General features: G+C 36.3%; 2 protein-coding genes across 3 annotated transcripts in view; one reads left to right on the top strand and one right to left on the bottom strand.

Moving 5' to 3' along the window:
* The window catches only part of LOC120775207 (cystathionine gamma-lyase), a 27,924-nt gene extending 23,516 nt beyond the window's left edge, over nt 1-4,408 (top strand). Inside the window, exons 4-6 of the mRNA XM_040105271.1 lie at nt 3,303-3,567; nt 3,627-3,954; nt 4,202-4,408. Coding sequence (XP_039961205.1) covers nt 3,303-3,567; nt 3,627-3,954; nt 4,202-4,352 — 744 coding nt within the window. The 3' untranslated portion in view covers nt 4,353-4,408. The remainder of the gene's footprint in view (nt 1-3,302; nt 3,568-3,626; nt 3,955-4,201) is intronic.
* A 9,311-nt stretch (nt 4,409-13,719) lies between these two features.
* On the bottom strand, nt 13,720-38,924 carry LOC120773631 (paraplegin). 2 transcript variants are annotated; one of them, XM_040102638.1, is made up of 9 exons: nt 38,708-38,924; nt 38,323-38,646; nt 17,902-18,136; nt 17,223-17,356; nt 16,633-17,169; nt 16,302-16,572; nt 14,270-14,592; nt 13,989-14,180; nt 13,720-13,934 (listed from the first exon to the last, which is right to left on the bottom strand). In XM_040102638.1, exons 1-9 carry the CDS (start codon nt 38,849-38,851, stop codon nt 13,785-13,787), a joined length of 2,310 nt encoding a protein of 769 aa, XP_039958572.1. In that variant the 5' UTR covers nt 38,852-38,924; the 3' UTR covers nt 13,720-13,784. The 2 variants fall into 2 exon arrangements, with proteins under 2 accessions (XP_039958572.1, XP_039958573.1); XM_040102639.1 differs by lacking the exon at nt 38,708-38,924 and having other exon boundaries at nt 38,490-38,612.
* Nucleotides 38,925-72,089: the final 33,165 nt, after the last annotated feature.

The following is a 72,089-nucleotide window of genomic DNA, read 5'->3' as shown; positions in this document are numbered from 1 at the left end:
AAATTCAGACACCGCGGCATAGAAGCAGTTCCTTTTCGTGCTGTCGAAAGCAGCTTTGATATCGACGAAGAGATGGTGTGTATCGATCCTCCTTTCACGGGTCGTTTCCAAAATTTGGCACATGGTGAATATCTGGTCGGTTGTTGATTTTCCAGGTCTAAAGCCACACTGATAAAGTCCAATCAGTTTGTGGTGGGCTTTAATGTTTCACACAATACGCTCGATAAAACCATATATGCGATGTTTAGACGACTTATCCCACGGTAATTTGCCCGCCGCTGCGACACGGCACTCCTCATCGTACCAACTGTTTTTTTGCATTTTCCGAAAACCAATGGCTTTAGTTGCAGCTGTACGGTTGCAGTTGCCTTATACCGAATTGTTGGCGAGTGCTCTCAGAGAGCAGTAGTACAAGTTGCGTAGAAAATCGTTGTGCTATCTGTTCTGATTGCAGCTTCTCGAAGCCGAACCTTCCTTGTATTTGTTGACGTGCGTTTTTTGCTGCACAGAGACGGGTGCGTATCTTGGCTGCAGCAATACATATATCGGTCCGAGTCGATGCACCTCGGAGCGTTCGCACGCCTAAAACACTGAAAACGTGTCTTCCGTCTATCACAACATGATCGATTGGGTTGGTGACTTTTCAATCCGGAGACTGCCAGCTTGGTGAATTTTTCTATGCTGGAATCCAGTGGTCCATTTCGGACCCCGGCGAAGTCGATCAGCCTCAACCTATTTAAGGATGTTTCCTCGTGGAGGCTGAATTTACCGACTGTTGTGCTAAATATACCTTTCTTGCCCACCCTGGCGTTAAAGTCGTGTAGCACTATTTTGACATCGTTTAGGGGTCAGCATTTATAGGTGCGCTCCAAACGCTCATAGAAGAGCACAAATCAGCGATATGTTGAATAACCTCGATTTGATGCGGATTGTGGCTAGACGTTCATCTAACGGGGTGAATGACAGTACTCGGTGACGGAGTCTCCCTCCCACCACGAATACCACACCGAATTTGCGCTGCTTTATATGGCCACTGTAATAAATGCTACAAGAACCTACTCGCCTCAGTCCTTGTCCAGTCCATCGCATTTCTATCCTATCCGGATGTCCATCATCCGAAGTAGACGTCTTATATCAGTTAAATATGCTAAAAAAATTATTTAGTTATGGCCCAAACATGATTCCCTCATGCTTCCTTAAAAATTGTGCCAAATATATATATGCCAACCCATAAAAAACTATTTAATGCATCTCTTAAAAATGGCTTATTTTCACCAATATGGAAAAAGTCATTTATGATTCCTTTACATAAGAGTGGATTTAGGTAATCCATTGAAAACTATAGGGTATTAGCAAAGTTGTCAGCAATACTTTTTGAAGTAAATTACTTTCTCCTTTAATTTCTTGTTCTCAGCACGATTTTCGTAAAGAGAAATACATAGTAACTAATTAACTAGAATTTGTTACACATGTATCAACGGGCTTTAGGGAGAATAACCATACTGATGTTATATCCACAGATTTTAGTAAAGCTTTTGATAAATTAAACGACTCAATTCTTTTGAATAAACTGGATATTCTTATTTTTCAACCGATATTTTTAAAATGGGTTACTTCTTATCTTAGTAATAGAACTCAAACAGTTTAAATTTAATTTGATTCTTTTTCTGATTTAATTAATGTCCCTTTCTCAAGGTAGCCATCTTTGTCCAATTGTATTCTTGTTATTTATTAAATATATATCATCTGTATTCAAGAGTTTTATTTTATGCCGACGATGCAAAACTTTTTAAATCATATACTTTAAATAGTGAAAGATGTCAGTTGCAAACAGATTTACAGGGTCCGGCACTCGAAGACTTCACCGTTCGCGCAGCTGTCGCACTGGAATCAGCTATTTTAAAATTTGCTGAATGACATCTCGGAGTATTGTTCACAAGTGTACAAAAGCGTTTTGCCAAAAGTGAACGCAAAAAAAAGTGATCAGCGATGGAATTCAAACGTAATCGTGTGATTGCTTTATATTTAGCTTGAAAATCACAGCCAGGAAAACAGCATCGGAAAACGCCATGGAACTGGTCATCAAAAGCCGGCAACGTCACGTGAGATGGTTCGGAAAGTGAAGAAGCGACTTGGGTGAAATCCACGACGAAGTCCCATTCAAATGACTAAAGAAATGAAAATATCCGACCGCAGCATCCGACGCACATTGAAAAATGAGCTCAAGGTCAAGCCTTACAAGTTCCAAAAGGCCCATGATCTCACACCGAAGCAGCAACAAGTAAGACTTGAGAAAGCGAAGCAGTTGCTTCGCTTGGCCGAAAGCGGTCAAATTCCGACCGTTGTGGCCCACAAAGCGGGAGTGAACCAATAATGACTGAAAAACAACGTTCCGAACTTCATTACGACCACACAATGGCTCTCGAATTCACCAGATGCGAATCCAATGGATTATTCTCTGGGCCATTTGGGAGAGCAAGGTCCGAAGTAAAAAATACACTAGTCTCGAGATGCTGAAGAAAGCCATTGTCCGTAAGTGGGCCAAAATACCGGCAAGTCACATTCGGGCAGCTTGCGTTTCGGTTTTTGACCGTCTCAAGGCCAAAGGCAAAAGGTGGTATATCGAGCAAAACTGAATTGGTCCTGAATTTATGATTATTTTCACACACATTTTAAAATAAATAAAAATAATTTTCCAAACCGAATTTATGGCTTTTTCAATTGGTTACACTTCAAACAACTTAGTTTCATGACATGCCATTGAACCTTAACAAATGTGCCACGATGAGACCGTTCATACGTAATACAAAACTTTACCTTGAAGTAAGTATGGAGTTTTGTTTATCTAGGAGTAACTATGGATTCCAAACTCAATTTTAATCTTCAGCACATTTTATCTACTCTTACTTTATCCTAATTCCTAATTTTGGCTGATAAAACTTTTGTTTCTGTAGCCATTGTTAAAAGTTTTAAAACGGCAACGCAATAGGGCCGGATATTTTTCAATAACCCTATTCGCATGCAAACAAAATGAATAAAATCTATGTATGTATTTGTTGTGGACGGTTAAAAACATTAGGGTAAATCCTTTTGTTAGATATCATTAAAGTTCAGATCAAAGCCGATAACTAATAATAAATAAACTAATACTGATAATGTAATATCTATTAAAAGTTATGTAAAATATCCTGCGTACCGCGTCCTTTAAATAGTTTTATAATTTTACAAATATAATTTGAATTGTTATGAATGTAAAAAATTGTTATAATATTGGCATACTTATTTATCATTTATTATTTCAGCTTGTGTGGATAGAAACACCTACGAATCCACTGATCAAAGTTGCTGATATAGACGCTATTAGCAAATTTTGTCAAAATAAGAATGTTATATTTGCAGTTGACAATACATTTTTGACATCATATTTCCAAAGGCCATTGGAATTGGGTGCTGATTTAGTATGTTATTCTTTAACTAAATATATGAACGGTCATTCTGATGTCGTTATGGGTTGCATAACTACTAATTCGGAAGATTTATACCAAAAATTGAAATTCCTACAAAATGGTAAAGTTAATTTTGACTAAAGGTTACGCTGAGTACAATTATTTGTTTTTATTCTGTAGCAACGGGAATTGTACCCTCTCCGTTTGATTGTTACCAAGTCAACCGTGGTTTGAAAACTCTTCCCCTTCGCATGGAACAGCATCAAAAGAGTTCAATCGCTGTTGCAAAATTCTTGGAAGAACATCCTTTTGTTCAAAAAGTTTTACATCCAGCGTTACCCTCCCATCCACAGCACCAGCTCTCTCTAAAGCAAACATATGGATATAGTGGAGTGTTTTCATTTTTCCTTAAAGGCGACTTAAAACATTCGAGAGCTTTTCTTCAGAATTTAAAATTGTTTGCGTTGGCGGAAAGCTTAGGTGGATATGAAAGTTTGGCAGAACTTCCGTAAGTAAACTCTATTAAATATAAAATGAACTAAAACTGAGAATTCGATTTAATCGTTAAAATTAAAACATGAAATTGTGATCAATCTCAACTAACGGATCAGAAGTTGTTACAATAGAGAGATTGTATAGAGAGAGAGATTGTAACAACTTCTAATTAAAAATTAATAATATGATTTTACATTTAACTATTTTTCTTTTTATGGTAGCAACTTTCATACAAATAATTTTACATTATTTATTTTTAGGTCAATTATGACTCACGCTTCAGTACCAGCAGAAGAACGAAAGAAGCTGGGTATAAGCGATTCCCTCATACGCCTTTCTATTGGACTTGAAGAAACAGAAGATTTGATTGGAGATTTAGAGAATGCTTTAAAAATATCTATGGCTTTGTAGAATTATAATAACTTGTATGAGTCAAATATATGATATTGAGTTGGTATATTATGTTATGTATATACTTTTGTGTGTGTAAGCGAATGTATCCCAGCAGATTTTAGGATGATCGTTTGAGACCTCCTGGATTAAGCCTTTAGGAGATATCCTATACTCCCTATTACTCCTAATACTCGTGTGTAAATACACGTAAAATTATATACTCGTTTTTAACATTGCATGTCATTAGAACGCGAATACTCCTTTTAACCTCCTAATGGAGATCTCTATGATTACTGCTATAGGAGATCTCTATGATTACTCCTAAAGGAGATCTCTATGATTACTGTTATAGGAGATCTCTAGGATAAATCCTATATTATTTTCAACCTGCAATTATTTTAACAAAAACAAATTTTTATAATTTTATTTTTTATTAAAGTTTTTTAATTAAATGAATGTACATGAAATCTATTATTTTTTTATATTATAAATGTTCCTGTAAAACTGAGCCTTACATTTGAGAAACGCCTTTTTGATCTTTGCCTCAAAATCAGGGTATGAGTAATCATCTTTTACGGCCTCTAAAAATTAAACTTGTTAAAAAAATATAAAATAAATTGAATAAATTATTTAATTTTTTATTCACTAGGCGTTTTAAATGCCTTTTAGAGTACATTTAATTATCAATTTAAAATATTTAATACTTAGATATAAAACACTTACGTCTGCACGCTTTAAAAAACACAGTTAAAATGAACAATTGCTTGAAGACAAAAATTAACAGTTATTATTTCCCGTTAAATTATAATTTTTGAATCAAAAGTACGATTTTTAAGCTACGAAAAATTAAAAAATCTCCTTTATTGCTCCTAAAGGAGGACAAAAGGAGAACAATACTAAAATGAAGTAAAAAAAAATCACAATAGAAGTATAAAATCTCCTTTTTTGCTCTTTAAAGATGACAAAAAGAGGTCAACACTAAAATAAAATATAAAAAAAAACACAATATAACAACAAAATTAAAAAATCTCCCTTCTTCTTCTTCTTCTTCTTAATTGGCGTAGACACCGCTTACGCGATTATAGCCGAGTTAACAACAGCGCGCCAGTCGTTTCTCCTTTTCGCTACGTGGCGCCAATTGGATATTCCAAGCGTAGCCAGGTCCTTCTCCACTTGGTCCTTCCAACGGAGTGGAGGTCTTCCTCTTCTATACTTTCAGAGCTGGAGTGTAGCCAGTGTAGCCGCTGTCTTTTAATTCGCTGAACTATGTCAATGTCGTCGTATATCTCGTACAGCTCATCGTTCCATCGAATGCGATATTCGCCGTGGCCAACGCGCAAAGGACCATAAACCTTTCGCAGAACTTTTCTCTCGAAAACTCGCAACGTCGACTCATCAGTTGTTGACATCGTCCAAGCCTCTGCACCATATAGCACTCATATATTATAGAGTTTGGCTTTTGTTCGTCGAGAGAGGACTTTACTTTTCAATTGCCTACTCAGTCCGAAGTAGCACCTGTTGGCAAGAGCAATCCTGCGTTGGATTTCCAGGCTGACATTGTTGGTGGTGTTAACACTGGTTCCTAAATAGACGAAATTATCTACAACTTCAAAGTTATGACTGTCAACAGTGACGTGAGTGCCAAGTCGCGAGTGCGACGACTGTTTGTTTGATGACAGGAGATATTTCGTCTTGCCCAAGTTCACTGCCAGACCCATTTGTTTTGCTTCCTTGTCTAGTCTGGAGAAAGCAGAACTAACGGCGCGGGTGTTAAGGCCGATGATATCAATATCATCAGCATACGCCAGTAGCTGTACACTCTTATAAAAGATGGTACCTTCTCTACTAAGTTCTGCCGCTCGAACAATTTTCTCCAGAAGTAGGTTGAAAAAGTCACACGATAGGGAATCGCCTTGTCTGAAACCTCGTTTGGTATCGAACGGCTCGGAGAGGTCCTTCCCGATTCTGACGGAGCTCTTCGTGTTGCTCAACGTCAGTTTACACAGCCGTATTAGTTTTGCGGGGATACCAAATTCAGACATCGCGGCATAGAAGCAGTTCCTTTTCGTGCTGTCGAAAGCAGCTTTGAAATCGACGAAGAGGTGGTGTGTGTCGATTCTCCGCTTTCACGGGTCTTTTCCAAGATTTGGCGCATGGTGAATATCTGGTCGGTTGTTGATTTTCCAGGTCTGAAGCCACACTGATAAGGTCCAATCAGTTTGTTGACGGTGGGCTTTAATCTTTCACACATCACGCTCGATAGAACCTTATATGCGATGTTGAGAGAGACTCAATCCCACGGTAGTTGGCGCAGATTGTGGGGTCTCCTTTTTTATGGATTGGGCATAGCACACTTAAATTCCAATCCTTGGGCATGCTTTCGTCCGACCATATTTTACAAAGAAGCTGATGCATGCTCCTTATCAGTTCTTCGCCGCCGTGTTTGAATAGCTCGGCCGGCAATCCGTCGGCCCCTGACGCTTTGTTGTTCTTCAGGCGGGTAATTGCTATTCGAACTTCTTCATGGTCGGCCAATGGAACGTCTGCTCCATCGTCATCGATTGGGGAATCGGGTTCTCCTTCTCCTGGTGTTGTGCGTTCACTGCCATTCAGCAGGCTGGAGAAGTGTTCCCTCCATAATTTAACTATGCTCTGGGCATCAGTGACTAGATCACCTTTGGGGGTTCTACAAAAGTATGCTCCGGTCTTGAAACCTTCTGTAAGCCGCCGCATTTTTTCGTAGAATGAATAAAGGGGTTTCTCATCCGAGGCTGTTTGTCATTTTTCATTGGGGTAGGCTTTTTACGTGGCGGGTCCCAAACCCAGCGCACAACCCTATGCATGGGATGTTTCGCCTTCTCACTTTAGCTCACCTTCGAACGGATGTTCTTAGGCTACCCAGAGGATACTTGGTCAAAGACCGGAAGTCGTGAGCTGCTTGAGTCATATGTAAAAGAATCGTTTCTGGCCACTCCCAAGTGAATGGCGATCAGAGAACTTTCCTCACTTGCGTGAACTTCTACACATGACCCCATCCTCCCTTACTGCTCCTAAAAGAGGTCAATAGGAGGACTCCTTCATTCCTCCTTTCAGGAAATCTCGCTTTTAAAGCTGCTGGATAGCTATATAGGATACAATCTACCAAATCATGGAATCCAGTAAAAATTTAGAATACTCGTATAAGTAACTGTTAGCACTTTTGGACTCATACTACTGTGAGCAAAAATTCATACGATTTTTTAAATTAAATTTCGCGCGAAACCCCGTCGTTTGATTCGTTGAAATATTTGCCAAATGTCACATCAAAATAAACGTGTTTAGTATGCACTTGTCTTTCTGACGTTTATAAAGCGATTTTCGGCGATTTTTACGATGAGTGAAATTATTCAACAAAGAAGTCTCATTAAACTTTGTGTACGGAATCAAAAGGCCTGCGGTGATAATTGATTGTCGCGCGCAAGTGGTTCTTTTTGGTACAAATTATTCAAAGAAGGTAGAAAACGTGTTAACGACGAGCCTAGTCTAAGACAGCCATAAAAATGATGATCATCAACACGTCAATAAAATAAAGGAATAAGTGTTTGAGATATGACGATTAACAGTCGTCATTTCTGATTTATTGGCACAGATATCACTGACGATAGTCGTACCAACCTAAATAAAAAATTCGAAATGAGTTTTCATGCGAAATGTAAATTAAAAAGTCTTACTATTTTTTGCTCATAGTAGTACTTAAAAACACTTACAGATTAATAAAAACGCGGAAACTACAATTGTATAATAGTTAAATGGGAAGTTTTATGCCCTGAAACCATTCTCAAGTGGGTATTATAGTCTGGAATTTTGAAAAAAGTTCCAAAAAAATTGTTTAAATATTCACAAAAATCTCCCTAAAATATTTTTTTAATTCAAATTATTTTGAATGTTATTGCCATTTTAGTGGGGTGGCAGCTGAACCGGTTTGAGCTGTGGACCAAAGGAGGCATAACTCATTGATTTTTTTTTATTAATTTTTTGTACTCTTAAAATATGAACAAATGATAGTAAAAATATTAAATGTTTTTATCAGTTGCCAATAAACGCTCTAAATTCGAGCCTCTAGACTAGAATACTCATTTAAATAAGCGTAGTAAACGTCGAACAAGTAGTTCACCATGCACATTCACCTTTCGTCATAGGGCAATTATAAGTAGGGTCTCAAAAGAACAATAACCTTTGCTTTACCCGAAAATTTTCTACACGAAAAATCTTAATTACAATATTTATAATATGACAAAAGAAAAAACGTTAACTTCGGGCTGCACCCAAGCTAATATACCCTTCACAGGTGCATTTCTTTTAGTAACTATGTGTTCAGTTTGTATGGAAGCTATATGCCGTAGTAATCCGATCTGAACAATTTTTTCGGAGATTATGTTATTACCTTAAGCAGTAATCCACGTGAAATTTCGTGAAGATATCACGTCAAAGCGAAAGTTTTCCATACAAGCGCTTGATTCCGATCGTTCGGTTTGTATGGCAGCTATATGCTATAGTGATCCGATCTGAATAATTTGTTCCGATATTACATTATTTCTATCAACAATAACTCATACCAAATTTCGTGAAGATATATCGTCAAATGAGTAAGTTTCCCATGCAAGCATTTGATTCCGATCATTCAGTTTGTATGGCAGCCATATGCCATAGTTAGCCGATCTGAACAATTTCTTCGGAGATTACATTGTTGCCTTAGAAAATTATCTATACCAAATTTCGTGAATATATCTTGTCAAATGCAAAATTTTTCCATAAATAAAAGTTTGGCCAAGCCCCCAGGCTAATACTATTTACCTAAAATACAAAATTAACAGTTTATATATTTTTTTTGGTAGTGCGGATGCCTTCCGTCATTACTTTTCTTTACAAGAAAGGGCTGACTTAGCTTTAAACCAGCTAAAGCAATTTTGCTTTTCGTCTGTGTGTGACCTTACGTTGGAATCGTTGCTAATTGCTTTGAAAATTTAAATATGATCGACCCTATTCTTGTTGTCATTTTAATTGTCGTTGTCATTCCTAAATTCATGTTCCTCAAGTATATCGTCAACTGCATTCCTGAAAACTTGGATATCTGCATCGAAAAGGGTAATCGTGGCGCCTTTTTCTCAGCTCGCATACCGAAAATGAATATGTGGATGCAGCAATTCCCACGACAGCCGGTTCTTCACACCGGAACTGATTTTATCCGGCCAAGGGCTGTTTTTTCGGCGATCTATGATCACGATGGATCGGTGAGTATTAATTTAGGTTTGTCGTCACTAGAGCAACGCCTTGCAGGAAGGTTGCTCCGTATCCTTCTGACTCGAGCTGACATTGAGTTTAACCCGGGCCCGAGGAATTTTTCTGTTGCGTTCGCGCCAAAAAACTGCTTCCAAATTCCACCTCGGACAGGTGTAATACATGCAATGTAGTCATCTTAAGACATGCTCTGGCCTTAAGACACATAGGTAGTGGACCATGCTACCACAGCACTTAGCGCCATAAACGCTCAAATAGTTCGTGGCCTCAACCAGAAACCACCCTGTCAGAGAACGATCCTCGTAACGTTGGACTTGTCAAAGGCTTTTGACACCGTCAATCACACAACGCTACTGCAGGACATCGAACAAACTACGTTCCCTCCAGGACTGAAGAGGTGGACCATGAACTACCTGAACGGTCGTCAATCATCCGTACTGTTTCGAGGAGAAAAATGCAAACCGAAAAGAATTAAACAAGGGTTTCCGCAGGGTGGTGTCCTGTTCCCGCTACTGTTTAACTTTTACATCTCAAAACTCCCACAGCCACCAGAGGGAGTTTCCAGAACATCGGAAGCTGATAATTGCACAATATTGACGTCGGGCAATGGAATCGGTGGCATGTGTTCAAAGGTAAACGGCTATCTCTCCGACCTTTTTCGCCACATTAACTATCCAAAGCAACCATATTTACGAACTGGACGAAGGAGTATAGACTTGAATTTAATATTGCAGTCGATTTTTGGTGTAACTGTTGATAGTCTCTGCTCCTTCACTCCCCATATGACCATGATTATCGCCAAGGTACAGAGCCGCAATAAAATCCCCAAGTCGCTAGCCGGCAGCACATAGGGAAAAGACAAGCTTCAGACCTGGGGGCCTATTCTGTAACTCGATTCGAAAATGTATTCTATTCGAAATTCGGATCTACTTTATCATTATGCGAAAGTTGTACAACCCTGTGCCAGAAAAAATACGTACAATTTTTGTTTTTGCTTTCTACAACTCAAAAGCTATCGAATATTTTATTCGAAAATTGGCTTGAAAATCAGAAAATCGAGTTACAGAATATAAAAAATCCGAATTCGAGTAAATTGAGTTTCGAATCGAGTTACAGAATAGGCCCCCTGTCAGAAGAACATTAAGAGGAATGACCTCAACTATATCAACGACATCTTCAATTCTAAAGGTAGAATGTTTTTAATCTTAAATAAAAGGCCTTCATGCCACACCTTATCAAACACTTGAGCCACGTCTAGAAATATAGCTGAACAGTACTCTCTGTGCTCAAATGCTTTTCTTATTTCGTTAGTAATTCTACTTAATTGCTATATCGTGCTATGTTTTTCACTAAACCCGAATTGGTGCGGAAAGGAGACGTCTTAGATAGTAACACTTTTTCAAATATCTTAGAAAGCATTGTAGAAGACTGATTGGTCTGTATGAAGACGCCTTTGTTAAGTCTTTCTCAGGTTTCAGAGATAATCTGCGACTTTTTCCATCAAATTAGATAGTATCCGAAACTCAGAGCACCTCTACAGGAATATTTAGTAACTCAATTCACATTTTTGGGATAATATTATCATGTCCCGGCGACATTTTTGGGTTAAGTTCTTTTATGATTCTAATAATTTTAGAAGGTAAACTCTTAAACGGCTCGAGTGACTCGTTAGCTGTGTAAGAAAGCTGGATAGCTTAAAGTTGTTCTTTGGGGAATTAGGTTGAAATACTTTTTTCTAAGTGATTTGCAAAACAATTAGCTTTTTCCTCGTCACTTCGAGCCCAATTTCCACCCAAGTCTCATATAGGCATGTTGGAGTCAATTGGTGGCTTCATGGACTTTTGGGCTTTCCAAAGACAGCTTCTTTATATAAATTTCAATGTTGAATTCTTATTCACGTTTAAGCACTTTTTTATTTACGTGCAGCAGATTTCAATTGAAACTGAGGTGAAGGAGAGGAATTTATCTGCCATTCACGTCTAGCACGCCTATTTTCATTTTCAAGCTTTTCTATTTCACTATGTATTAGTAATTTTTCTGATACCAAGCGGCTTATTGCTTTTGTTTGGTGTTGGTATGACAGTTGGGTTAGTTATTATATCATTGAGTTCATTTATACTTTTGTCAATATCCTTACTAGAAACCTATGACCTGCGTTCCAAAAAATCTTTAAGAAAACGCTCCCTTAGCAATTTTTTATAGATATTGTTGTAGCTTGTAACTGCGCTGTGGCATGATATTCTAGACAAAGAGTCTAAATCAAAATCCCGACATAAAGAAATTGTTTTTATTCGTAAGATGATTTTCTGACAATACCATTACATCTATATTATTTGCATCCAGAAATCTAATAATCTTTAGTTTATGTTGGTTAACACAGCTGGCATTTCATATACAAATGTCAATACGCTTATTTTTTACCTAAAAAAGTTTGCAATATTTGGTTTTGTGCTTTGATTATCTCTTGAATCATATTTTGCATTGTAGACATAAATTGTGTCATACATTGGGTAACATTGAAAATCATAGTTTAAACGCTTCCATTTGGTTGGTTTTGAGGCAATTGCATTTGTGCAGCTTTGCCTTTCATCACGTTTGCCTATCTCCATTGTGTAATATTATCTTCCAAGATTTACTGGTTTTGAAATATGGACATGGATTTAAATACTTTCGTTAGGAGGAATATTTAACATTTGGTTACGACGTGCTTGAATTTCGACAGACACTTTCGTTTTTAAGTCTTTATACATATATTTATTATTTAGTGTATGTTTGAATATTTTTTTCCATATGTTACCTTTTTTCAAGGCCACAATGTGAAAATTGTTTAAGCCTATTAATTGCTTATTTTGGCATTCACGAATGTAGTGATACCCTTTGCATCATCATTATGCTTTTTGCTTAGTAAGATAACTAAGGTTGATTTTCTCGTCTGGATTTCCTTTTTAGATTAATGTAGCGATAAATACCAGTCTGAACAGATGGTCTTTTTATCTATTAGTTTCGTGCACTATTTGTTTATATTTATTGTTAATAATTTGTGTGCTTTGATTTCTATTTGATTCTTTGTTCATTTATTATTACTGATTGTTTACTTTTTGCAAAATCTGAATACACGGAGCGAATTTAAAAGAACGTCCATTCACCTTGAACGTCAAAAATACTTGGTGATTTTTTGGTCATTTACAGTTCAATATGGACTCAGTTTGTCTAATTTTTCCTACACGGGTGCCATCGGAATGATAAATCTCGCATTTAGCAAAATATTTTTACTTAAAAATTTACAAAATTACAGCTAAAAGGTTCGTATCCAGCTCTCAAGTAATTGCTCAAGAAAAAAAATACATTATTTCTTCAAGTAATTTTTACAGCTGGTTACGCATTGTGAATGATCCACATTAGAAAATCAAGGGAGAATAAACTAAGAAGATAAACTTTGTGCACTTTGTGTATATATGTGTGTAGTAACACACTTTTTTTTCTTTGCGATTTAAGGTTGTTGATGATTGGTAAGTTTTATACAACATTTCAAAATGAAATATACTTCACAATAATGATTTTAACTAATTTAGGACGAACTTAACGGATACTTTGAATTTCCTTCAAGAAACAATTGTTGATTTCATGATTCTTCGCAAAACCAGGTTTGCCATATTCGCATTTTATTGAAAAAATGTATTAAAAATTAGTACTAGATTTCTTTAGAGCTGCATACTAGCACAAGAAAATTTACCGCAGAAAATTTTTTTGACCATTTCTTAAGCGTTTTTTTATATGAAGTTTTTACATTTCTTGAGAGCTGGGTACTAAGCTAAAGGCTCAATGTATAATATATAGTAACAACTCAAAAGCTCTGTGCTTTATTATTTCACTATAAAAAAAAACCGAAAAACTTTTAAAAAAGGGCCGTCACAGAGGATGACCCCTTTAAATGACTCGAGCCAAATACTATTTTTGTGATACCACCATAGTGATTTCACAAATCCATACAAGTAGTGTATTCCGAAAAAAATGCACTTACATTTAGATTCAATGTCCACTCTCTTGTATCTCTTATATCCACAATTTGCAAAAGCAGATACCTTTTTCGTATTAATAGCTTTAAAAATTTGTTTTTTGAAAACTTTTATTCACAAAACTTTAAAAACGTCAACACTAAGTAATTCATTCAAATTATTCGTCTTTTTCTCCTAGATTTTTTAAAGACTTTTCGAACTCAACAGGTTCTAACGCTCGGTTTGCAACGTCGTAAGCTGGTGGTCCGATCAGAGTAACTACTTCATCATAAGACAAAGTTTCCTTCTCCAGCAGCGCTTCAGCAATCTGAAAATAAATGAGGAATAAAACAGTGGCAATGAGAATAAGTTTCCTTTATACTTTTTCTAATTTATCCAAGTTTTTTTTCAATAGTTCCTCTGTTTTCTGGTATGCACTGCTTACTAGATTTTGAGCTTCTTTGTCAATAATCCTGTGCAGGTTTTCCGAAAATGGGTGATTGAAACTTCCGCTTTCCTCTGCGTCTGTTATATATATTGGCCCTAGATTTGCATTCATTCCAAATTTTTTTATCTAGTAATATTAAAAGTTAAGTTTTAAAATATTATTCAGTGTGGAATTGTGAGTTTCATATTTATACAAATTGCTATTAACTTTTGTACCTGAGCATATGCGATTTTCGTAACTTTCTCTAAATCATTTTGTGCTCCAGTAGTAATTTTATTGAAGATTATATTTTCAGCAGCCCTGCCGCCAAGTGCTACGCACATTTTATCAAAAAGCTCTTCCTTGCTATGCAGCTTCTGTTCGCTTGGTGTATATTGTGCAAATCCCAAGGCAAGACTTGTTCTGGGCACAATTGTCACTTTTAGTAATATATCAGAATTGGGGAGAAGCCAACCAACAAGAGCATGCCCGGATTCATGATAAGCAACAACTTTTCTTTCCACCAGTGAAAGTGCATGTGATCGTTTTTCGGTTCCACCTTAATTTGGAAAATGCAAAAATTAATAATTAGTTGATGGGTTAAATTTAAAATGTGTGTACAAATTATTCAAATAACATATATTTGAGTTAACAATTTGAAGCGACCGGCAATTAAACACTTTTAAAAATTTAAAAGAACTAAAGGCGTGTGATATACCATACTTCGAAGTGTCTCTAAAATTCATTATAAATATAACTTGTTTTATTAGCAAATCTTGGTTAAAGACCACTGGAATATCTGATGCCAGTATAATAAAAAAAAAACAAATATAATATTTCAGTTAACAATTTGAAGCGACCGGCAGTTAAACACCTTTAAAAATTTAAAAGAATTTAAGGCGTGTGATATACCATACTTCGAAGTGTCTCTAAAATTCATTATAAATATAATTGGATCCAAATTAACTTATGTCTATTTTGTTTTATTAAGAAATCTTAGTTAAAGACCACTGGAATATCTGATGCCAGTATACTAAAAGGTCAATATTTATTAAGACTTATGAAATTAACATCATAGTGAATAATGGAATCTTTTTTTATTTTATTAAAAATCTCTTTGTCTTTAGCAGGCAAGAAATTATTTTATTACGAGGACATTACGTTGGGTATATCAGCAAGATAATGACCCAAAACTGGTTAAGAAAACATATATGTATATACAATAGAAAACCTATGGGGAGAACTAAAAAAAAAATTGCCGAATCAGTCTTTCTCTAACAAAAACCAGTTACGGAAGTGCATACAAAAAACTTGGTATGAGATACCTAAGGAAACCTGTCCGCCTTTAATCTGTAGTGTGACCAAACGAGTAAGTAAAGTAATCCATGGGTAACCCATAGATAATACTACTACTAAATGATTTCTATTAGTTAGATTATAACCATTAGTTAATGAGATATAGCATTTTTGTGAAGCAAATTGTTAGTTCACAAAAAAATGGATCATAAATGCATTTCGTGTGTTAATAGAGCATTGCGTTTTGGGGGAAAATACTGTTGAATTTGGGCTCTGTTCAGGGAGATCAACCGTTGAAAAGAGTTTTGCTTAGTTGGAAATGCACGTGGTATAATATTCATAGACTGATTCAGTAATCAGCCAGTTATAATCCATTGCACTGTGTATTTGGTTACAGTTCTATTCTACTATTCCAAATATTTAGCAGTTGTATTATTATATAATATATTTAAGTTTAAGTATTCCTCGCTAGAGAGCTCCGATAATAAACGCGTACGATCGCTGCTAAATTCAAAGTGCTATAGGGAGAACCGCGGCTTCCAACACGCTATTTGTAGGCACGACAAAAAAAATGTTATTGTGGAATATCCATAAGTGATAGACATATACCATCGGAGAGTTTTCTGTAGACCTTTTCAATGGATACAATACTTAGTACAGGAGTAATTATTTACGACATCACATTAGAAAACTCTAAAATTACCATATTTCTCCACTATTTAATAGATGTTATTATATATATGTAAATACAAAAATATAAGTATGTTTGCGTTTTTCTTAAAAATTTAAATAAAACTTTTTGTTGATGAGCTTTACTTGAAAAAGTATTGTGTAATTATTATTTTGAGCAGGTGTGTATGTAATTGAACCCACAACAACAGAAATTTACTTTAAAACTTCAATTTGCACAATTAAGAAACCTACAAAAATTTAGCAGACGTGAATACAATATTGTCAATGGAATGAACTTACCTACAAGTCGCTCAACGGCATACTCCAAATTTGATGCCGATACCTTGGTTTGACACTGTCTGGCAGCATGTAAAGCAGCTTCGTTACATACATTAGCAATATCAGCGCCTGAAAATCCTGGTGTCAATCTGGCAAGTTTTCCCGAAAACTGCGCAGGCTTAGAATCCAATTTTATATCAGATAAATGTTTTTCAAAAATCTCTTTACGTTCTTGTAGAGTGGGCAAGTCAATCAATATATGTCGATCGAACCTACCAGGTCGAAGTAATGCCTAATATATATATTTGTAATAATGCTTATTTTTATAAATATGTGTAGTATTGTTAGTTACCTTGTCTAATATGTCAGCACGATTGGTACTTGCAAGCATAAGTACTCCTTCTTTGGATGCCATACCATCCATTTCCACGAGAAGTTGATTTAATGTTTGTTCTAATTCGCCAGAACTACCTTGGCCCATGCTTTCAGTTCCAGATCGCTGCCGTCCGATTGCGTCGATTTCATCAATATATATTATGCATGGAGCTCGTTTTTTGCCTTCTTGAAAAAGATCTCGTACCCTTGCTGCTCCGAGACCGCCAATCATTTCAATAAACTCCGATCCGTTCATACTTAGGAAAGGCACTTGAGCTTCAGTCGCGACGGCTTTCGCCAACAATGTTTTTCCACAACCAGGTGGTCCCAGTAGCAAAGCGCCTTTGGGCACTTTTGCTCCTAATCTTTGATACTTTTGTGGTGCTTTCAAGTAGTCAACAAATTCTCTTACTTCTTGTTTGGCCTCCTGTAGGCCTGCAACATCTCTAAAAAGTACTCCTCTTCCTCCTTCAAAAGGATCGACTAGAGTAAATTTCGCTCTACCCATTTGAGACTATTCAAATATTATTAAATGTACGATATGTTTTTTTAAATTAAAAAACTCACAAAAGAATCCATGCTTATAGGACTTCGGACACCCTTCATTCTTGACGCGATCGACATAAGCAATGCGAAGAACAAAATTAACACCATTATACGTCCAGTAATATCACTATGTCTATCATAAGTAACAGCAACACCTAACATTGAAAATGTATACAATTGTTTTACAGATATGCACTGTTATACATTCATTAAATAATATACGAAGTGATATTTGTTTAGTTTTTCCTAAAGTAATAAATTATTAATTATTATTAATTAAGCTAGATATAAATATAATAACATAGCTCTATCCGTCAGATTTAAACAGGTTTAATTTGTTCTCGTCTACAAAAAATACGTTATTCCGGTTTTTTGGGTTTGGCAGTATGGCGTATGAGTTTAATTAAATATTTTATTATGATTTTTGATATTACGAACATAGTGTTCAGCGATATTGCTGCACAGTTCTTTGGATTAGTTTCACCATTTCCCCGGATTATTCGTTGACTATTTCTCATCTTGACAATGTTTTAGAATTAATTCGTACACTTTAATACTAGCTAAATGAACCATTTTGATCTACAACTTTTATGAATGACATTAGTCATATGTACCAAATTAAATTAAATTTATTAATAATAATTGTAAAATAAAGATTATTATTTACCAGGCATTTTTCATCTAGTTCACATGTACTTGCCTTCAGTTATACCAAGTCTTGATTCGATTTCCCGCAATTTTTCTTCAAATTTAGATGCATCAGCTATAGCCATGTGGAAAATTGTAGATGTAACCTTTTTTCCTTTAATTATGGCACCATCATGTAAAATAATCGTTACCATCTCCATATCCGGGCGTATAATGAGTTCTTTAACTTCGCCAGTAGCTAACATGTGATGTACGAATTCATTCCAAGAAACATATCTCGTTGAACCCTTACAAGGTAATAGAAAAAATAACTGTTTATGCAGAACAAATAAAAACAAAAAGGTAACATTCCAGGGAGAATCTGGCGCAGTTTAAAAATATTTGGATCCCAAAAGATTAGATACTTTGTAAAGAGTGAAAAATCAATCATTGAAGTTCTGCTCCATAAAATTCAAGATAAAGTAAGTCTACCGAAATAAATATACAAAAAAAAATAACATTCAGTAAAGTAAAGTATCTGTTAGAAATAGTATATACAACGCAATATTCGTAACTGTAAAATCTCGTTGCCTGCGAACGATAAGGTTCTCTTTTATATATGTATGTACATATGTGTGTATTCTAACTTAGCCTTCAGTCTGAAATAAACTGTAGGACTAGGGAGTTATGGGCCCAGGCGAGAAAAAATAGTGTAAATTAAAATTTGATTATTGTACTGGAAAACGGCTGATTAATAATTGCAAAGAAGTGTGTTAAATTCATTAAAAATAGAAAATCGTAAATTAAAATTGTGAAAAAAACTAATAACTAGAAGTGACTAAGTGAAATTTCGCGTTGGACGACAACATGAATTACGTTATGCATTCGATTGAGAAGCTGAATGATACCAATCATACAGCGCGTGAGTCGTTCAGATGAAAAGCGTGCTCATACATGCAGAGTTATGGCTCGTAGTTTGCGGTCGCATCGTAAAAGACGAAGAAGATAAATAATGTGAAGAACTGCCAAACGTCAGCTAGTGCGTGGGAAAGGTTAAAAGAAATTCATATGCCTAAGGGACCTGCACGCCGCGTTACATTATTAAAACAATTATTACATATAAAATCGCCAGAATCTGAAAGCATTTAGAGAAATTCAGAGATCTGACTGAAAAATTCTATGAGATTGGTTTTACACTGCCCGTAGAGTGTTTGTGCATACTGTCGTTGCCAAGCTTGACCTACGCCTTTGATAATTTTGTGGTAGCAATGGAATCACGTGAATCTTTGCCGGCATTAAGTGCGTTAAAAATTAAATTGCTCAACAACAAGGAGAGCAAAAATGTTCTCTTCGCGAGGCGAAAATCAGCCGAGTGGACACATTTCAAAGAATTGCCAAACAAAATTCAGCGAAAAAACCGAGAGCGTCAAAGGCAACGAAAATGAGAGGGACGACAAAGGTCGGAAAAGTCATACTCAGTGTTTGCATGTTCTAACGATGATTTTGCACCGAAGCGCATGGGAGCCTTAGGTCTCAAAAACCGGACAAAATTATTTAAAGTGATTTTATAAAAATGCATGATTAAATATAATAATGCAATATATTAAAATAAAACAAGTAAGGAAGGACTAAGTTCGAGTGCAATCGAAAATTTTATATTGAATATATTTGAGAAGGGGGTAGTACCGACCAGATTTTATCTATTTTTGCTCATCCCACATTCTACTAATATGCCACATACTCAAAAAAATGTTCCCTCGGTTTCATTTAGGTACCTTTCATACAATCAGCAATCATATGGAGCAAGGTCAATTGGATGTCCGAAAATCTTGGTAATAGTTATATAGGTGGGGTTTTTTTTCGCGCAATTGTATCTATTTTAGGCTCAAAGATACACTGTTATGAATAAAATATGTTCTACAATTTTCATTGAGACTTGACTCAAATATTGGCGGATATATCTTACATAAAGTGACCTAGAAGTATCGGGTTCGCATATTCGGTACCTAGGGGCTTGAACAGCTTTGGTTGGATTTATACAATTATTGGTCAAAAGGTGGCTTACTTTAGAGAAATTATTACCGCAAAGTTTTATTCCGTTATATTAATTAATTCTTTATTTGTGTACTGGAAAGTGAAAAAATCAAATGGAATTTTAAATTATGTTATGTGGGAAGTAGACGTGGTTGTAGTCTGATTTCGCTTATTTTTACAGAGTAACACAGGAAAATGAAAATGTTACGTTCTAAATTTTGTCAAAATCGGTCCCCCTTATACCATCTATATACCACCCGTATAGAATAATTAAGCAGGACTTCAGTATTTAATTAAAATAAATAAATAAAGCACTACTCATTTTATGCAACTGACCAACTTTTTTCAACGCGCTTTTTTTAAATGGGGCGAAAGACGGGGAAAATATTTAAGCTTATATGTTAAGTAGAAACCCTGTAGTTTACTAGGAAAAATTATTCATAGCTCGACCTCGCCCGACACTATAACAAAAACACTAATTTCTAAAAAATTAAAAAAAAAAATTGTTTTTTTAATGATTCATTGTTTCCCCGAAAAAAACATAATAATACATTAACTAAATTAATTTTTATATCATTAATATTAAATACATACCATGTTGTCCTGAATCCATAAAAAATATTTTCAAGAATTCCGTTCACGCAATAAAAAAAGCAACTTGCAATTTTGAGAACAATGGAGAGTTCGCGAATAAGCACGTGCGTTCTGAACGAAGTCTAGGTTCCGACTACTTGTGTGGCAATATAGCGGCCTGAAGGTCATTCATTTAATCGGTTCATTGTAGAACGGTTATTTAGGTACCAAAAAAAATCAATTTTGAGTACCATGGCTGAAGTTTGTAATTTTCAATTTTGTCCGGTTTTTGAGGGCAAATGCTCCTATGTGCGGAGCAGCAAGATTTGTTTTTATTAGAGACAAACGACAATAAGTGTTTTGGTGCATAGTCTAATTTGACTGCAAAAAAAGCAAAAGTTTACAGTGATTTGAAGAATCATATGTGAAATCTGTGCAAAGTGTAAGATATGCGTAAAACCATTTCCAAAGAAAACTGAAAATCGCTCGAAAGACGTGTTGGATCTGGTGCATATAGACATTTGTGGACCAATGAATAAATCCTCACAAGGAGGAGCGCGATATTTTGTAACATTCATTGACGATAAATCGCGATACACGTATGTAAGTTTCTTGAAAATTCGTGATGAAATATTCGAAAAATTGAAAGTGTTCAACAAAACTTTGAGAAGCTGGACAAAAAGTTAGTATTTGAGTGGCACGTTTGAAAAATTTTTGGGAAGCAACGGTATTAAAGTCAGGTTACAGTACCATACACACCTCAACAAAATGATGTAGCTGAGCGCGCGAACAGAACATTGGTTGAGATGGCGCGCAGTATGATTCTACATGCTCGTCTGGATGAAGGCTTCTGGATAGAAGCTAGGGGACATGACATCATTCGAGTACATGAAAGGTAGCAGTAGCACATGACGTAATTTTTCTTGAAAGTTTATTTCATTGTTTTGTTGACGATTTGATTGTTGCCATCTATGAAAGCACTCAACAAAGGCGTCAATATGGCGGTCAGCTGAGGCATTTCCTTGGTATGGAAATAGAAAGAGAAGGAGCAACTGGCAACTTTACTATTGGTCACAAACAGTATATTGGAAACCTACTCCACGAGTATCATACGAGTAACTGCAAGGCGAAAGTCATTCCGTTGAGCGCAGGATTCCAGGGTAAGTTTGACAATGAAGAGTGTCCGCGAGCGAACCAGGCAAGCTATCAATCTATGATAGGTTCTCTGATGTATCTAGCCATTAAAACCCGGGCAGATATATACACTGTGTTGCGAAGCTGTCACAACGTAACGCAAATCCTCATAAGGAACAAGAGGTGGATGCCAAGCAAGTTTTGCGATACCTTAAAGGCACTGCTGAACTGAGTATGCACTACCAACGGACTGCAAACCCCATCAAGTGTTATGCCTATGCTGATTAGGCTGGATAATGCATGAACCGAAAATCGTACAGCGCCTGGACGTTTCTTGCAGCAGGAGCAGTGATCTCCGGGGAATCAATGCTAAAGAAGCAGCATACTATATATCCGTAAATTCATGAACGAGATGGGTTTGAGCGATGATCATTCAACAAAGGTGTTTAGCGAAAACCAAAGTGCGCAATGTTTAGGAAAGAGAGACAGTGCGCGGACGGTGAATGCCGGCCATGGGCAACGTTTTGTGGCCGATATGCGTCGTACCGAAGTGGTTAAGTATCATCATATCAGGAAAATGGTTAAGAACAATGTAATTGAAATAAAGTATATATCAACTGAAAATATGATATATGATGTCCTGCCCAAGAACCTTAGTAAAATTAAGCATAAGAAATCTATTAGTATGATGTGTATATATTAAAATGAAATGTTAACATTTAAGTGTCTAATGACATATTGCGTTGAGGAGTGTTAGAAATAGTCAAAACATGTATGTGTACACAACGCAATATTCGTAACTGTTCCCTGCGATCAATAAGGTTCTTTTTATATATGTGTATTATATACATATGTGTATATTCTAACTAAGCCTTCAGTTTCAAATCTACTGTACAACTAAAAGTATCAAATATTTAGGAAAGTTATTTGAAGCAGAGCGCCAAAAGTTAACAAAGAATTAATTATTCAAAATGGAGTTTTTAGTTATTTCACTGTAATAAAAACGAATTATTATGGCGATATGTATCTTTGGATAAATAATGTAGAGTGTTGTATTGAATCGATATTTAACGTAGTGCATAGAGTTTTTTTTTTGAAACTACTATTGAAAAGGGAAGACACATAAATAGCGAATATTTTATAACGTTATCAATATCCTGCAAAAAGTCATTAATCATGGTTGATCATGGCTCTATAGCGTTTTGTATTGACTGCAAAATTATGGCCGGCTTCATTTTTGAAGAAATATGGAGGATGTAACGGTGAGTTAACAATGGTTTATGGATTATCATTATTCTTCAAAACTCTGCTCTTCAGCAGCAATAGCGTTTTCTATGCGTACTAAATCGCGTGTCTGAGGATGAGAGTAAACGTAGAATGAAACGAACCATGGTTGCTCGAATTACTAACTCTGCTGGGCGATTTTGTCGACCGACGCAGAACGCGAGTATAAATCAAGTAACATCTGCCAAAAAGTACTACAAAATGGTTGACCAAAAGTTTTCCGTTAAAATCAGGCAACAAAAAAATTTTTAGCATTTGGATACACCATTTCACGAATTTATTTGGAATACATTGTATATCTTAAATGAAAATATGTATACTTTATTATAAATGAGTAAGGAACTACACTATAAGTATAATAAAATAAGTAAAAACCCTCACAGCACCACATGAAACAACAAGTAAGGAAAGACTTGGAAAATCAAAGCCGGGGAAAAGCCTTCAGGGGTAGCAAAACTTAATACTAAAAAAATATTGCAAAAGACATTAGGATTAATTGTACGACGAAATCGTAAATTGATTCCAATCAAATTTGTATCTCATCGACATATGTACATTGTAACAAAGAAGTACCCGAAAATTGTAAATAAAATGGAAAATATTTAAATTTTCATCAATATTTATTATGTCGCCTTCAAAGTAATCCTCACCAGATGTAATACAATTGCGCCAACGATTTTTCCATTTCTTGAAACACTTTTCATAAACCCTTTTTGGAATGGCCTTCAGCTCCTTCTGCGAATTTTGTTTCATCCTCTCGATCGACTGAAAACGAGTTCCGCAGAGCAGCAGTTTCAGTTTGGGAAACAAGAAAAAGTCACAAATCTGGTGAATACGCTAGTTGATCGATAGTATTCATTGCGTTTTTGGTTTTAAATTAGGTCACAATTGTACTCTTTTTGAAAAAAATCAGCTTTATCGAACGGAATCGCGAGAGATGTTGAGCTCTCTTGCCATCTCTCGACCGTCTTTGAAGGCTTTGTACCACTCGTAGGCTTGTGTTTTTGAATCACCGTAAGCCTTTTCCAATACTTGCAACGTTTCCTCACACAAAATTTGGTTAGAAATACAAAATTTGAGACAAGTTCTTTGTTCGATATTTCTAATCATTGTAAAAATCGCAACGCACTACTGAGGTGTACCGACTTAAGCAGCTGCTGTAAACAAACTGGTTGATAGATCAGACACAGTAATTAAGGACAGTCCTACCAACTTAGCAAAATATATTTTTCTAAAATATCATTTACCCAGGGAATTTAATTACAATTTCCGGATGCTCTTTTGTCCCAATGAATATAAACTAAATTAGTTATGTAACTTCCAGTCAGAAAAATTTATTATAAAATCATCGTATCTGACATAAACTCAATCGAAGAGGAAAATTTAATATGTATATTGTGTTGACGAGAAAAACTCAATGATTGCGCGAATTCGAAACATTTGATGATGTCAGGCGCGTCAATTAATCCATTCAACATAAAAATATTCTAGAAAAAATATTCAGACTACATTAATTGTTGACATTGAAATAGCCGTAGATGTCATTTATTGAACCATTTTCTCCATAGAGGGCATAGCGGTATTCTAAGCTCTTACAAAATTACATTTGAATATTTTTCGATACGATTTATTGCGGTGTCAGTGAAAGGAGATCAAATTACGGTGCTGTATTTTGAAATTGGAAGAACTAGAGATGTAGTAGTGAATGACTTTGAAAGCCTGGATAGTAATTTTATCAATATGCAAGTTGAGAGTCAGTTTTTTGTCTATGATGATGCCCAGGCCCTTTACGTTCTCGACTTCGCTTATTGTCTCATTGTTCAAGCTATAGTAATCTGACGTTCGGAAGTATTATCATGAGTATGATACGGTTACACACTTTTTGATGTTCAAATCTAGTTTGTTTTTTTTTTTTGGCACCAGCTCGATAGTTTGTCAATATCGCTCTGAAGAACATGGGTGTGTCCGTCACTAGTTATCAAACTAAAGATCTTCAAATGATCTGCATAAAGCAGATATTCAGACTGAAAGTTAGCACCACTGTGGTTTGCAAAAATATTAAAGAGAGTTGAACCCAGATGTGATCCTTGGGTAGATAGATGCCCATCAACTTTAACTTGAAATTACCTTCCAATTAGGTATTAGTGAATCTATTTCAGTGCACTACCTCGAATGTCGTATCTGCTTAGCTATCGAATGCTTTGCTGAAGTCCGTGTAGGACGTATGAGCATCCTGACCGTTATATAGAGTTTCGAGTACATAATTTACATAAAAAAAGCCTACGAAACCGTGCTGTTTGGTAATATTCTTAAAGAATGCCGTGAGGAAAACCTATATTTTCAAAGAGTTTAGCCAAAGCTGATTGTATACAAATTGGCCTATAGTTGGATACAACAGACCTTAGACCATCCTTATGAAAAGGACAGGCATAGGAAGATTTTCAAGCAGTTAGGAATGTACCATTTTCGAGTGAAAAATTGAATACGTGTTTAAAATACTTACTGAGGCTGGTGGCACAATTTCTGAGGAAGATATTTGGCAAGCCATTCGGACCAACGACCTTCTTCGTATTTAGAGACAACAATCTTTTTATACGTCGGCAATGCTAACGTCAAACGCTTTAATAGTAAAAATCGGCACAGACTCATTTTTGATTAACACGGATCACTGTCGAGAATCTTGTGATTTGATTTTATTTACCAGCTCAGTGAATTCAGTTCCTGTACATTTGGAGTGAGCCCATGTACGCCAGTTTGCAATTAATATTGCTTAGAAATATATGCGGTTCAAGAAAAATCGCAATAATGAATGCTATAAAGAGAGACGAAAAAAACATATTCGTTTTGCGAATTTGGATGACTCTTTGTATTGAGTTTACAGTCCAACTATTGCAAATTTCCACTTCAATTCATTTGTACATACAACGTCGTTGTCTAGTTTATTCAAATAGTTACTTATGATTTCACAGCACTTTTGATCATAATCCGAGGATATTTACCGAAAAATCTCATATCATGAGCGAACATATGACCGATGTCGTTGACCCGTTAATCTATATAAATAAAAATGAATACCAAAAATGTATGTACGCGCATAACTCAATAACGCCTGAACCAATTTGGCCAATTCTTTTTCTTAAATGTTTGTTGAAGTTCAAGGATGGTTTTTACGGCGAGAAAAATTCGAATAGTTTCCGGAAAACCCCTAAAAACAGCCTTTTTCTTTTCCCCATACAAACGTTACAATAAATATGAATGTTTGTTTGTTAGTAACACTAAGAGAACGGTTGAACCAATCTTAATAAAATTTTTAAAGGTTGTTGGTTGTAGATCGGGAAAGGTTTAGAAACAAAATACCTTATACTTTTAATGAGGAGAAGTCGGAAAATTGGACAATTCCAAAAAGTAACATTTTCCATACACATTTTTTTCAATTTTTGTTTGTTTTGTTTTTCAATATTTTGATTTGTAAATTATTTGAATCGTTCAATTGCGGTCGCTTACTTTTTTATTCCGGCTATCCAAAGGAAAAATTATTGAAAATTATTCAGTGAAAACTTTATGTATGTTTGAGACGATGTGATCAATTACAGATTGAAATTTGTTACGAAGCCACGAAGAGGTGGCGCTAATATTGGTCGGCGTTCTTTTTGCCATCAACGTATGGCAGCCCAAAGAAAGGCAAGAAGTACTCTCAAAATGCGATGACATACGTGCGGAATTATGGATCGCGATCGTAACGATATCACAGCACGACTTTTAAACAATAGCTGCGATGTTTGATGGTCTTTATCTTGAAGCAACCTATGGTATATATGATGCTGTTAGATGCTGAATGTGTTCTGTTGAGTAGCAAAAAAGAGGTTTGCCGCACCAGATCAAATTGATGAAATCATTTCAGCGGAAATTCCTGATTCAGAGATAGATCCAGAATTATACGAAGTGGTGAAAACCAATATGATTCATGGACCTTGCGAACCTTACAATCCCACTTTGGTTTGGATGTTTGACAATAAATGCACGAAACACTACTCATGTGCTTTTCTTTCGGAAACGGGAATGGGAAATGATGGATATTAACTGTATCGGCGTCACTCACCAGACGACAATGGCAGAACATTTAGCATTTAGAGGCGTGAATATCGACGTTAACAACACATCGAAGTTGACAACACATGGGTCGTACCATATTCGCCCCTTTTGTTTAATTCACATTCAAAACTCATGTCAATGTTGAATATTGCAGATTGGTGTAATCGATCAAATACGTTTGCAAGTACGTCACCAAAGAAAGCAACATAGCGGTTATTGGCCTTGAACGATATGAGATCAGCAGTATCAAACGGGTCGATATGTGAACTGCAATAAAGCGCTTTGTAGGATATTTACTTTTGCAATTCATGAAAGTTTTCCGACTGTTTTGCGTCTCGCGGTTCAACTTCATTTAAGTCATCGCGTATTGTGAATGGTACAGTGTGTGCAACATTTTGAGAAGCATGCCAGCAGTAGCATTTGCTGGAACATGATAATCACTGGAAACAGACGAAGGACAATGCGATAGTACTTCGCATGCCACTGAAGTTCGCATACTTTTCGCGAAGATCATTTCGACATATCAGCCTTTAAATTCGCGTTAATTATGGGATACGAAAAAATGACAATGCCGATGACATTTTACATTGTATTCGCTAAGAATTGGAAATGGGCAAATTTCGGTTGATACTTCCAGTGGTTTGATATCAATTTCACCTCCCTTTTGTCAATTCACTTCAACGGAAGATGAACTCATCACGAATGTTTATCCGAACATTGGCCAAATTATCGTAACTGCGATAGCTTGAGTGCACGAGCAATTTTAGCTGCCAAAATTACCGATGCTAATGATTTAAACTGGAAGATTCAAAGTCAAGTTCCGGGAGGTTTGCGCTCATATAAATCGATCGATCGTCTTGACAAGGAAGACGAAACCGTAAATTATCCAGTGGAATTTCCAAATGCCATACCAAGCCTGCCCCAGCATCATTTGCGTCTTAAAGTTGGATCTGTCATTATTATGTTTCACAATCTTCATGCGCCGAAACTGTGTAATGGAACCCGAATGATTATGACGTAGTTATCGAATACAAGGGACAGCCATTTCAGTTCTAACGTATTCAATTTCCAGGGAAAATTTCCCTTGCGTTGACAATCAACAGGACACAAGGAAATCGGGAAATGCTATGTTTTTCACACGGCCAGATACATATATGTGGTGTGTTGACGAGTTGGAAACCCATCTTCTCTATATATTTACGCACCAGAACAGAAATCAAAAAGTTATGTTTATTAAGTTGCGCCACATAAAAAAAATGTAGAAAAATCGTAAATAAATCATTTTCGACAGAATATAATTTCAACTTTTTTTCATTTCAAAACACATAATTTCACGCAGGGCAACGGCTGCGGGGTCAGCTAGTATTAAAATACCTTACATATTGAAATATAAAGTCAACCGGATGTTTCAAAATCCGGTATTTCTATTCGGTATATGGAGACTAAGGGAAATATTGACCAGATACCTCCCCTTTTTAACGTACATACATTATGTTAGACAACATCTGGTGCCTAATTATAATCATAGTATCAAAGAACTACCTTCTAACACTTTTGGCATGACATAGACATTTTGTATGAAAGTTTGATTTGCTGTTATCACAAACCAAACCAAAGGATCATGTAAGTGACATTATTTTTGTGCCTTAAAGAAAAGGCATTACATATTTCCCAGTATCTAAACTTATCTTTTGATAACAGAGCCATTGCACAAAAGCTCAACCAGATAAAAAATGTCTGCTGAAAAAGCGTTTCTTAACCCAAACAACGAGCAGAAGAAATAACAAATTGAGAGCTTAATAAGCTGAAAGAGCTACTATTTTCTGCTAGTGCAATTTCTTCTAGCAGAAAATAGCTACTTCCAAATTCAGAAACAGCTATTAAAGCACACGTGTATACAAGCGATATTTGCTCCAAAGATGACAAATTTAATCTAAAACACGACACCCATTGCTATCAGACCACACAACCGCCTCTGCGAGTTTAACAGCTGCAACAACCACCACCTACACGCCACTGCCTTCACCCCCAGGATCACCCACGGGCACCCGCGACAAACTCGGATTCTACAATTCAACTGCAACGAACTCCTTTGCAAGATCGAGGAGATAGATGCATTTATGAGCCCCGAACGCAGGGTATAGCTATCTGGTCAGGCGATGTCGAGCTAGAAATATTTCATACATAGATCACCCATTTAAATGTTGCCTTACAGGATATCCCCCGAACATGGTTAAGCTACTTCGTGGTGAAAACCGTTCGGTAGTAGGCGACTTTAACGCGCATCATGATCTTTGGCATTCCTGCCTGTCAAATGATCGCAGGTGGCTGGAGCTGGCGAAACAGACAAACGATTCGAGATTCCATTATCGATTCTCGCAGCAACTTCGTCTGCAATGAGTGGTGGTTTGACTCCGAGTATGTCATTCACTGGAAGGGAGTTGGTGAAGGCGTTGCCACTGTGAATGGCAGTCAGTGGTTGTCGGAAGTTAGTTGCGTCCGATGTCTGGTCGACGTATTGTCTGATGTCGTCGTTGAGGAATGACCTCTTAATGTTCTTAGAGTATTTTCCTCGAAATAGTACGGATGATTTCGAAATCCATGCTAGAGATTCGTTAAATAGTAAATCAACACAAGCGGACAAAATGGATAGAGCACCTGAAGTTTTGCAACCTCTCCACCGGCATAAGTAAGCTTTGAACTACTGTCAAGGCTTTGTCGAATCCGAAGAGAGATCATGACCGAGTTGTCGTATTTTAGCCGGCAATTTACACCGCACCCGGTAGACATAAACCATTTATTACCCGATGGCTACGTAAAATGCCAAAATACTGCGCACCACTTACTTTCACCGATGAGGAGGTTCAGAGTGTCTTCAACAAGGCAAAATCTGATGGAATTAACATGCTGAAGCTAAAGCACCTAAGCTCGACGGAAGTAGACTTGCTCACCAAGGTCGTCATCTTGAATCATCCGAATGATGGGTGTTCCCTCTCCGTTGTTGTTTAACTTCTACAACTCATTCAGCATCACTCACTATATCACCTCGAACGCTGATGATTGCACGACAATGACGTCGGGCAATGTAGTCGATATCATGTGCCCAAAAATAAACTTGACCTTAATATTGCAGCCGATGGCGTTAAAATTCCGACTGTCAATAACACTAAGGTTTTAGGTGTGACACTCGACAGTCTGTGCCCCTTAACTCCTCACACGACCGCGATTATTGCTAAAGTCAGAGCCGCAACATAATCACCAAGTCGCTAGCCGGCAGCACATGAGGAAAAGACAAGGATTCGTTGTTGGCAAAATACAAGGCTATCGGGCAACTGGTCCTTAATTACGCCGGGCCAACATGGTTGCCTGGATGCAGGGGAACGCAGACGAGGAAGCTTCAGACATACCAGATCGCTGCACTCCGGAGTATAACAGGATGCCTCTTTATGTTTCCTATCGAACATCTGCACAGAGAGACCCGTATGCTCCTAATTAAAGAGCAAAATGAACTCCTCTCCAAGAAGTTTCTGCTGGGGTATTTTCGTAGAAATCATCCCTGCAGCCACCTTCTTGTTGCGGTACAGCTTCTTAGGAGTGTCAAGAGTTCATTCCTCAACTATGTCGACGACATAAGGCAATACGCCGAGCAGACTTCGGCGATCTAACCCCGTTTAGATTGGTGACCACGAGTTACGTGGCCCCATGTTGCCAACGCAATACGCGACACTAGCCTCTACGGCTGTCCACACTGTTCGCGCACTGCGCCGGCGGTCATCCCGAGTGGCCAACAGAGGACCTTCAAGTCCAGGAGCTCAAACAGCCAACATAGCTCCCACTCTGACTTGCCCCCTCCAACCTTCATCCCGTTCCAATCCTCGTACGAGAACCACTCAGCAACTCCTGGTTCCTCGTACAATCATTTCCTCCATCATCATTTAGGAATGTCACAACAGTCAAGTTATATTCTTGCACTGGCTGGTGTCATTTCCCGGCGTGTTCCGGCCTGCGCATCACGTGTGAGCGGAGCGAGTCGTATGTTGCCCCATGCTGCGGCAGTCTGCAACACACAACAGTGCGACAACCGCCCCTGCAGGTTCCACAGCTGCAACAAACATCATCTACACGTCAGCCCCAGGATCACCCACGGACACCCGTGACAAACCCGAATACTACAATTCAACTGCAACGGACTCTAGATCGAGGAGATAGTTGCACTCATGAATCGAAAACATGTATCGATAGCTGCGGTCCAAGAAATCAAGCTAAACAGCCGCTCAGATCCTTTGAGTTTCAACGTTTTACGTAAAGATCGCTAGCGAGATAATGGTGGTGGCCGACCACCATCTTGAATTCCGAAAAGTGTACAGCACCACCACAACACTTAGCATCATAAACGCCAAAATAGTTCGTGGCCTCAACTAGAAACCACCCGGCGAGGAACGATCCTCGTAGCGTTGGACTTGTCAAAAGCTTTTGACACCGTCAATCACACAACGCTACTGCAGGACATCGAGAAAACTACGCTCCCTCCAGGACTGAAGAGGTGGACCATGAATTACCTGAGCGGTCGTCAATCATCCGTACTGTTTCGAGAAGAAAAATCTAAACTGAGAAGAATTGAACAGGGGGTTCCGCAGGGTGGTGTCCTCTCCCCGCTACTCTTTCACTTCTACATCTTGAAACTCCCACAGCCACCAGAGGGAGTTTCCATAACCTCGTTCACTGATGATTGCACGATATTGACGTCGGGCAATGGAATCGATGGCATATATTCGAAGGTAAACAGGTATCTCTCCGACCTTTCTCGCTTCTTCTCTGCACGGAACCTAACACTCGCTCCCACCAAATCCACAGCGACCATATTCACAAACTGGATATTGTAGTCGATGGCTTGAAAATAAATCTATAAAATCTCATTATACATGATCTTGATAGTGATCGGAATATCCCCGGATATTGTAACCTCGCCTTGTTATAATTTCTTCCAAATTTCGCGAAGATATCTTGTCAAATACAAAAAGCTTTCCATACAAAAACTTAATTTTGTCCGACCAGTTTGTGTCAGCCGTATGCTTTAACAAAAAATTGGTTCGCGTATATACAAACAGGCAAACACACCGGCTGATGGACGGACATGGCCAAATCGGCTCAGTTCAACACACTGATCATTTATATACCTAATTAATAGGGTAAACGACGTTTTCTTCCGGGTCTTACAAACTGTTCAGGGTAGGTATAAAAAAAAACACAGAACAAATAAATAAACAGTTTCAAGCAATATCGGATTTGAACCGGCCTACCAAAATTTATACTACATGTATATCATATTTGGGCACAATTCCAATTTCTTTGACGCCGCGATCTGAAAGTACCGTTGGAAAGAGGAAGTCCTAATGATTAAAAACTATACAGGGCTATAGGTACCGCAAACGCTTAATTTCTAAAATTCGAACATTTCAACAAGCTATTTCACTATATTTAACACACTTTATGCACATTTTTGACATCAAATTAATTTAATTAAATAAACTGTAACCATTTAAACAAATTCACAATTTATACTGTAAAAATTTAAAATTACCTTTTACACTCGTAGTGAGCATCATTTATGTGCTAACAAAAATGGAGCGCTTCCATATGATTATAAGCAAATATGAGCAATTCGCTGAAATTTCTCTTTTTCGCTATAATTCCTCATTTTTTATTTAGCAATCTTAGTTCTAATAAAAACAATCGTCTATAAATTATATTTCCAATTAAAATGAGTATAAACAATCTTTCCATGCATATTGATATTTTCTTATTTAATAAACAATTAAGTAATATTAAATAATAATATTACGTAATAAAATACTTAGATTTTTAAAGGTGTACTACGCAAAAGTACTTCAGTTACCCTGAGTTTTGGCTCGACCAGGGTTAATTTTTTACTACGCGTACTACGCGAAAGTACTTCAGTCACCTCGATATGATATAAATTTTATAATATAATAGAGTTTTACTTATTTGTGTTTATTATATATAAATCAAATATTATACATATACAAATGTATATGGAAAAAGTGTTCACAACTCAATTATAGCTTGAAAAATGTTGGGAAGTATTTTTTATTTTAATTAATAGAGAAAAAAGAATCATGCGAAAAAAAAAAATCGTTAAAAATTATAATTGTAAACAATCTAACCTTTTGACCGATGACTGTGCTAAGTGATTTTTAAATTAATTAAAATAGCTAAAATATAACAAAGTAAAAGTAAAATATGAATTTATTTCAATGTTAGAGTGTGTATTTAAATATACAAAGTGAAAATGTGAAAAATTTAATGAAACATTGTGAAATACTAAATGTTATTAATACAAATTTTTGAATTTTTAATTACGAACATTTTAAAAAATATAAGTGTTAGCAAAATTATTTTTGAATATTTCTCCTGGCACAATTCCGATTTCTTTGGGGCCGCGATCTGAACGCATCGGTGGAAAGAGGAAGATGGAGCGCTGCCATATGATAATAAGCAAAATAATAAGCGAATTGTTCAGCTGAAATTTCTCTTTTTCTTTATTTAGCAATCTTATAGCCCTGACAGACCACAGCGCTAATATGCATTAGAGGGCTTAATTTATATTTACTTGCGCATTTGACCCATGTTAATGCAAGTTGTAATGCACAAGAATTCCGTGCATTTAGCTGAATTTACCAAATTTGAGTAGGCAACACTGCTCAAAAATGGCCGATTTTTGCAATTTTTTGACAGATGTCGCTTGAAATCTGCCGCCTTGTTTGTGTTTACAGCTTCAGAGGTAAACAGTTTTTATATTGCTAATTAAATTATGTGCAAGTATATTGACAAAAATTTATTTTAATATTTTTAGATGGCAGAAAATAAACAACGTATCGTTTGCTATTCATTTTTCCAATATTCTTAACTTTTTCGCACACTTTTATTTCACTTTATTTAATAACACTGTGATAGCTTTTTTCAAAAAAAAAAAAAAGACAAGACCAAATTCGACGGTTTCCCCCTATTTCGGGTCCTACGAATCGAACTGCATCATTACTTTTTTGAGTTACAATCATGGTTTCATACAAAAATTTTTGTTGAAGTTTTTCATCAAAGGTGCCCATTGTAAAAGAAAGGCACATTTTTCTTCGGTCTCTAACTTTTTTAATGTTGACTTTTTTGGTAAACTGTCTTTGGCAAAGCTTCTCATAATAAGTCCGTCTTTAAGTTCTTAGATGACTGTAAACCCCAAAATCAATGTTTTTTGTGTCCTTATAGCCAATATGTCGAAAAAACTGAAATTTAATCCATTTTTTTTAATGTTTTTTCCCTCACGATTCGTCAATATTTTAATTTACCCTTTGATACTTATACATTAAGTGACATCTTGTAATAGTAAGAAACTTAAGCAAAGACAACTTTCTGAGCAAACTAACCATTAGAAAAAAACTTAACAAAATTTGTATTTTTTAAAAAGGTACACTAACTATGTTTGTGTGCTGTTTTATTTTTTTGTATCTTATAAGTGTTATCAATAAGTATCATAAATTTGTTCACAATATTTAAATTAAATTTAATAAGACTCATCTATCAATGTCCAACACAAATCAGCAAGCAACGAGTCAAGCTTTTTGCCGCTGTACCAATGCTCAAGGGGGGCGGCGACACACATGCCACATTTAAATTCTGTGCAAAGCTTCCAATCACGCATTCTATATTGGTCTCGCGGTACCTTGTGTCCCAATGACAAATGAAGCACATATTTTTTGTGTATCCTGTCTGCAAACCAGTAAGCAAGGCGATACTTTTAACTCCGCACATATCTTCCATTGATGCTGCTGATACTGAACTCTGTCCAAAATTAATTTCATTGCTTCGTATGTTTCCTTTGTGTTGGAGCTTATGGCGATTGGAACCGAATTTTTTGTGTTATCCACATATAGCAATACTGCTTTTAAACTATTTTTCGACGAGTCAATAAACAAGCGCCATTGCTCTGGTTTGTACTCACAGTTCATAAGACCAGGAATATTTTTACTATACGAAAAAGTATTGTCGACATTAACCTCAAAGAAATCTAAAAGCTCCTCCTGTCTTTTGCGGTATCCATACACTTTCACATCTTTAGACAATATATTTACCGATCGAAGATGATGTGCTAGGCAAATCGCTTCTCCTTGCGATAATTTCAGCTGTCGTACCATCGTATTCAAACAGGCTTGGGAAATCTCCAAGTGACGACATAGGCTTTCAACTTCGGTTGGGTTATACATTGAGAGTAGATCTGTAGGTCGGAGTGAGATACTGGTAGCTGTGCAGATTGAACACTTTTGTATACTGTGTTTTTTTTGTTGAGTCTTTCAAATTTTTTCTTGCACGCGTAGCAGTTACTAGTATGATGCCCTTGTGGATCTATCCAAATCATTGGGATGCCGAACCCCATTTTTAGGCACAGTCTTCCAATATAGAATGCGTGACTGGAAGCTTCGCACAGAATTTCATTTAAATGTGGCATGTGTGTCGCCGCCCCCCTTGAGCATTGGTACAGCGGCAAAAAGCTTGACTCGTTGCTTGCTGATTTGTGTTGGACATTGATAGATGAGTCTTATTAAATTTAATTTAAATATTGTGAACAAATTTATGATACTTATTGATAACACTTATAAGATACAAAAAAATAAAACAGCACACAAACATAGTTAGTGTACCTTTTTAAAAAATACAAATTTTGTTAAGTTTTTTTCTAATGGTTAGTTTGCTCAGAACGTTGTCTTTGCTTAAGTTTCTTACTATTACAAGATGTCACTTAATGTATAAGTATCAAAGGGTAAATTAAAATATTGACGAATCGTGAGGGAAAAAACATTAAAAAAAATGGATTAAATTTCAGTTTTTTCGACATATTGGCTATAAGGACACAAAAAACATTGATTTTGGGGTTTACAGTCATCTAAGAACTTAAAGACGGACTTATTATGAGAAGCTTTGCCAAAGACAGTTTACCAAAAAAGTCAACATTAAAAAAGTTAGAGACCGAAGAAAAATGTGCCTTTCTCTTACAATGGGCACCTTTGATGAAAAACTTCAACAAAAATTTTTGTATGAAACCATGATTGTAACTCAAAAAAGTAATGATGCAGTTCGATTCGTAGGACCCGAAATAGGGGGAAACCGTCGAATTTGGTCTTGTCTTTTTTTTTGACTATCACAGTGTAATGAACAAGACGGCACGATTCCGATTACTTTGGCGGCGGGGTAAAAAAACGAATTTCCATATAAATGGGGTATGTGCGGATAGGGTAGCTTCTCCAGAGGAGGAATATCCGAAAATAATGTAAAAATAACTAATATTTTTTGAAATATTCACGTTTAAAAATTCAAAAATTTGCACTAAGAAAACATGTTATGTCTCTATGTTTCTCTAAATTTTTTCACATTTTTGTCTTGTTATATTTAAATATACACTTTAAAGATTGAAATAAGTTCACATTTCACTTTTATTTTGTAATATTTTACCTATATTTATTAATTTAAAAATCACTTAGAACACTCATCGTTGCAAAGGCTAGATTGTTTACAATTATGAGGAAAACGAGCGTTGCCACATCTCAAACACCAAATTTATAGGATTCTTAACGATTTTTCTTTGTTTATATGCATATGTATACATATATACTATACATATGTATGTATATGTATAATATGCGATTTATGTTTAATAAAAATAAATAAGTAAAAATCTATAAAAATATTGTAAAATTTATATCATATCGGGGTGACTGAAGTACTTTCGCGTAATACTCCTTTCTGCGTTGGCGGCCTTCGGCCGCGCTTTAAAAAAATAACCCTGGTCGAGCGAATACCCGGGGTGACTGAAGTACTTTCGCGTAGTACTCCTTGCTGCTTTGGCGGCCTTCGGCCGCGCTTTAAAAAAATAACCCTGGTCGAGCGAATACCCGGGGTGACTGAAGTACTTTCGCGTAGTACTCCTTGCTGCTTTGGCGGCCTTCGGCCGCGCTTTAAAAAAATAACCCTGGTCGAGCGAATACCCAGGGGTTACTGAAGTACTTTCGCATAGTACTCCTTTCTGCGTTAAAATAAAAAAAATATATTGAATTTCGTTATAAAGTGGTTATATTTTTAGGTTATCTTGCACTAATATTCAAACAAAGTTTGAGTTTTCATTACAAAATGGTTAAATATTATTATATAATATTAGTATATAATATTACATATTTGTTTATTAAATTAAATAAAGAACATATCCATATGAATGGATAGAGGAATTTTTGGGAAAAAAGGCATTTCAGCGAATTTCCTTATTATCACATGGCAGCGCTCCATTTCGTCGTAATTTTAGCACACACATGATGTTCACTACGAGTGTAAAATGTAATTTTTAAAATAAAGATTTCTTCGGTAAAAAAAACTGTTAAAAGTGTAAAATGTGGATTTATTTAAAAGTTTATAGTTTAAATTAATTAATTTGATGTGAAAAATGTGAGTAAAGTGTGTTTAATGCGGTAAAATAGCTTGTTGAAATGCTCGAATTTTGGCAATTTTTGAACTTTAAGGTCGAATATCTCGTAAACTAAGCGTTTGCGGTACCTATAACCCCATATATTTTTTAATCAGGAGGACTCCCTCTTTCCAACGGTACCTTCAAATCGCGGCGCCAAAGAAATCGGAATTGTGCCAACAAGACTGCCGTTTGTCACCTTAAAATTGCAATGCGAATTAGCCTTGCTTAAGGCGCATTAATTTTGCTCGTCTGTCAGGCTATTAGCTTGAAAAATGTTGGAAGGTATTTTTTATTAAGAAATCACACGAAAATGCAAACAAAGAAAAATCTTTGAACATCCTACATATTTGCTGTTGAAGATATGGCAACACTCGTTTTCCTCATATTTGTAATCAATCTAACCTTTTCAACGATGAGTGCGCTAAGTGATTTTTAAATTAGTAAATATAGCTAAAATATAACAAAGTAAAAGTGAAATATGAAATTATTTCCATGTTTAGAGTGTATATTTAAATATACAAAGTGAAAAATGTGAAAAAACTTAGTGAAAGATTGTAAAATACCAAGTGTTATTAAAACAAATTTTTAAGAGGTAATATTTTAAAAAATATATAAGTGAGAGCAACGGTATTTTTGCTTATTTCACCTCTGGAGAAGCTCCCCTATCCGTACATACTCCATTTATACCGAAATTCATGTTTTTTACCCTACCGTCATAGTAATCGTAATCGTGCCTTTCTCCTCAGGAGAAGCTCCCCTAGCCGTACATACCCCATTCATACCGAAATTCGTGTTTTTTAACCGACCGCTAAAGTAATCGAAATCGTGTCATATTTGATATTCTTACTATACCTCAGGACGTTCTGCTCTAGGTGTAATTATTAGCGACAAGAAGACGACAAGCATGTAAATAGTAAACATCCAAAGTAAAGCTTTCGAGAGAATTGATTTCATTTTATCTTCGTTTTCATTTTTTTCGTTGTTCTCATTTTTATTAGCATTATTATTCTTGTCTTTACCATTTGTTCTGTCGGGATTGTCTTTGTCATTCGGAGGCTTATTCGACGTAAAAAATACACTATTAGAGTGCAATCTTCGCACCATCAATGGTGACACATCACAAGACCTAGCAACTAAATTCACAGCAGCTTTGTATTCAGCGGTAAAATGCTTTATCTAGTAATATATAAATTGCAGATCAGATTATTTTCATAAAGTTTAAACTAATTTGTCTAACCTTAGTTTTCGACATAGACTGATTAGGAAGTCGAATGCAATAATTATTCTGAAATTTCTCCGTACACTTCTTTAAAAGCAAGTCTTTCATATTATATAACTGCCTTATACATGTTAATCTGTACTGACCACTTATTTGAAGCATTTTTTCTCAGTAATTGTTTTGATTAGGTAAATATTCTAACTTTTGGAGGTAGTAAATAATATATCATCTTTTCATTAGGTCGATAACTTTTAAGACTAATACCGGCACCGATATTGTAACGGATATCTCGATAAATCGTCTCGCAAAAATCACCACGCTATTGTGAGGTGTTTGTAATAGGGTTTCAGTATGCTGAAATGATTTCAAAAACTCAAATGCTCACAATTTCCTCACAAATTTGTGATGCCTGAAAGCAGACCCCACAATTCAAAATCGTTTGCGTTTGTTATGTTAATAGCATAATTTTGAATAGCATCCCCCGATTTTGGGGCTAAAATGGGTATGTGCGGATATATGAGGATTCCAGATCAAGAATAGATATATATATATTGCCGCTAACTTATGGTTTTTATGATATTTGCATTTAAAGTTGAAAAAATTAACTATTTAAAATGCGTGTTTTTCCGATTTATATCGAATTCTACACTTATATTTTTAACTTTTATATCCACTAACACTTCACTAATTCGTGTCTAATCATTTATTTTATATTAAATAATACAAAAATAACTTTAATTCCATATCAAACTTTAGTTAAAATCCATTTATTACCATAACGTCATAACTAAATTAATTACCGTGTGATGAGTGATGTAAAACCTTTCAGAATTCTAATTATCTTGATAAATCCCGGTGTTGGATCGGTCAGGGTTTTTTTTTATTTTTTTGAAGAGCGGGCTAAAGTCGCCAACGCAAAGAGGAGTTCAACGCAAAAGAAGTGAGCACGCCCAGGTGTTGGTCCGGCCGAGGGTTGTTTTTTTGAAGCGCGGCCGAAGGCCTCCAACGCAAGAAGGAGTTCAACGCAAAAGAACTGAGCACGCCAAGGTGTTGATCCGACCGTGGTTTTTGTATTTATATATATTTTTTTTTCATTAAAATTGAAATGAATTTTTGATGACTCATGCCCAGCTCTTCACCGATGCTACGGCTGCTACTATGCCGGTCTCTTTCGACCAATTCAGCGATTTTATCGCAATTTTCGACGACAGGCCTTCCGGAACGTGGCGCATCTTCGATCACCTCTACACCAGAAGTAAAACGTTGAAACCATCGTTGTGAGGTGGAGATGGAAACTGTATCGGGTCCATTAACTGCACAAATTTTATTGGCGGCTTGAGATGCCTTTTTGCCTTTATCGTAGTAGTGCTATAAAATATGCCGTATTTTCTCTTTATTTTGCTCCATGTTTGCGACGCTATAACTCACGAACGACTTAAAAGAAACGACAATCAGTCAAACACGTGTTAGCGCGTGAAATGAGCTTTCCAAAAAGGTATAGCATGACCCGATGCGACGAATAAAACTAAAACTACGCGCTTTCAGCGCCAACTAGCGAAAATACCCCAAGACTTTTTTGACAACTATTATTTATATTTTCTTAATCTGGAGGACCTCCTTTACCCTGTTAATTTCAATATTTTTAAAGAAATTTGTAATTGTTTTATTGAAATATAATGAACTAATTATCTATTGAAATATTATAGAGGAACTAGTTATCTAATACAAATGTAAGAATGTATCTATTACAATAAATGATACCGTCTTTGTACATTTTACTTCCTTTTGAGTATGAATAAAAAGACATATACATATTTATGTTTAAATAATTCGGAAAGATTTTATTTGTGAACATGTACTTAATACATGTGCGAATATAAATATATTTGTATTTAAGCAACAAGGGTAAGGGTTTCAGTAACTAAAGCCTTTGTTATCCGTTAGGTTATTTTTGTTCTAGCCTCGGGAAAAAGTAGCCATTTCTCCTCTTTCACTACACGTCGATGTGATTAGCTTACTCACTCTCCCTCATTGATTTTGCGCATCTGTTTGGTTAGCTATCTTTTATTGAAAATAGTTTGTTTCGTTATTGTTATTGTCAAGTCGATAGGTCATTTGTTTCGTTATTCATTGGTGACAGAAAACTGGTGCAACGGTCATCGCGACACTTGCTATGGGTCATTTGTTTGGTTATTCAATGGTCACCACTGACCATCGTAACAGTCATTTTCCTTATAAATAAAACAATTGAAATTTTTATTTTATTTCTTTTTATTTAATTTTTTTATTTTGAGTTTACATGTTTATACATAAGTTAAATTTTTCCTTTATATTTTTACAAATTATCACCTTATACTTTGTATAATTGACAATTTTAATACATCGATTTACTTATTCTTAATATTAACACAATTTGTGCATTTGCAATTAAAAATAGTTTTTTAAATTAGTATCGAGTAATTTAAATAAATCATGGAAATTCAACTTTGGCTGATTGGTCAATTGCACCTATGATTTTTGAGTTTATGGTTGTCGTAACGAATTCATTCTTCATCACCAGTCACAAACACGCAAAAGTGAGTTATTTCTATTGCGTTCAAACAGCATTTAAACGTTACTCACCAAAGATTCTGTGAGGGTTTTTATGTTGTAGCAGAGCGTTCTTAGTCTATTATGGCAAAATCACCACTTTTAAATCGTGTACACCACTTTCATCCCTCAAACTCAGCTAGTGCATGCTCACCATAAACTTCCACCAAAATAGATGACTTTCGGCAATATGTAATCCAAGGTAAAAAGCTGAAATTAAAAAATTAGTTTGTTGTTGGCTTTTTAAGCGATATTGAGTAGCCGAACTCTTTTATGGTAGTTTTTCATATAAAGAAATCTTCCTGCAAACACGAAAAGTTGTGATTACAGCTTAGGGAATCAAACAGTTAATTCTACAAATTTAGTTTATTGTAAATGTCATCAATATATTCGTCAAGTTTCGTTTTATCATCTTCAGACATTGATAAATCGCTCGTTTTTACGCATTCCGCCGACGGACTCGTCGCAATGCCCTGACTATTTGTGCCAATCATACCCGCAAATGTTGTACAAAAAGTTGGCCCATTTGTTGTTGAAAGTGTTCACCTAACATTTTGTGATATATTTTTTGTTCTGGATTGAAGTGACTTTAAAAACTGTTCTTTATTTATACATGGGCATTAAACGAACAATTAGCATAATTGTTGCAACCATGGTGTTGTTGAATCGTATTCTGGCAAAGAGCAATTGGGAAAGCAACGCACATTTCAGAATTTCTATCTGCAATTATGAACAAATCAATACATTTGTAGGAACAACATATAATCAAGTACTTACATAAACACACAATGTTACGTTATTTGACGTCACACCAGCAAATTAGAAAGGGTTGAATGTCATCTAAAAGCACTAAGTAAATAAAAAATTAGTTATTTTAGGCATTACGCAGCTATGCATACCTGTGTAGCAGGTTCACCCAAACTCTGCGCGACCTTTTCCCCAAGGTTCTTAATGCCTGCTGTAAATGCGCTGTATTTCACAACAAGTCTCACCCAAATCTAACAGCATTTGTCAAATTATTGCATGGTATTCGTAAGATCCTCGATTTTTTTATAACCCCATTAACTGCATCTTTAGGTTTTTCTTATTGAACTAGCCTGTGAATCTGTTACTAATGGTGGCGTAATTTGGGCAGAGATGGCAAAGGATCGCGATGTGTTTTGAATGTGTGTAGTAAACAAGAATATTAAGAAAATAATTACAGAAACTAAAAAAGAGCTGGAGTCATGTGTAGAAGTTCACGCAAGTGAGGAAAGTTCTCTGATCGCCATTCACTCGGGAGTGGCCAGAAACGATTCTTTTACACATGGCTCAAGCAGCTCACTACTTCCGGTCTTTGACCAAGTATCCTCTGGGTAGCCTAAGAACATCCGTTCGAAGGCGAGCTAATGTGAGAAGGCGAAACATCCCCTACATAGGGTTGTGCGCTGGGTTTGGGACCCGCCACGTAAAAAAACACCCCCAATGAAAGAATGACGACCATGGCAAGCGAAATAAGGAGTACGATTTGAGGGCATGCACCTGGAATGTCCGGACCCTTAATTGGGGAGGTGCCGCTGCCCAGCTGGTTGATGTCCTCGCGAATATAAAGGCTGACATCACCGCCGTCCAAGAAATGCGATGGACGGGACAAGGACAGAGACAAGTAGGTCCTTGTGACATTTAATACAGTGGCCATATAAAGGAGCGCAAGTTTGGTGTTGGATTCGTGGTGGGAGAGAGACTCCGACGCCGAGTACTATCATTCACTCCGGTAAATGAACGTCTAGCTACAATCCGTATCAAAGCGAGGTTCTTCAACATATCGCTGACTACCAACCAGATCGATCATGTTGTGATAGACGAAAGACACGTCTCCAGTGTTTTAGATGTGAGTGCGCTCCGAGGTCCTAACATCGACTCGGACCACTATCTTGTTGCAGCCAAGATTCGCACCCGCCTCTGTGCAGCAAAAAACGCACGCCAACAAACACAAGGAAGGTTCGACGTCGAGAAGCTGCAATCACAACAGACAGCCGAACGATTTTCTACTCGGCTTGCACTCCTGCTCTCTGAGAGCACTTGTCAACAACTCGGTATAAGGGAACTGTGGGACGGCATTTCAAATTCCTTACGTACAGCTGCAACCGAAACCATTGGTTTTCGGAAAGTGCAAAAGAACAGCTGGTACGACGAGGAGTGCCGTGTTGCAGCGGAGAGAAAACAGGCTGCCTACCTCGCAACGTTTCGATCGACAACACGTGCGGGATAAGATAGATACCGAGAGTTGAAAAAGGAAGCCAGACGCATTTGCAGACAGAAAAAGAAAGAGGCTGAAATGCGTGAGTACGAAGAGCTTGATAAGCTGGCCGACAGGAGTAATGCTCGAAAATTCTACGAAAAAATGCGGCGGCTTACAGAAGGTTTCAAGACCGGAGCACACTCTTGTAGAACCCCCAAAGATGATCTAGTGACCGATGCCCAGAGCATGCTTAAATTATGGAGGGAACACTTCTCCAGCCTGCTGAATGGCAGTGAACGCACAACGCCAGGAGAAGGCGAACCCGATTCCCCAATCGATGACGATGTAGCAGACGTTCCATTACTCGACCATGAAGAAGTTCGAATAGCAATTACCCGCCTGAAGAACAACAAAGCGGCGGGGGCCGATGGATTGCCGGCCGAGCTATTCAAACACGGCGGCGAAGAACTGATAAGGAGCATGCATCAGCTTCTTTGTAAAATATGGTCGGACGAAAGCATGCCCAACGATTGGAATTTAAGTGTGCTATGCCCAATCCATAAAAAAGGAGACCCCACAATCTGCGCCAACTACCGTGGGATTAGCCTCCTCAACATCGCATATAAGGTTCTATCGAGCGTATTGTGTGAAAGATTAAAGCCCACCGTCAACAAACTGATTGGTGGCTTCAGACCTGGAAAATCAACAACCGACCAGATATTCACCATGCGCCAAATCTTGGAAAAGACTCGTGAAAGAAGAATCGACACACACGACCTCTTCGTCGATTTCAAAGCCGCTTTCGACAGCACGTAAAGGAGCTGCCTTTATGCCGCGATGTCTGAATTTGGTATCCCCGCAAAACTAATACGGCTGTGTAAACTGACGTTGAACAACACGAAAAGCTCCATCAGGATTGGGAAGGACCTCTCCGAGCCGTTCGACACCAAACGAGGTTTCAGACAAGGCGACTCCCTATCGTGCTACTTCTTCAACCTGCTTCTGGAGAAAATAGTTCGAGCTGCAGAACTAAACAGAGAAGGTACCATCTTCTATAAGAGTGTACAGCTGCTGGCGTATGCCGATGATATTGATATCATCGGCCTCAACACCCGCGCCGTTAGTTCTGCTTTCTCCAGGCTGGACAAGGAAGCACAGAAAATGGGTCTGGCAGTGAACGAGGGCAAAACGAAATATCTCCTGTCATCAAACAAACAATCGTCGCACTCGCGACTTGGCTCTCACGTCACTGTTGACAGTCATAACTTTGAAGTTGTAGATAGTTTCGACTATTTAGGAACCAGCATTAACACTACCAACAATGTCAGCCTGGAAATCCAACGCAGGATTGCTCTTTCCAACAGCAACTTCGGACTGAGTAGGTAATTGAAAAGTAAAGTCCTCTCTCGACGAACAAAAGCTAAACTCTCTAAGTCGCTCATAATTCCCGTCCTGCTGTATTGTGCAGAGGCTTGGGCGATGACAACAACCGATGAGTCGACGTTACGAGTTTTCGAGAAAAAAATTCTGCGAAAGATTTATGGTCCTTTGCGCATTGGCCACGGCGAATATCGCTTTCGATGGAACGATGAGCTGTACGAGATATATGACGACATTGACATAGTTCAGCGAATTAAAAGACAGCGGCTACGCTGGCTAGGTCATGTTGTCCGGATCGATGAAAACACTCCAGCTCTGAAAGTATTCGACGCAGTACCCGCCGTGGGAAGCAGAGGAAGACCTCCACTCCGTTGGAAGGACCAAGTGGAGAAGGACCTGGCTTCGCTTGGAATATCCAATTGGCGCCACGCAGCGAAAAGAAGAAACGACTGACGCGCTGTTGTTAACTCGGCTATAATCGCGTAAGCGGTGTCTACGCCAATTAAGAAGAAGAAGAAGAATTAAAACAAAACCATACGTAAGTTACAATAACTACGAGCTCCAGTACTTAACAGAGATTTGCCCAAAAATTGAGAACGTGTATTACTGCAAGAGGTCAAATGACTTTGAAAGCACCAATAATTCAACTTGTATCGGTAGAATCTTTAATAATAAAACACCAATATGTCCTGTGAACGATGTGGGGCCCACATCGAATATATTCCAACCGGAAGATAATTATATAATGGTTATCAACGTAAAGGGACTACCGACAACCTCTGATTGTGGGCACAACTTCACAATTGAAGGAACCTCCCTTCTCCACTATACGAATTGTTCCGCCACGATAGCGGGAACAACATATAAAGACAACCCTTCAGTCCATTGGGACACAATCTTCGTAGCACCACCAAATCTAGAGAAAGTGCAAATAACAACAGTAACAGAGACTTTAAGCCTAGAGAAAATCAAAGATTACAGTTTCATCAACAAAAATGAAATTATGAAATTAAGAAAGGTAGCAATTCATAGAAGAAACATAATAACGATAACAACATTGATACTTATCACCTTAACTATCACTAGTGTAACTCTGTTATGGAAAAACCCCATAATTCGGTATTATCCTAAGCCCACTGAAGCCGCTCTGTCCCCACCAACTTTGCGGGGATACCAAATTCAGACATCGCGGCATAAAAGGCAGCTCCTTTTCGTGCTGTCGAAAGCAGCTTTGAAATCGACGAAGAGGTGGTGTGTGTCGATTCTCCTTTCACGGGTCTTTTTCAAGGATTTTGCGCATGGTGAATATCTGGTCGGTTGTTGATTTTTCCAGGTCTGAAGCCACACTGATTAAGGTCCAATCAGTTTGTTGACGGTGGGCTTTAATCTTTCACACAATACGCTCGATAGAACCTTATATGCGATGTTGAGGAGGCTAATCCCACGGTAGTTGGCGCAGATTGTGGGGTCTCCTTTTTTATGGATTGGGCATAGCACACTTAAATTCCAATCCTTGGGCATGCTCTCGTCCGACCATATTTTACAAAGAAGCTGACGCATGCTCCCTATTAGTTCTTCGCCGCCGTGTTTGAATAGCTCGGCCGGTAGTCCGTCGGCCCCTGCCGCTTTGTTGTTCTTGAGGCGGGCAATTGCTATTCGAACTTCTTCATGGTCGGGTAATGGAACGTCTGCTACATCGTCATCGATTGGGGAATCGGGTTCTCCTTCTCCTGGTGTTGTGCGTTCACTGCCATTCAGCAGGCTGGAGAAGTGTTCCCTCCATAATTTAACTATGCTCTGGGCATCAGTGACTAGATCACCTTTGGGGGTTCTACAAGAGTATGCTCCGGTCTTGAAACCTTCTGTAAGCTGTCGCTTTTTTTCGTAGAATTTTCTAGCATTACCCCTGTCGGCCAGCTTATCAAGCTCTTCGTACTCACGCATTTCGGCCTCTTTCTTCTTCTGTCTGCAAATGCGTCTCGCTTCCCTCTTCAACTCTCGGTATCTATCCCATCCCGCACGTGTAGTGGTCGATCGTAACGTTGCGAGGTAGGCAGCCTGTTTTCTCTCCGCTGCGACACGGCACTCTTCGTCGTACCAGCTGTTCTTTTGCACTTTCCGAAAACCAATGGCTTCGGTTGCAGCTGTACGTATGGAATTTGAAATGCCGTCCCACAGTTCCCCTATACCGAGTTGTTGATGAGTGCTCTCAGAGAGCAGGAGTGCAAGCCGAGTAGAAAATCGTTCGGCAGTCTGTTGTGATTGCAGCTTTTCGACGTCGAACCTTCCTTGTGTTTGTTGGCGTGCGTTTTTTGCTGCACAGAGACGAGTGCAAATCTTAGCTGCAACAAGATAGTGGTCCGAGTCGATGTTAGGACTTCGGAGCGCACTCACATCTAAAACACTGGAGACGTGTCTTCCATCTATCACAACATGATCGATCTGGTTGGTAGTTTTTCGATCCGGAGACAGCCAGGTAGCTTGATGAATCTTCTTATGCTGGAATCTAGTACTACAGATAACCATATTTCGGGCCCCGGCGAAGTCAATCAGCCTCAACCCATTTGGGGATGTTTCGTCGTGGAGGCTGAATTTACCGACCGTAGTGCCAAATATACCTTCTTTGCCCACCCTGGCGTTAAAGTCGCCAAGCACGATTTTGGGGGCAGCTCTCATAAGCGCGCTCCAAGCGCTCATAGAAGGCATCTTTGGTCACATCGTCCTTCTCTTCCGTCGGGGCGTGGGCGCAAATCAGCGATATGTTGAAGAACCTCGCTTTGATGCGGATTTGGCTAGACGTTCATTCACCGGAGTGAATGATAGTACTCGGCGACGGAGTCTCTCCCACCACGAATCCAACACCAAACTTGCGCTCCTTTATATGGCCACTGTAGTAAATGTCACAAGGACCTACTCGTCTCTGTCCTTGTCCCGTCCATCGCATTTCTTGGACGGCGGTGATGTCAGCCTTTATTTTTGCGAGGACATCAACCAGCTGGGCAGCGGCACCTTCCCAATTAATGGGTCCGGACATTCCAGGTGCATGCCCTCAAATCGTAGTCCTTATTCCGTTTGCCATGGTCGTCATCAAAAGGGGTTCTCTCATCCGAGGCTGTTTCAACGTTTTCATTGGTATTGTTTTTTACGTGGCGGGTCCCAAGCCCAGCGCACAACCCTTGTAGGGAATGTTTCGCCTTCTAACTTTAGCTCGCCTTCGAACGGATGTTCTTAGGCTACCCAGAGGATACTTGGTCAAAGACCGGAAGTAGTGAGCTGCTTGAGCCATGTGTAAAAGAATCGTTTCTGGCCACTCCCAAGTGAATGGCGATCAGAGAACTTTCCTCACTTGCGTGAACTTCTACACATGACTCCATCCTCCCATCCTTAATTACTTTCGTAATATTCACAGGAAGAGGAATGAGATGGAAAAGCGAATTCGTACTTTTAGCCAAATTTGGTAGTTTTATATTAAAAATTAGGTTGCTATTATTATAATATGCTTGGAGTTCCAGAAGTTCGTAAAGGTGTCCGTCCGAAACTAAGTCAATATTCTGGGACTTAAATTGGTGTATTATTTCATCCAATTCATCTGGATGAAGAATAAGCTTTGATACTATACCAAGCTTTGCGAGCATTACAGCTTCTATTATGTCAGAGATATGGTTCAATAATAAATCTATATTATAATCAAGCTGATTCATGAATTGGATTTCTAATAGCGCATTGTCTTCTTTTAGAATATGATTAGTTGTTTCTGCTGAGAAATTTTCTAAAAATATTGTAATGCTTTCCTGATTGTTATTTATATGCTCTATCAAATTTTTAAACCTCTGTATCATTTGTATATTCAAACTTTTTTGATTTTCCTCTTTTACTTTTGAATTTAATGTTGTGTCCTGGAGTTCTTGCATTTGCTTATTTATAGTCATCGCGTCATTTGCGTCCATGTTCCCAGTTACATATTTTATTACAGAGCCTAAGCCGTTGAATAGTCCTCGTTTTGTACGTTTATATGGATTTATTGTCTGTAGTTTGTTTTCGAGTCCCTTAAGTTTCAGCTTACAAATTTTAGCAGCATCTTTTAGAAGGCTATTTTTTTCAAATCTGTCTACGATAGTAATTAATTTGGAAGTTTGCGAATTATACTTGTCCAAGTCTATTATATGAACGAAATTGAAATAATTTTCAATCGTTCTCGCTTGTCCAATCTTCAGGGCTATCATATTCTGGTCTTTGTCAAAATTTTGTATTTCCAAGACTTGTCCATATTTATGTTTATGTTTATTATTTTCGTGGTCTCAGTTTAATCTTTGATTTGTGTAATTTTTTGTCTTTAGTAGTTTGTAAAGTAACGTCAATATCTTTTAATACTTTATGTTTTGAGAATCGTGCAGTCATTTTGTTTCTCCTACATTCTTTTCTATATATATCCTCTTCTTTGTTCCTACACTCTGGAGGTTTCCTAGATTTATTAAGACGACTAATATTTTTTAATTTAGCTTTTATAACTTTTCTTTAACAATGGGTTATAGTTTTCATTTAAATTCATTTAACTTAACTAAAAATTCGTGTTAGTTGTCTCTTGAGAAGTTATACGGTCTTCCAAAGAATAACTCATATGGTGTAAGTTTTGTAGATGAATGGATTGTATTATTGTAAGTTATAAACGTCTCATCTAATATCTCTTCGTGATCTAATTCCATTTTCTTCGATTTTCTGGTTGTCATAATAATTCTGTATATTTCAGTTAGGGTTGAATGAAGTCGTTCTACTGGAGAGTTGATACTGGATTGTTGAAATGATGTGAAGTGAAGTATAATTTTATATTTTCTACAAAACGGTACCCTGATCACAAACAATTTTCTTAGGTATTCCCGCAAGGTTCATAAATGTTTTTAAAGCTTTGAGCACACAAACGCTTGCTCTTGATGGTTAATTTATAGCCTGTCGCATATTTAGAAAATTTATCGATGATGGTCAAAATACATTTACTATTTATAGTACATATATCAATGTGCAAAATTTGAAGAGGTTCGTTTGGTGTTTCTGTAACTTGGAATTCTAATTTTGGTGGGTGTCTGTCGTATTTGAGTGTATTGCAAATTTCACAATTATTTAAAGTTTTATTTATTATAGATTGCATAGGGGTAAAATAATATTGTCTCTTTAAGTATTCATAAATTTCGGTAATTCCTCTATGGTTCCTATTTTCATGACAGGTACGAATTAGTTCAACTTGTTTATCATTGTCAGTTACATCTGATAGGATTTTAGTGCATCGGACGATACGAAATTGTTTTCCATTTGAAAAATATTTTGAGTATATAAGTTGAATAGTTCTGAAAGTTGGTTCATTGGAGAAGATGGCAGTTAGTTTACCTGAGGGTATAAATTTTTTGAAAATCGGAACTATTGTGTCTTGAGAAAATTCTTTTTCTCTTATAGTTCTACGTTGTTTGTTTCTAAAGATGGTTTCAACAGTCATACTGGGTTTTTTGTCAGATCTTTCCAATAAAAGTTGCAAGTTGAATTCATTTAAAGGTTTTTCTGAAATTGGTATGCCATCATTCACATTTTCCTTACATGAATGTATTGTAGACAGTTCTTCCGAATCACACAAATTTATATCAGCGGTTTTATCATGGTCTAATTTTATCCTGCTCAATGCATCTGCGTTACTGTTCAATTTTCCTTTTTTGTATACGATCTCGTAGTCATACTCTTCCAACTTCAGGCGCCATCTCACCAATTTCGAATTGGGCTCCTTGAGACTCATTAGCCATGTAATTGGTCTGTGGTGAGTAATTATTTTAAATTTAATTTAAAGAGATATGGGCGGAAATATTTGGTTGCCCACACTATGGCTAAAAGCTCTTTCTCACTCTCAGAAAGAGTCCTACTTGCCTAGCAAATAGGTTTGTCACTACCTATGTGACCTTGAGAAAGGATTGCTCCAAGCGCAATGTTACTTGCGTCTGTTGTGAGTAAAAATGGCTTTGTGAAATCAGGGTATTGCAGTATTGGATCGTTCATTAAAATGTTCTTGCATGTTTCGAAAGCTTCTAGATATCTGGCGTTTAATGTTATGCTTCTGCCCTTTTTTAAGCATTCTGTCGTTGGTTTTGCAAGTCTTGCCAGGTTCGGGATAAACTTCCTATAATAACTAAGGCCTATGAACGATTTTATTTCACGATTAGTTCGTGGTATTGTAAATTTCTGGAGACCTTCTATTTTTGTCGGATCCGGTTTTATGCAATGGCTTTGTGAAATCAGGGTATTGCAGTATTGGATCGTTCATTAAAATGTTCTTGCATGTTTCGAAAGCTTCTAGATATCTGGCATTTAATGTTATGCTTCTGCCCTTTTTTAAGCATTCTGTCATTGGTTTTGCAAGTCTTGCCAGGTTCGGGATAAACTTCCTATAATAACTAAGGCCTATGAACGATTTTATTTCACGATTAGTTCGTGGTATTGTAAATTTCTGGAGAGCTTCTATTTTTGTCGGATCCGGTTTTATGCCTTCCGTTGTAACTACGTGTCCTAAAAAAGCAATATCTTTTCGCATAAGCTCTGATTTTTCCATCTGGACCTTAAAATTTGAACTTCTTAACTTTAGAAAGACTTTTTCTAGATTCTCAATATGTTCCTGGAGGGACGTCGAAAATATAATAATGTCATCTAAATACACTAGACAGATTTTTCCAACCAAGTCATTTAGGACATTATCCATAACCCTATGGAAAGTTGAGGGTGCGTTTTTTAAGCCGAAAGGCATTCTTACGTATTCGTAGTGACCCCCTTCCACAGTAAAGGCTGTTTTTGATATGTCCCGTGGATAAATTTCAAATTGATGGAAGCCACTTGCTAAGTCCAAAGTCGAAAAGTAAAGGCATTTGCCCAGTTTATCCAAGATCTCAGATATGTTCGGGAGTGGGTACCTGTCCGAGACGGTTTTTTCGTTCAACTTCCTGTAGTCAATGACCAGTCTCCATTTCGTCTTCCCCCGATGCGTCCTTCTTTTTTTGAGCAATCCATACTGGAGAGCTTCATGGGGAAAAACTCGGCCTAATAATCCCTTGCTCTAACGTCTCAAGACCTAGTATGAATAGGAACATCGTCCGTCGTCCTAAATCTGTGTTTTATTTCATTTGCAAACGTCAACTTTTCATCTCCTCTATAAAAGATATCACTATATTTAGTACATAGTTTCAAAAGTTTATGCTTTTCTTCGCCATTCAGATGTTCCATTCGGAGTAAGTCAGATAAATTTGCAATTCTTTCACTGTTTGATTTGCAATGCATATTAAAGTTATTAAGTTCGACGAAGTTTTCTCAATCATACGGACTTGTTTTCAGGGGTTGCTCTAGGAAAATTGTTTGGTCATTCCCCGTGGGATTAACTACTTCTATTGTACTAAACCAGCCTTTCGCAAAGTATATGTATAAAGTATATCATAATATCTCCTTCCTTAGAATCAACTGGCAGTTATACGATTTGTTTCGAATTTGCCTCTATTGTGAATTTATCAGAGGAAAAATTTGGTTTCATTTTAAGAGGTATTGTGATATTATTTGTAATTAGTATTTTATTTTCAAGATCAATTTTAGCTTTAATTTTTGTAAGAAAATGTAAGCCTAACAGTCCGTCAAAATAATCATGGAATTTAAAAACTAAGAATGTAAGAGTGTCTAATTTCTTTGAAAATAGGTAAAAACTTACATAATTAATATTTTAATTTACACAATTACATATTTATGAAAGATGGTAAATATGGTTATTGGAATACATTTCATGATATCTAAGGGATTTATAAATCCTGGTTTTATAAATGAAGAAGAAGCTCCGGTATCTATTAGAAATCTTAATTGTCTGCCAAAAGGAGAGCTTATACTGATATAGGGTAAAATACTACCATGTTTATTGCAGTAAATATATCCTGTTTGTTTCTTGAGGCTAACTGTAAAAAATCCTGATTATCGTCAATATTGTAATTTTCATATTGGTCCAGGTTTATCTTGTTAGCGTGATCAAGACATGGGATAGAGCTTTCATTTCGAAGACTTCCAAATTCGTTAATAATATATTATTCATTTCATTCCTATTTATTATCCTACTAAATTGAGTGCTTGGGCTAGTTTTAAATTTGTTTGTGCCCTTTTCAAATTTTGAAAATCCACTACCGGTATCCATAGGTTCTGGTGGGGGCTGTGATTGCCTCCAATTTGTTTATCTCGAAGAATTATCGAAGCGTTGGCTGGGTTTAAAATTTGAAAAATTCTCGCGGTGTACCTGGGAATTTTGGGGTAACAAATTACGATTCTGATTGTTTGAATTTGGCTCAAAATTATTGTTATTAACATAGTAAGGTCTGGTTGAATTACATATTTACGAAATTTTGCGGATATTTAGGATATGGATTATATTGGTAATTTGGTCTCCATTGAGGATATTTGGGTTTATTCAAATTGGACCTAATATAATGAATATTCTGTTCTCTGATGCAGTAGTCAAGGGCAATCGGCAATGATTCTGGTCTCATTGCTCTAATCGTAGATCCCATAGGTTCCCATAAACCCGACAAAAATGAGTTTAGGCACATTTCAGAAAATAGATTTCTCTTTGCATTAATTACATTAGTGTCGGACTCATGGATAGATAAATTATTAGACAAGGCTGATTGGATTTCCATTATTTCGCTATAATATTTTTCAATCGGTTTGCCGTATTGTTTTAAACAATGAAGATCTCTAATTAGGGATGTTTCTGTCCTTTTATCTGAATAATGCGATATCAAGTTTCCTCTGATCTTATCTCAATTGAGGGATGTGCCATACAGGTTTAAGACTTCGTTCGCTTGACCATCTATTTTATTTCTTATGGCCCTCAAGAGGATTAGTCCATGAGGAGTCTTATCTGCTCCACTAATGTGAAGAAGTATTTGTTCCACATTACTAATATGAATTCGTGGAGCAATCTTGGATTACCATCAAATTTGAGTAGGTCCTTGATTGCATCTGGAATTCTAAGTGAGTTAAAAATGTCGATATTATTCATGTTGTTACTATTAGTTGTTGTTTGAGTCTCTGATATACTTGGAACTTCTGTATTTGAAAGCATATTAAAAGTTAATGTGATGCCCTCGGATATAACGGGTAGGCTTCTTGACTTAAAAATCTTAAAACTTTGAGGATATGGAAAATATCTAGATTTACTACTCATCAAAAATAATAACTTGTTTTATTTACGTAAGATAATTTGGTTCCGATTGATAGGAATTTGGAATCAAATAATGCCTACACAAAAATAATTTATTTCGATTTTTTTTTTATTGTATATATGTAATTAATTTTTATATAACTTTTCCACTTCCTCCTTTTTAATTTTATTTATTTTGACAATGTATGTTATATTTTCTTTTAAATTGTAAAGATTATATTTTTTTAATGATCTTTCCAATCTTTCTTTTGAATTAATATATTTTTATTTAAAATTTTTTCTAATTTCATCTATTTTCGCAATATATGTATGCTAACTTTTCTTAATTTTTTTTTTGTTGTAATTCAGTAACCATTCATTTACTTACAGAGCCGCTATGAGAATTGTACGCATGAGGGATTTAGGCCCTTTTTCCAACGGTTCTCGAGTATTTCCACTTATTTTTTTTGTAGCCTTATACCAATATGCTCTTGATATTTGTTCTCCGTCCGATATTCCTTCGAATTTTTGAACAGGCGGCCCCTTATGTGGTTTAAGGATTTAATTATCAACAAACATATTATTTTGTTAACACTTTTAGTTAAGTTTCAACCCGAACCGTTGGCTTTTCGACTGCGCCAGTTATGTTACTATGTTCCTTCGTTAAATAAAACACCTTATCTCTTTGAAGGTTACCCCAATAATAATCTTTATTTTAAAATTAGTTTTACATGAAGGTAAATAAGTAAAAGAAATTTGATGAGTCAAGAAAAATACAGTAAAAATTAAAACAATAATAATTGTATAAAAGTTGGTAAACAGGAAGTAAGTACTCGTATTAATTAGTACACAATTGTTGCAATGTTTTGTTCTGCTGACTTTAATATTTTAAAATTAAAGGGAAAATTATTATTAGTAATTTATGAATATGAAAACAATTTAGTTTGCAAGAAAATTAAGTTTTATATTGCTGACTATTTAAAATTCAAATGAAAATTTTATAATCATTTGTTCTTGTTGTTTTATTGGTGTCTTCTGGGTTTTGGTGGGGGTTGATGTGACGATATAACTCGTATGAAAATTTAAATGATGAAATGCTATTTACATATAATATTATTGTAATATATGTATATAGCATATATACATACATATTCATGAAATTATATAATGTTATGAAACATAAGTAATATTTAAAAAGTAGCTCTTATTCGCACATTAACTACAAATATTGTTTTGAAAATAGCATAATTTAATTATAATCTTATTAGTTTTGCATCTATTTATAAAAATACACTAAATGATAATCGTATCAATTAATATGCTTGCATGTAAACGGATAAAAATATGAGCAAAGGACCTACATACGATAGATATTTTAGCTACCTATTAAAACCTTTTCTCAATAAATAAAAGATATAAATAGTTTTTGAACAAACAATAAATTATTTATTTAAAACAGAATTTAAAAATAACAATTTGGAAAGTTTTTTCCCTGTCAAGCGATTTCTTTGCTGTGTGATCGTTGCTCCTGCTTTAGAAAACAGTAGTTCACTAGGGACTGAAGTGGCCACAATGGATAAATATTTGGAAGCTTGTTTAAACAATTCAGGAAATACATTTTTCATATCATCCCACATTTCTGTTGGATTCTGATTGATAGAAGCAACAGCTAATCCAATATACATTTGCACTTCAACTTCCGTTGTTGTTATAGTAGATAAATTGGAAAACTTACATTTCATATTTTGCCAACTGTTTATGATGGCTCCAAATATCAAACGGGTTTTCTGTGCACACTCATCCGAAGATTCCGACGTACTAACGCCATTATTTGCATCCTTTATGAAATTTGGAAGGATATTATTTTTTTTTCGCCAAACAAGCTTCTATTTAATTTCATCATGGTTGAATCATTATCAGTTACACAAGCAGAAACTTTATTTATGCAAACGTTCCACTCGTTAAAAAGTTTAAACATAGTTTCTTCTAAATAAGCTTCTGTATGACTTTCGTGCAGTTCGATTACTCCTAACGTCCCACTCAACAAACGTAAATTGTCCAAAAAATGAATTGTTACCCCAAGGAAAGATTGATTTTTCATTGTCTCCATCCATGTGTCATACGTTAGGCAATAACTGTCGCACTTACGAATATACTCTTTGAAAATTGAAGACAGCGCTTCATATTTTTCATCCACTCGTAATTTTATTGTTTCTCTACTTGGAACTTTAAAAAGCGGAACCAGTTCTTTCATCATCTACAGAAAATCTTTTCCTTCTACAGTGGAAAATGGCTTGTCCATTACTAGGAGACGACATGCAGTTTTCTTATTACTATTGTCGGATAACTCACTTGACACTGTCGTCCTTGCGGTTGGTGATATGTTAATTATTTCAGAAATTTTTCGCTGTTTTGGTTCCGAGTGCGGCGTAGTTTTGGAGGAGCATTCTGCATTATCAACTTGATTGAGTAATACCTTTTTATGTACATTCTCAACGTGACAGCGAAGATTCGACGTGTTACCTGATGTTTTTAATTTCTTGTCGCAGAGTTTGCATGTGGCGGATGCATCTGAATTTCTTATAAAGAAGCTCCAGACCTGGCTTTTTAATTTTGAAGGCAGCATTTTGAAAATCTGAAATATTATGTACATACGTATTTAAACGTCTAACGCAATTATTTACATAAATTTTATATTCACTATTCCTGTAATAAAGTTGTGATTGACAACAGATGAATTTGAAACAAAACTTATATTAGCGCTCAAAAACAACTTCTAACACACATAGCACGAAATAGACTGTCACACAAAATGTATTTTCGATTTTTTGTTTGAATTCTCCGTATTTTACAACAAAACACATGACAGTTTGCTAAAGCGTTTCGAAGCAGATGTTTTCGCATTAATACCGAGAAAAAGTGCTGCAAAGATGTGGAGTAAAATTTGAAAAAACATCGTAATAAAACATCGATCCAGGCAACATAAGCTGTGATGCTTTTTGACAAAAACATCGATGTTTCAGAAACATCGATGTATCGTTTGAATCCCTAGCCACTGTTAAGATTTCTTTTTCTGAGCTAGCTGTGGTGAAACACAGTTCATACGCTTGGTTGTAGTTGGACCTTCTCTATAATATACGTTCTCTGGTACAACTCTTTCTTCCTTGTGTATTTTGTTCTACCATTCCTGTTCGTTAATATCCGCGAAAATTAAATTTTTTCGGTAAAAATAAGTCAAGTGATGCGTTGGTATTGTATTATTTTCGTGGAGAAAAGGAAACAACTTTGATGGTAATACTTTTTAAATATTTTATAATGACGTCTGTGTTAAGTCTTTCCCAGGTTTATCTATCAAGATAATCTGCGACTTTTTCCATGAAATTGGATAGTATTAGCATTTTTGGAGTAATATTATCATATCCCGACAACTTTTTTGGATTAAGTTCTTTTTTGATTCCAATAATTTGAAAGTCTTAAAACACTAGAGCGACCGTTTAGCTGTATTGGGTAAAATTGACAGCTTAAAGTTGTTCTTTGGCAAATTAGGTTGAAATATCTTTTCTAGATGATTTACAAAACAATTAACCTTTTCCTCGGCACTTCGAGCCCAATTTTCACCCAAGTCTCGTATGGGCATGTTAAAGTCAGTTGGTGGCTTCATGCACTTTTGGGCTTTCCAAAGGGAAATTTTTTTGTTTGATTTTGAACACAGCTTCTTTATATGCATTTCGGTGTTGAATTCTTGTTCACGTTTAAGCGCTTTTTTAATTTACGTTCAGCAGATTTCAATTGAAGCTGAGTAGAAGGGAGCGATTTATCTGCAATTCACGTCGTTCACGCCTTTTTTCATTTACAAGCTTTTCTATTTCTCTTTTAGTGATTTTTCTGGGACCAAGCGGCTTATATTTTTTGTTTGCTGCTGCTAAGACAGCTGCGCTAGTTATTATATAATATCATTGAGTTCTCTTATGCTTTAGTCAGTATCTCTTCCTGTATTTATTTTGTACTCAACATTAATGTGGCTACTCACTTATTTTTTTATATTTTATCCAATTCGTTTTATAAGATGTTGGACCCACTTTTGTAACAACGAATATGGGGTGTTCACATAACTTTATTTGTACAGCAGATTGATCAGAAGATAAATCAGTACATGTGTCAGCTGTTATGTGCGATTTATCTATATTTTTTATTACAGTCTGTTAAGGGTAACAAATACTGTTGATGGCGTTCAGGTTACCTACATATGTATGTATTATGCATTACATAAGTATTTGTTACACTAATTTCTGGTTGTGTTATTATTTTGGTTAACAGTTTGTTACCTATTTGTTAGCAGTAACAAGCATATCTAACAAATTCAAATCCTTTAAATAACATTCAATATTTTTTTATATTACTTTTCATTATTTAAATGTAAAAACATATCTAAATAACTGTTAAAATTAATTATTAATTAAGCGTGTGACGAATAATCAATTTTATAAATAATTCTATAAATAACTTCCTTGTCATTTTTATAGTAAATATACATAATTACTACAAGTTACATAAACAGAACGCTAAACGCAGGTTTAAGTATAACTTTAAAACAATACAATAGGGGGATTCTTTAAATATAATTGCAACCCTGATTTAACTGTCATTTTACATAAAGGCATGTTAAGCCGTTAAATTGTTGAGGAAGGTAAGTTTTTCATTGATTTTATACTATATAATGCAGTAGGTGCGCCAACAATAGTCATGCAGAATAGTCATTTACAATAAATTGACCGAATCAACTGTTCGTATATCATTAAATTCTCATGGCCTTGCATATTTCGGTATAGAATTTTTGAATCCCCTTTCTGTAATAATTTTCTTTTTTCGCACACACATCCAAAACTGAAGCTGAAACTGTAAAAAAGTAATTTTTCAAGGTCCTTTGGTCTACCTTTATTATAATACTAATGGATGTACTAAGCGCCACTAACGTTAAACAGATATCGGATGATATCATCTCTAGCAATGTCCAGTCGTTTTTAGTAAATTTACATCAATCATTTTTCCTCGATTCTTCAGTTCTTTGCCACACCATTCCATAATGTTGAACTTTGCCGGATAACAAACTATATTTAAAATAATTATTTGTAATTAAAATATTTATCAAATAAGTACCACTTAAACGCCAAAACTTCTTGAAAAATTCTGCAATCTGTTACCTTCGTCTTACAGGAAAGAACTGAAAACACCTCGGTGTTGGTCCGATCGGGATTACTTTTTAAAGCGGAAATGAATTTAATAACAGTTAAATATTGAATTAAAGTTATATTTGGGTACGATTCCTATCACTTTGGCGGTGGGGCCGAATATCCGTAAAAATGGGGTATGTGCTGATAGGGGAGCTTCTCCAGATATATGCAAAAATGCTGCGTTGCTAACACATAAACTTTTTTTAATATTTCCGATTAAAAATACAAACATTTTTATTAATAACACATGAGGGGTATTCTCTTGCTCTTGCAAAACCCTTGCACGGTGCAAGAATTGCATATATTTCCTCTTGGTGCACCGGCACAACAACAAACACACGCAGAAAATTATTTGCAATGGCTGTAAAATATGTCAGACCGAAACCCATGTATAATTGCATGCAATGTCTAGTAAAAATATAATTGCAACCCTGTGTTAGCTGTCATTTTACATAAAGACATATTACGTTTTTAAATTGTTGAGGAAGGTAAGTTTTAAATAGATTTTATAATTTCTATTTAAATTATGAAGATTTGTTACAGTTTTTTTTTTTGTTAAAAATGTATGCAAAAGGTGCGCCAATTCACAATAGCCATGCATAATAGTCATTCACAATAAATTGACCGAATCAGCCGTTCATATATCACTAGATTCTGCAATGGGTGCTCTCGTGCCCTTTGTATATTTCGGTGTATAGTATCTTGCAAGAGCAATCTTGCAAGAGCAAGCGAATACCCCTATGGTATTTCTCAATGTTTTACTAAATGTTTTCACACTTTTCACTGTGAATATTAAAAAAAAACAACTTTAAGCATTGATGTAAGTTTACATTTAACTTTTATGTTTTTATATTTTAGCTAAATTTATTAACTTAAAAATCACTTAGCACACCTGAAAAGGTTAGTGTTTAATATTACGAGAGAAACCAGCTTTGCCACATCTTAAAAACCAAACATGAAGGATTTTTTCAATGACAGCCTTTTTTTTGTTTGTTCTTTTGCGTGTTAATTTTTTCTATATTATCTGTAAACAAAATTCTTTTGTTTAAATGAGTTAATGGCACAATTCCGATTTCCTTGGAGCCAGCCGCGATTTGAAGGTACCATTGGAAAGAGGAAGTCCTCCTGATTAAAAAATATGCAGCGTTATAGGTACCGCAAACGCTTAGTTTACGAGATATTCGACCTTAAAAAAAATTCCCAAAATTCAAAACATTTCAACAAGATATTATACCACATTAGAAGCCCACTTTACTCACATTTTGGACTTCAAATTGAATTAAATTAAACTATAAACTTTTAAATAAATCCTTATTTTACACTTATACAGATTTTATTTACTGAGGAAAATCTTTATTTTTAAAAATTACATTTCACACTCGTAATTATTGAACATCATGTGTGTGCTAAAAATTACGACGAAATGGAGCGCTGCCATGTGATATTTAATAATGAAATTCGCTGAAATTCTTTTTTTCCCAAAATTCCTCCTCTATTCATTCATATGGATATGTTCTTTATTTAATTTAATAAAAAAATAAGTAATATTATATTCTATCTATATAAATCAAAATGTATGTACGCTCATAACTTTCATACGACTGAACCAAATTTGATAATTCTTTTTTTAAAATGTTCGTTGAGGTTCAGGGATGGTTTCTGCGGAGAAAAAAATTCGAATAATTGCCGGAAAACCCCTAAAAACAGCCCTTTTCTTTTTCCCATACAAACGTTACAATAAAAATGAATGTTTGTTTGTTAGTAACACTAAGAGAACGGTTGAACCAATCTTGAAATTGAAAGGTTGTTTGTTGTGGATCGGGAAAGGTTTAGAAACAAAATACCTTATACTTTTAATGAGAAGTCGGATAATTGGACAATTCCAAAAAGTAACATTTTCCATACACATTTTTGTTTGTTTTGTTTTTCAATATTTTGATTTGTAAATTATTTGAATTGTTCAATTGCGGTCGCTTGCTTTTTTATTCCGGATATCCAAAGGAAAAATCATTGAAAATTATTCAGTGAAAACTTTATGTGTGTTTCACACAATGTGATCAATTGGATATTGAAATTTGTTACGAAGCCACGAAGAGGTCGCCGTAATATCGGTCGGCGTTCTTTTTGCCATCAACGTATGGCAGACCAAGAAAGGGCAAGAAGTACTCCCAAAATGCGATGACATACGTGCGGAATTATGGATCGCGGTCAATCAGCTAGCGATCGTAACGATATCACAGCACGACTTATTAAACAATAGCTGTGATATTTGATGGTCTTTATCTTGAAGCAACCAGGTGCTGTTAGATGCTGAATGTATTCTGTTGAGTAGCAAAAAGAGGTTTGCCGCACGCACACATTCTTCTTTGAATGCGGATGGTGATTACACGAGATCAAATTGATGAAATCATTTCAGCGGAAAAATTATTCCTGATTCTGAGATAGATCCAGAATTATACGAAGTGGTGGGAACCAATATGGTTCATGGACCTTGCGAACCTTACAATCCCACTTTGGTTTGGTATGCCCATTTGCGTCTCAAAGTTGGATCTGTCGTTATTATGTTTCACAATCTTCATGCGCCGAAACTGTGTAATGGAACCCGACTGATTATGACGCAGTTATCGAATACAAGGGACAGCTTCTCATTTCAGTTCAAACGTATTCAATTTCCAGGAAAAATTGCCTTTGCGTTGACAATCAACAGGACACAAGGAAATCGGGAAATGCTATGTTTTTATTTATTTTATTTATTTATTTATAATAATTCATATAACACAAAGAGTTTTATTATATAAATACATAAACGCAGCACTGGTGAAGGGTGAAGCAGGGTGAAGCATCGGACAGAGTGTGAGTAAGTGTTTGATAGAAGCGGTGTCATCGCAAAGGGGGCAAATGGATGGGCTTTTACCCGATAGTAAGTGGGCGTGTGTTATGATAGTGTGTCCAATCCTTAATCGAGTATATGTCTTCATTGCGCTAGTTGGAACTGTTGACGAGTAGATTATACGATTTCTGGCTGGGTTTATGACCGCGTAGTGATGTTTAAATGTTTTTCATTCGCTTGCGTTTTTTTGATGCCTTTTGTGCTTAATAAGGTTAAGAATGTCTTGCTTGGATGAGACGTAGTATGTTAAGGCAGGAGTCCTGGCTACATTTTTCGCAGCGAGGTCTGCAAAGCGGTTGCCTGTAATACCAGCATGGCCAGGGATCCACATTACTTGGAGTTTCTGAGGGGCACCAATGACCGCGTCCCTGATAACTTCTATTATGGGATTGTGATTTGAAGGAGAACGTTATTGCAGACTATACACGATTTGCTGTCTGTACAGATGAAGACGGAACTTTCCTTTAGTCTTTTTTGCGTTATTAACTGCATGAAGGATAGCAGATCCTTCAGCGGTAAATACAGAGCTCGTTGAGGGAAGAAGCCAATTGCAAATGATTTCTCCTGTGGCAGTGACAACTGCTAACGAAGTGGAATCGATGGACTTGGACCCATCCGTAAACAATAACTTCCAGCCATTATTTGTGTAATTAGATTCCAGTTCAGCAAAGGTATGTTGAAAGACTTCGTTTTGACTTCGATCAGACAGGGAGGATGACGAGTGGTGAATTTGCGTGTTGCGTTACGTAAAATATTATTTTCTGCAGCGAAACTTAAGCATCTCGAAATAGCCGATTGTATTCTTGGAATTTTTCTTTTTTTCGTGGCATGCGTGATAGTTGTATTTAGTAATGGGTTGGTGTTCTCAGCCGTTTTCGCAAGAATTTGAAGCGAAGAATCTATAATTTTATTTTGAATAGTTGGTAAACCAGATTCAGCCATTATCGTTTTTATTGGCGAAGTTGGAAAGGCCCGGAGACTTCGCCGTATTGCGCAATGGTAAGGTGCATTTAAAAGGTTGATACTGCTTTTGGAGCAATTGCCATAGATGGGGAGCCCATAATCTATTTTTGAAGTTAGCAAAGCTCTGACAACATTGACTAGTGTGTTCGGATGAATAAATGAATGCTGCTTAGACGAGAGAATAGTTAACAATATTTAATCGTGACATTAACGAGTTTCTGACATATTTACAGTGAGCATTAAAATTATATTTAGAGTCAAAAATTAATCCTAGTATTTTCAGCTGTGTTTTACATTCGATGTTAGTTTGGTTGTGGGTTAGTGAAATACCGTTGCAATTTTGCTTCCTACATACATGAAGCATATGTGTTTTGTCTAAGGAAAGTGAAGCACCAGACTCCAGTGACCAAGTCTCAATTCTGGCGAGTATATTAGTAAATAAGGATTGAGCTAAATTAGCGTCAGAGACTTTTGTGTAGATTAGGACATCGTCAGCATAGATCTGGTGCTCAACTCCTTTGTAATTTTTTATCATCCTACTAATATCATCGAAAGCAATGATAACAAGTAAGGAAGGGCTAAGTTCGGGTGTCACCGAACATTTTATACTCTCGCATAGTAAAGTGATAATCGAGATTTCTTAATACGTCATTTACATATTTTTCAAATACCGTATTTTTGTAAAGTTTTATTCCGCTATCATCATTGGTTCCTAATGTACTATATATTATACAGAGAAGGCATCAGATGGAATTCAAAATAGCGTTATATTGGAAGAAGGCGTGGTTGTATACCGAATTTCATTGAAATCTGTCTAGTAGTTCCTGAGATATGGTTTTTGGTCCATAAGTGGGCGAGGCCACGCCCATTTTCAATTTTTAAAAAAAGGCTGGGTGCAGCTTCCTTCTGCAATTTCTTCCGTAAAATTTAGAGTTTCTGACGTTTTTGGTTAGTCCGTTAACGCACTTTTAGTGATTTTCAACATAACCTTTGTATGGGAGGTGGGCGCGGTTATTATCCGATTTCTTCCATTTTTGAACTGTATATCGAAATGCCTGAAGAAAAAATTCCCGTCCAAATATGCCCCTCCCAAATGCGATCCTATGTGCCAAATTTCACTTTAATATCTTAATTTATGAAGCTTAGTTATGACACTTTATAGGTTTTCGGTTTCCACCATTTTGTGGGCGTGGCAGTGGGCCGATTTTGCCCATCTTCGAACTTAACCTTCTTATGGAGCCAAGGAATACGTGTACCATTAGTAGTTTCATCAGGATATCTCAATTTTTACTCAAGTTACAGCTTGCACGGACGGACGGACGGACAGAGAGACATCCGGATTTCGACTCTACTCGTCACCCTGATCACCCCGGTATATATAACCTATATCTACAGACTCTTTTAGTTTTAGGACTTACAAACAACCGTTATGTGAACAAAACTATAATACTCTCCTTAGCAACTTTGTTGCGAGAGTATAAAAAGGAGGGCTGAAAGAGGTGAGCCTTGCGGCGTACCATTAGAAAGCGGGAGTGTTGAAGAAAGAAAACCATTTACGTTGACTTTGAGTTTTCTGTTTGTGAGAAAGTTAGTAATAAAACGTATCATGTTCTGGCCTATTTTCCATTTTCTAAGTTGTCGAATAATAATATGGGCTCCAATTTTGTCGAAAGCTCTGCAGAAAGTCCAGAGATAGTACGGACACGTGGTTTTGCTGGACAAAGCGGTAGTAATGAAGTAGTCTGGTTGGATTAAAGCATCTAACGTGCCTTGACCTTTTTTGTAGGCGACTTGATTCGGTGATGTGAACTTGTTTCGCTGAGCATACCATATCAAGCGGTTAGCCACGATCTTTCCAAAATTTTGCCCATACATGGAAGGAGGGAAATCGGCCTATAGTTAGCAAGTTCATCGGAGGATTTGTATGGTTTAAGTATTGGTATGACACAAGACGTTTTCCAAAATTGGGGGTAGACACCAGTATTGAAAATTTTGTTATAAAGCTTTACCAATCGGAGCTTGAGACTTTTTGGCATATGTCTGATAATTGGATAAGAAATTTTATCTTGCCCCGGGGACTTACCCTTAACGGTAGATGCAACGAACTCCAATTCAGACAGTGAAATGCTGGTTTCTATTTGTTTAGCAGAAAAAGAAAGAGGGGAGACAGAGTAGGAAGTGTCGGACAGTGTGGTGGTTTTAGAGGTTTGAAGCTGTGTGCTGAATGAAATATCTGAGCTTGTTTCAGAATAGTGGTTTGCAAATAACTCGGAAATATCGGATGGATTGGTTACCAAACCTTTTGGCCCCTTTACGCATTGAATGGTTAGATTTCTAGGCACTCCAGAAAGTTTTTTTAAAGCGTTCCATATTAACTTAGGACTAGACGAAGGATTTATTTTGCTTGTGAAATCCTGAAAACATTTACGCTTGGCCTGTTTCGCGGAACGACGGAAAAGAGCATTGGCTTTCCTGAAAGATATTAAGTTGACTAGTGATCGAGCGCGTTTGTATTCATACCAAGCTGTCTGTTTTTTTTGCCCGCAATTCAGCGATTTCTTTATTCCACCAAGGAACACTCTTTGAACTTGCTATTGGCTTTGTATGAGGAATGCTAACATTCGCTGCTGAACGGATAATTTTTGTTAACCTCGCACTTTCTTGGTTAGGGTTGTCAGATATTAGGGTATTATTGCCATTTATCTCGCAATGTGTCTGAAACTTCTCCCAATCAGCGTAATCAGTTTTGAATACCTTATTTATTTTGTGGTTTTTAGTTGTTGAACCTAGGTGCAATTTTAGTACAATGGGGAAGTGATCGCTTCCATGCAGGTGATCGAGTATACTCCATTCGCACTCGCAAGTGTGTCGGTGCACATTGTAAGATCTACATGGAGTAAAGTGGAGTGAGTGGAAAAGTGTGTCGCGGATCCGTTATTCAAACATATTAAGTTAGAGGAAAGTAAGGCGCCTTCAATGCATTTGCCCCTCTTGTTGGCTATTGGAGAGCCCCATAGTGGACTCCATGCATTAAAATCACCAGCGAAAATTAAAGGAGTAGAAGCTTGGTTTATTAATTGCAGGATGTCTGTACTGGTAAAATGTTCATCTGGTGCAATATAGGTGCAGATAATGGTGATTTTTTTAACTAAGATAATTTCGATTGACATAGCCAGCAAGTTGGATTGAATGGCATTAATTTTGTATGGAATATCTCTTCTTATGAGAATCGCAATACCTCTTTTACCTGTGCTAATATGTGGAAGATTGTGAAAAATGCCAATGTACTGCTTAGGAGTAAAAGCCGACAAGTTGAAAGAGATGTGAGTTTCATTTAAGAGTATAATAGCTGGGGCATGATCTTGTATTAATAATTGAAGCTCATTGTAATTATTAGTGTAGCCGTTTAAATTCCATTGCAATAATGGAATCATAACATCTATGTAGGAAAAAAAGAAAAAGGGAAACAGAAGAGAGCTAGAATATCAACTCGTATGAGCAGTCAGTTGAAGCTGAGTGTCACCAATTGAGTACTAGTTCAAAAGAGAGTAAAGGCTAAGCGTATTTATTCAGAGTCAATTTCTATTTGTTCAGTATGTTGAGTAGAGTATTTATTATCGTTGGAATTGCTTGTTGTTGGGAAGAGATTTTTGTGATTAGGTGGATTAGACTGCACGGTAGTGTTGGTAGTAGTGTTGTTGAAGTCAGTATATTTATTGAGCGAGTTTAAGGAGTTGTTTAAGTTAGAAATGAGAGAGGCTGTTGTTGGACTGAAAAGTTTGGGATTTAAGAAAGGGGCTTGTTGGGTACAGTTGTCGTTGTTGTAGTCTGAACTGATCGATGCAGGCTTGTTGATGGAAATATGTTTGTTGTTGGCGTTTGATGAGTGATTTTTTTTAGTTAAAGAGTTTATTAATGAGTTGGGTGCAGAGGTGACCTCTGCGTTTTGTTTTGATGTACTAGGCAAGTCATTGTCGGCAATTCTATGAGTATTTTTAGATTTTGTGGAATTGTTGATGGCTGAAATTTTTGTTGGTGTGTTGGATACAGAGGATACCTCTTTTGTAGGTTGAAGCACATGTGCAAAGCTAGCAGTGAGGGAATGGGGGGAAGTATTTTCTCTATACTTTTTAAGGGCTTCGTGCATACTGCACTTTTCTAGTGTCTTTATTTTTAAAATTTCTTTGGTTTGCATATACTTTGGACACGTATAGTCCGAAGAACGATGCTCGCCAGAACAATTCGCACACATAACTCGGATGCAGTCTTTGTCGTGTGGAGAAAGGAAATTGCAAATTTCGCATGTTGGGGAACCCTTACAATGTTTTTGCGTATGACCCAATTTTTGGCATGACCTGCAGCGCATTGGATTAGGCACGAACGGTCGCACAGAGGTCATCCTCCATGCGATGTTTATTTTGTTTGGAAGGGAATAACTGTTGAATGATATTAGCATAACTCCAGTAGGCTTTATAACACCTTCAACTTTGCGAGTGAACTTATAAACCGCGGAAACTTCGTAAGAACTCAGACCTTCTATTATTTCGCTTTCAGGCACATCGTTTAAAAACGGTGCATAAATGGTGCCTTTGTTACAATTGAGATGTTGATTATAGCTAGCGCTAACAGCGCCAATGTTGAAAAGACATTTCGTTTTTATAAACTTTTCTGCTACTTGCTTATTTTTCACTAGCAGTAATAGGCTGCCGTCGCGTAATTCACTAATTTTGCTTATATCTTTGCTCACGGTAAGTAAGGCATTGTAAACACGAAAACAAGAAACCTTCGAAAGGGGTGTAGAATTCTCGTCGGATTTAATCATTATATATTTTGGGTCATCACTTTTTATTGGCGGTAAGTCAGGAAAAGCATCTTGCAGTTTTTGGTACGATTTTTTACGTTTTGGTTGGGGACCTTGGGCCAGCGCAGCAAACCTGTTGTCCCCGAACTGGAAGCCCGCCGGGGGCATAGTGGAAAAATTATAATACACTGATATAAGTATTGGATTATATTTCTCACTTAAAATAAGTATTAATCGCTTTACTTAAGTAAGCAGACCGTAGTGCAAAAACAAACGAACACCAAAAGAGAGCTATATGAATAGCTATAAACTCAGAGAAAGACGCTAACTCAACTGCTCAGTACGAGGTTTAGTCGGTGTCTGTGCTATGTTTTTCACACGGCCAGATATATGTGGCGTGTTGACGAGTTGGAAACCCATCTTCTCTGTATATTTACGCACCAGAACAGAAATCAAAATAATATATTTATTATGTTTCGCTACATTAAAAAAATGTAGAAAAATCGAAAATAAATCATTTTCGACACAATACAATTTCAACTTTTTTTAATTTCAAAACACACATTAGTGATATTATATATGTATATTGTCATCTAATATACAAAAAAAAGGAATAATAAAAAATAAATGGAAAGCGCTGACAGATATAATAACCAAAATTTAACCATTTTATAACGAATCCTCAAATTTTGTTTCTATATCAGTGCGAGATAACCACTTTATAACGAAACTCAATATATTTTTTTATTTTAACACAGAAAGGAGTACTATGCGAAAGTACTTCAGTCACCCCGGGTATTCGCTCGACCAGGGTTATTTTTGTAAAGCGCGGGCGAAGGCCGTCAACGCAGAAAGGAGTACTACGCGAAAGTACTTCAGTCACATAAATCACATATTACACATATACATATATAGAAAGTATTTTTTTATAGTTAATATAGAAAAAAGAATCACGCGAAAAAACAAACAAAGAAAAATTGTTAAAAATCCTACATATTTGCTGTTTACGATGTGGCAAGGCTCGTTTTCCTCATAATTGTAAACAATCTAACCTTTTCAACGATGAGTGTGCTAAGTGACTTTCAAATTAATAAATTTAGGTAAAGTATAACAAAATAAAAGTGAAATGTGAACTTATTTCAATGTCTAGAGTGTATATTTAAATATACAGAGCGAAAAACGTGAAAAAAATTTAGTGAAACATAGAGAAATACCAAGCGTTATTAGTGCAAATTTTTGAACTTTTAATCGTGAATATTTTAAAAAAATAAAAGTTATTTTAATATTATTTTTGAATATTTTTTCTCTGGAGAAGCTCCCTTATCCGCACATACCCCATTTATACGGAAATTCTGTTTTTTTACCCCTCCGCCAAAGTAATCGGAATTGTGCCGAGTTAGACATCCACCCTGGAAAACTGGCGCACCCTAATAAGACAGCTTAATTCACCACAACTGATGACATTATATCACACCACAATTGAGAACATCACCCAGCAAGCGGTCACCACACTAATACAATACCACTCAACACAACTCACCAAAGTTCTACATCAATCAACCCACTCAACAAAAAGGATGGGAAAAAGGGAAAGCGGATTATTCGATCTTCACAAGCCGCACATCAACATTCACGCATTAAAATTGGCTACAAACATTCGCTTACACACTGCGCCACGTCGACACTTTTCAACTCAATTTTTACACAAATCGATATTCACGGAAGCAGATCTACAAATTAACTTCGTTTTTCCGCCCAGTTCCTGCGAGCATCAATCCAACAACCAATTGTGTTTAATCACCACTTTTCCGAATCTATTTAAGTGCAATTAAACCTTTTATTGTATTTTAAATATACATATCAAATATTAAAACAAATTTTGCACGAAATTACCCTCTTATTTTCATTTTGCATTCGTAATCGTGGGTGTTAGTGAGCTGGAATACCTTAACAAATTGAGGGGTTTAATCATGGTCCTTCGAGCCTAAAAGACAGGCACAATAAATTAACAGCCACAAAACGAACCACAAAAAAAATAAATAAATAAACAAAAAATAAAGACATCGAAAAAAAACAGGAACAAAACTAGTGCAGTGAAGTGCAGTGGCAAACAAAAACAAAACCACTGTGCGCGAATTTAAAACAAAATATAATAAACAATTTTAACAAACAAAAAACAATAAAAACCACACACAGACAATCGGGCGCGAAAACTTATAACAAAACATGAATAAAAACAAATATTCGGCCGCTACAACAACAAAAACTATAAGCCGTTCTCGTATCCAGCAGACTTCAGGAGTGGAAAAGGAATTGGAACAAAACGCCCAGGCTTGTAAACACCTACAGTGCATAAAACACCCCCTTGAGGAAAAACGAAGTGAGCGTATTTATTTCATTACATTAACCGTGCGATTCTGTAACTTGAGACAGTCTCAAGTCTCTAAATTTGAGATTTTAAGTTAGAGACAATTTTTGAGACTTGAGATGATATTGCTATTCTGTAAGTGACAGTCACAAAATCTATTACATTTAATTATTCAGAGATGTTTTTACACTTGAATGAAAATAAATATGTCGATAACAAATATTAAATTTTCTATAACATAGTCAAAAAGCATAATTATCAAAGAAAATAAAAATATATGATGACTTTGTGTCATAATATTTACGAAATTTATGTAAAATTGATTTATTTTTAACCTTTTCGTGTTTGAGTTGCTTACAAAATATAAAGAAACGACAATCGATTAATATCTATGATGATCTCTATTCAGTATATTCAAAATGGCAGACAAAAGTTCTTTTTAGTTTTGTGACCTGCTAACTACCAGGTCTCAATACTTTGAGACTAACGCTAGAGACTGTTTAGTGAATAGTAACTAGTCTCAAATTGAGACTTTGCCTCAAAATGTCTCAAATAGAGACTAGAGACTGGTTACAGAATCCCGCTATAAATCTATTTTAATGCACACACTATATAGGGATGTGAAAAATACGATTTATATGCGATTATAAAATCCGTTTTAACAGCGGAAAAACGGTTACCAAACTGTTCCACTTTTGAGTTTATTTTGCGGAGAAAAGCGACCACAGTTTGGTTTAACGTATATATAAATATATATATGTATGTATGTATGTTAAATAAATAATATTAATTTATTGCCCATGTAATAATTTACCTTCGTGTATTCAAACACATTCATTAACAAACACAAAAATTAAGCAAATCAAGCATTTACTTGCGAAAATTTCCCTCAAACCCCTTCTGCTTAATAAAGCAGTAACCAGGATTGTACACGGGCAAAGGCAAAATTATTATTAAATAGCATATAAAACAAAACAAATAAAAAACTCAAACATCCATACATACATACATATATGCATAACAATTTACCTCGTTATACATATACGCTATATATAAATCTAATATCCGATGCGCCTATAAACATATGTGTAACAAATATAAATTACAAAAGACACAAATATTGATTTATTATCAACAAAAATATAATACAAATATGCAAATCTTCTTACCTTTCTATACTAAACTTTAATATACATACATATATTTGTAACTACAGTATAATCCGAATATAACGACCTCGCTTACAGCGTCCGACCGCTTTTAGCGACGTAAACGCAACTTAAAGTTTGGTTTTAGTACAAATTTTTGAAAAAATCATTGCTTAAAGCGTCACCGTTTTTAGCGACATACCGGCTTTAGCGACGTAATTTCACGAAATTTTAAGGTAAGTTTACTGGTTATAACGACGATGCATGCTTTTTTTATTAAGAATGAATGTCGCCGATCAGTTGCGGAATCAATAACGGTAAAGTGCGGAACAATGTTTTTATGTCTTTCGCTAGTAGATAGCTATTTACTTATGAATGTATTTCGTAAATTTTTGTAAATCAGTCTCGTCTTCAATGTATAAATGTCAGTTAGTTAGTTATTTTTTCGCGGTCAGACAATAAGAAGATGCGCCGCAATGAGTGCTCTGAAGAGAAAATGTTTTTCTATTGAAGAAAAAGCTGCAATTATACATCGCTTAGAAGCTGGCGAATCAAATGCACTTCTTGCAAAAGAGTTCGGTGCTGGTCATTCCACAATATCTACAATCAAGAA

Source organism: Bactrocera tryoni, chromosome 4 (genome assembly GCF_016617805.1).
Source record: "Bactrocera tryoni isolate S06 chromosome 4, CSIRO_BtryS06_freeze2, whole genome shotgun sequence".
NCBI lineage: Eukaryota > Metazoa > Arthropoda > Insecta > Diptera > Tephritidae > Bactrocera > Bactrocera tryoni.
Note: the sequence above shows the minus strand (reverse complement) of the source record. Positions and strands in the feature narration are given on the sequence as shown.

Excerpts from the sequence above, each read along its gene's own strand:
- LOC120773631 (XM_040102638.1), bottom strand. The coding sequence starts at position 38,851 with ATGCTTCAAATAAGTGGTCAGTACAGATTAACATGTATAAGGCAGTTA. Across the intron at positions 17,170-17,222 it reads CTATAAGCATGGATTCTTTT|TCTCAAATGGGTAGAGCGAA; the intron begins GTGAGTTTTTTA and ends ATATTTGAATAG. Across the intron at positions 16,573-16,632 it reads GTGCTGACATATTAGACAAG|GCATTACTTCGACCTGGTAG; the intron begins GTAACTAACAAT and ends TATATATATTAG.